Source organism: Panulirus ornatus, chromosome 2 (assembly GCF_036320965.1).
Source record: "Panulirus ornatus isolate Po-2019 chromosome 2, ASM3632096v1, whole genome shotgun sequence".
Classification (NCBI taxonomy): domain Eukaryota; kingdom Metazoa; phylum Arthropoda; class Malacostraca; order Decapoda; family Palinuridae; genus Panulirus; species Panulirus ornatus.
Genome location: NC_092225.1, coordinates 49756006 through 49828094, shown reverse-complemented (window position 1 = coordinate 49828094; position 72089 = coordinate 49756006).

Sequence of the window (72089 nt, the reverse complement as noted above, 5' to 3'; positions counted from 1 at the left end):
ACCTCAGGGAGAATAAGATGTAGTGGATGGAAGTGAATTGTGTGAGGAAAACAACGGAACAAATGGGAGTATCATTGAAGGTTAAAAGAATAAGTGAAGAGGAGATAGAGTAAATTTTTTGAAGAGCAACCGAAATGTGCAATGTTATTGAAAATGTGGGTTGTTTGGCACGTGAAGGTATGTGAAACGAGAATCATGGCAAGTGGTTTGATGATAACAAATGAGATGCTAAAAGCCTGGCGACACGCCACATACAATGTCAACTCCTAAGTCCCTGTAACTCATAGAGAATCCTGCACGTTATATCATGCAATATGATATTCGTTTTGAGGCCTTCTCCCAGTGTGCCCGATCCTCCTTACTTTGACTTTAATCACGTTGAATTCCATTATCTAATTACCACTGCTACCGCAGAGTTTGTCAAGGTTCCCTTGTAAGATAAAAGGATTCTCCTCTCTTTTGACTCCTCGCATGACTTTCTTATCACCCGCAAGCATACAAAGGTGTGTATGTAATAATCTTTAAAAAATTACATTATTAAACTATGAGGAGAGAGTTTTACACGTGTGTGTGTGTGTGTGTGTGTGTGTAGGTGTGTGTGTGTTTGTAATAACGCAGTAGGAGAGATTCTTAGGAGGACAGATGGCAGTATTATGCCTCTGCTTATGTTATCTATATCCAGTCATTCCGTTCGAGACACATCCCCTCGCCCACACGCATTACCAGGAATCACACCAGCATGATTTCCATACCAAATCCATCCGATGCTAATGCTCCACTTAATCACATTTTTTTTCTTTTGTTAAAAGCTTTTGTTTCTGTAGTATTCATGTGTGTGTGTGTGTGTGTGTGTGTGTGTGTGTGTGTGTGTGTGTGTGAATATCCGTATCTGCGTGTATGTTTATGTATGTAAATATGCTTGTCTTTTCTCTTTGTCCTTGTTTGTATCCTCTTGAATGTCTTTGTATATGTAAACACGTTATTGTGCTCTCACATTTCAGCACCCGGTATGATGTATTTGTGTGTATGCACGCGCGCGTGTGTGCGCTTTGTGTGTGTGTGTGTATGTGTGTGTGTGTGTGTGTGTGTGTGGGTACACATATGTGCACGTCAGTCATAGTATCAACAAAGCGTAAGTATACATTTTCCTATAGAAACACCATACAGTCTGCAGGACGATCATAGGTTCTTTCTCTCTCTAACTTCGGGAGAAAAACATCACGATGGAATGGAGCAGTCATACCACCCTAGGAGGTGGTGGACGTCACGAGAGCACGTGTGTGTGTGCTGCAATGGGTATATGTGAGGTGGTCTGGGCTGTATGGAGTTGTTGGGGAGGGAAGAGTGGGATGGACAGTGTATGAGGAAGGTGTTAGAGGAAAGAGGTTGAGTGCAGGTTGTTGATGATGTTGGAATGAGGTTTAGAGGGAGAGTAGGTAGTTTGTCGGAGGAAGAGGAAAGAGTAGGATGGAGATGATGGAGTGGGTCATGTAGAAAGAGAAAGAGGTAATAGAAGGCGATCATGAGTTGGGATGACTAGGAAGTGGGCAGGGGAGAACAGTGTGTGTGTATGAAGCAGTGGGATGGAGAGGTAGAGGTGTTAGCAGGGGGCAAGCAGTGGGTAGGATGACGAAGGAAAGGCTGAAAATATTTCTTACCCATACACCGAGTCGTGTCTTGTTGGTTCATCTTCGTCTCACATCACTTCCATAACGTTCAAGGATTCTTCAGGGAGATTATCTATTGCTTGCTGGGTTCGGGTCAACAGTATATCTAAACAAGTCGTCTGTATGTATTACTCCTCTTCGATTCTACATGACAGGTTCCCTTCTCCATATCTGAATACGTCTTCGTCACTACAGCGCTTGCAGTAACAGCCTCTCCTGCTAAAACCTCTACTCACTGTTTTTGATTTTCTACAGGAGTCGAACATTTCATTTGCACCATGATCAGCTCCCACTCACCAGTGATCGCTTCCATATTCTCTAACCACAAGGCCATAGATATCATTACTCATTTTATAGAGACGAGTAAAGTATGATGAAATATAGAGATCGGATGGCAATCATCATCGTGTTCAAAAGAAGAACTTCGCCGAGCTTGCACCTATGGTTGCTGGTCTTCGAGACGAGTACATTTTCTTTACCTTGAATGTATCCCGAAGATGGGAGACCACTCTAATCCCTCTTACCTCTTGTCCCATACCTTTTGCTTTTTCTGTTTCATAAGTCTATAAATCCTCTCTCATTTCTCACACACTGTATCTCATTCTTTCATATTTGACTTGACTCTAACATTCCTCATGTAAGGATGTGCGAGAATCTCATGCCACAGTCCTCGACTCTGTGAAAGCTTTTGATGGGATTTAGTTTGTCTGGTTTTTTCAGGCCCTCATCCTCTAGCTTTCCTCCCCTTTACCCTATAAAGCTTCTTCCAGTTTTCTCTGTAATTGGTCTACAGCCGTAAATGCAGATGGATCGACCTCTCCTCACTTTCCATTAAGTTACTGGTGTTCTGCAGGTACCGTTCCATCTCTTACTTTCTTCCATTCTCTGTGTCATTGATATTCACGCGTCCGGTAATCATCTTCGCTCTGTGCTGATAACCTAGTCCCACCTCTCCTTGAAATCGGAACGTTCCTTACTCGTTCTGCCTTTATTTCGACTTCATCCTTTAGTTCGGACATGGGCAGCATATCCCTGCTGGTGAAATGTTATATCTTCAAGGAACCGCGTCTGTTGTTCTCCAATATATATATATATATATATATATATATATATATATATATGGCCCACAAGCAAACGTCTGATGGTGGTAAGTCTGAAGATCGTTAGGGACACTTTATACTGACCCCATCGTCCCACACCATCTTCCAGGGAGACGAATATTGCGAAATATTCTCACATTTTTTGTGGTGATCTGGTGGCGCTGCACCGTCCTGTTCAATCTAACAAGTCTTGATCCGACTACGGATCATCGATACACCGTATTATGCTGGCCTGCAGCATCGTTGAGGAGGGAAGCTTCTGGGGCAGTAGCTTCAAAGAAAAATGGTTATATCATTCCTCTGGTAGACAGACCGCACCATACCGGCTCTTTCTCCTGTTGCATGTAAGTTTTCTTGTGCCCTATATACACGATGGTGGTGATTGACTCCCTTTTTTAAGAACTTGCTTCATCAGACTAAGCCATTGGACATTAAAAAAAGTTCATTTACGTCACACGTGTGCAGAATCCGCTCATAGAATTCATTTAAACGATCCGGATCATCTTCATTCTTGGTATAGAGCAGTCTCGGTGCTCACGGCTTCCACCAAGCACTCTGCAGACTTTACAGACGCCAGTATCGAGAGAACATTGTCTTACAGACATGTTGTGGGACGTCGTTCGAAGGCCCGTACAACGACCCGAGCACCCCTCGTTTCCAGGTGCTGTACGAGGTCTCCCAGAACGTCGCTGGTTCACGTCTTGCTGTGTTTCATCCATCAGCCTCGAAGTTACCACGCAACTTTGCAGTTGTTAAGGGGATGTGATGGTGCTGTTCCCAATTCAGTTCTCCAACGTCTTTGCACCTCTTTTGCATTTTCCATTTTCCAGTTGCTCAGTTGTTAAACGAGTTTCTGACTTTCTGTTTTACTGTGGGCAGTGCTGCCTGGTGGGGTGTAACAGTACGTCACTCAAGCCATCCGTAAATAGATGAAAATAAATGATAAATAGAATACCGTCACTCTGTGTTTGTTTACGTGTATTATAAACATTTGAAATGTAAATACATTTTTCAGGGATTATGTGTATATATATATATATATATATATATATATATATATATATATATATATATATATATTTTTTTTTTTTTTTATTTTCTTTTTATATATATATATATATATATATATATATATATATATATATATATATATATATATATATATATATATATATATTTTTTTATACTTTGTCGCTGTCTCCCGCGTTTGCGAGGTAGCGCAAGGAAACAGACGAAAGAAATGGCCCAACCCCCCCCCCCATACACATGTATATACATACGTCCACACACGCAAATATACATACCTACACAGCTCTCCATGGTTTACCCCAGACGCTTCACATGCCCTGCTTCAATCCACTGACAGCACGTCAACCCCGGTATACCACATCGCTCCAATTCACTCTATTCCTTGCCCTCCTTTCACCCTCCTGCATGTTCAGGCCCCGATCACACAAAATCTTTTTCACTCCATCTTTCCACCTCCAATTTGGTCTCCCTCTTCTCCTTGTTCCCTCCACCTCCGACACATATATCCTCTTGGTCAATCTTTCCTCACTCATCCTCTCCATGTGCCCAAACCACTTCAAAACACCCTCTTCTGCTCTCTCAACCACGCTCTTTTTATTTCCACACCTTACGTTACTCACTCGATCAAACCACCTCACACCACACATTGTCCTCAAACATCTCATTTCCAGCACATCCATCCTCCTGCGCACAACTCTATCCATAGCCCACGCCTCGCAACCATACAGCATTGTTGGAACCACTATTACTTCAAACATACCCATTTTTGCTTTCCGAGATAATGTTCTCGACTTCCACACATTCTTCAAGGCCCCCAGGATTTTCGCCCCCTCCCCCACCCTATGATCCACTTCCGCTTCCATGGTTCCATCCGCTGCCAGATCCACTCCCAGATATCTAAAACACTTCACTTCCTCCAGTTTTTCTCCATTCAAACTCACCTCCCAATTGACTTGACCCTCAACCCTACTGTATGTATATATATATATATATACAGTACAACGTATACATACATATACATACACAGACATATATACACATGTACATATTCATACTTGTTGCCTTCATCCATTCTCGTCGCCACCCCGCCACACCATAAAATAGCACACCCCTGCCCCTTCCAGCCAGGTAGCGCCAGGAAAAGACAACGAAAGGCCACATTCGTTCACACTCAGTCTCTAGCTGTCATGTGTAATGCACCGAAACCACAGCTCCGTTTCCACATCCAGGCCCCACAGACCTTTCCATGGTTTACCCCAGACGCTTCACATGCCCTGATTCAGTCAGTTGACAGCACGTCGACCTCATATACCCCATCGTTCCAATTCACTCTATTCCTTGCACGCCATTCACCCTCGTGTATGTTTAGGCCCCTATCGCTCAAAATCTTTTTCAGTACATTCTTCCACCTCCAATTTGCTTCTTCCCTCCACCTCAGACACATATATCCTTTTTTTTGTCAATCTTTCCTCATGTTTGATTCCATTTATATAATCCTATGAGAATCATGTGTTGTGCGAGATCTCTCATTTCTCTATCATACACCAGGTGAGTGGTGAGATATCGGGGAGGTTAAGATATTGTCATTTTTACTGGCGTCGTGATGCGAGTTTATAAATCTGTTTGAGGCTGTGATCAACCCATTAAGCATGGTAATTGAGAATTCTCTCTGACTCTCGCTGGAATGAGAAACGAAGAATCCGTTTCTGTAAAAAGAGGTAGAGAGAATGTTATATAAATGCCATGTATTTTCTCATTCTGAGACAAGGGTGGGAGACAGGTAACGTCGGCAGCATATGCCATGTACTGTGGTATTCTTTTAGGATCTCTGCATGAGAGACCCAGCTGTATTTGTGGAAAAATTCAAGCTTAAATGCTTGTCGCTCATATATATATATATATATATATATATATATATATATATATATATATATATATATATAGAGAGAGAGAGAGAGAGAGAGAGAGAGAGAGGGGGGAGAGAGAGAGAGAGAGAGAGAGAGACTTATCTGTTCATTTAATTACCTGCAGCTTGTGACCAAAAAATTGAGATAATTTTTTATAATAAATTGGAGGTTATGCAAAAGGATGTTCAGCAACAGTCTTTGAACAAGTTCAAAGGTGGAGGTTGAGGTACAGTTAGCGAACTATAGATGTTATAGCTTTATATACGGGCTCGTATGAGCTGCTTGCCATTGCCGTCCTGAACTGTAACTGAGGATTAAAGGATCTCAAGTAGCAGGAGCTGATGGTGGCGAGAATGGTGTAGTTAGCAGCGTCATCCAGAACTGTTAGATGAGGTTCAAGTGATGGTTAGAGAGACTCGGAATGACTAGTATGTTAAGCGCCTCTTGTTAGATGGTGTTAGAGCGACCAAGGATGTCCTTTGCTGTACCTTGTTTGATAGTGTATAAGGATGCAGACCAGACAGAGGGAGGCAAAGGTATGTTTGGGATTAAGCAAAATTTTGAGTTGGGATGCAGGGATTCCAAGAGTCTTTAAGTCGACGAGAGAAGTATCATTGCAGTAAAATTTAATGACTGTGTCCATGTGTAGCTTTCAGGCTAGTGTCGTCCACAGTGATGCCAAGGAGCTTGATGGACAGCACACGGGAGGGCTGGGACCTATGGAGACTATAGGGTATGAGCTTAGAAGCATAGACGTTATTCATAGTCTCGTTATTGTTCACTTGGTTGATGGTCGTCTGTTCTGTGTGTCTTTGTGTACGAGTGTGGGATGTACATCCTGCGCAGCCTTGGGGCATGTCGATTATTTCCCTGCTTGGCTCACATTTCCCCGTAAAACTGAGCTGGGAATGATCCCATGTACCATTATAGGACTGTCTCAGTTTGCATGCAAATACTTAGGACCGACTTTCAGGATCCGATGCTTCGTGGGTTTTATTCGAGAGGGATGTGACCCTCTCTTTCCAAAGTCAAAATAGAATTGTATTCTATTTTTCGTGTCTTGAGAGTGGCATATGTTCCACCAGTGACTCTGTGCCTAAGTCTGATGTGAGTGGTGTTGCGTTGGTGAAATGGTTGTGGGAAGGGTTGTACAAGTGGTTATGATGGGCAGCTGTTTCAGTAGGAGTGGTGGTATAGAGACTGTTTCGTAGTAAAACTAAGTTGATGTAATATATTACACCAAAGGTCGTAGTATCGCAGTTCTGATTATTTGATAAAGTAGTAAAGTCGCGATCGAAAGTCCTAAGGCACGCCTGAGTCCCTTCATCATGTGTAAACGCCTGGCCGAAGCCTTCTGTACTATGATGCCCTTCGTGTCCTCCTGTAAAGACAGATCACGGTAGCAGTGTTCAGGTGAATTGGTTTTACCATATATCCTTGGTAGTGTCTCTCGAAAGGGTAACAGTAATGTTGTGGTCTTGCAATAGAACTGGCCAAGAGATCGGCATCTGTTGTTCATTCTCAACCCTTCTGTCGTACTTGTCTGCCACAAGAGCTTCGATTTGTGTTTTGTAATACCCCCAGGGTGTGAAGGTGCCACAAGCTAAACTAAATTTTCAGAATAATGAAAGAAAATGAAAATAGAATTTACGAAATAATACTTTTTAAAGACGTAATTAGTGATTATAGTTATCATACATTCTTCGTTGTATGAAATGCTGGTAATGATTCTAATTCTTACGCTAATTGCTAATAACAACGAAGAGACTAAAGGCAAAGGTAGACGTATGTCTGGTAGTAGACTACTGTAGGTGTTTGCATACACCGTGTTCTCCTCTACCTTGAGACAGAGGCCATATGAAGTGAGAGCGTGAATGGTCTTAGAATTGTCTCGAATGTCTCCCCAGGTTATAATCTGCCGATGACGGCTTTAATGACCGTGGGAGTCGAGAGGTCTATAGCCCAAATGCTCAGCCAGCCGACCGACCAGGCTCGAGACCCTTTGTGCTTGCAAGAGTCTCCCACAATGTGTCCATCAGTAAGAAAATCCTTTATATGCGCTCTTCATACTATTCTTGCATTTACCTGTTCTACTGTGATATAAATGGCAGTCTAGAGTATTATTATTATTATTATTATTATTATTATTAGTAGTAGTAGTAGTAGTAGTAGTAGGAGTAGTAATATTATTATTATTATTATTATTATTATTATTATTATTATTATCATTATTTTACCATTATCATTATTACTATCAACTTCAGATTTGTGTGTAGGTTCGTTGCCCCAACTCCGCTGTATTATTGATACATCATAAAGTTCTGTCTTAACGTAACTGGTGTCATTATCTGTTCTGCAGTTATATGTCTTCAGGTAACTTTTCTCTTCAAAGTTTCATCTTCGCTCCAGTTCGGCGTTCACTTGTTTCCAGAGGACATGTCGTCCGTTGATAACTTGTCCCCATTTAGCTTGTCCTCTGCTGTATAATTTATCGTCGCAAAAGTTTGTACGCCCTACACCTCCTGTTTTCTGCCGGCCATTAATCAATTCGTACTCCCCATCGTGTATGGTAGTCCCAGGTTGGTGATTAATCAAGTCGCTGTAGAGAGAAGGCTGCCCCTGGCGTTACGTGGCGAGGTAGTTGGTGTGTAGGTGTAAGGTGGTGGGCCCAGTGTAGGGCGTCAGTGGGAACCCCGTGTTGGAAGACAGACAGAGAGACGGACAGGCGAGCTGGTGGAGCTGATTAATCGTTTTCATTGTAATGGGGCTGTGGGTTTGAGGGGAGGGGACAATCGGTTTCTCTCTCTCTCTCTCTCTCTCTCTCTCTCTCTCTCTCTCTCTCTCTCTCTCTCTCTCTCTCTCTCTTTTGCAGTGAAGGATAGCTAGCCTCATCATCATGGCCATACACGCCCCTGGTGTATGGCCTCCCAGAACCAGGATCCCTGGGATCGTAGTGGTACAATATCTGCTGCAGTCCTCAGGCGTTGGCTCTTTTTCTGAAAGATAGAAAAAGAAGAAAAAAAATCTTTATTTTCTGTAATTATAATAAAGCTGTTTGTTGTGGTTAAGGACGCATTTTAGCTGTGTCACTGAGAGTTGGATTCTTTACAGTGAAGAATTATTGTTTCCTCGTATATTGAAGACACTTCGTATGTTGTTCTTGGAACTTTAATATCTTATTCATAAAGACATCAGAAAAAAACATTAATGATCATTTGCTGATGGATGCACATCATGATGTGTCGGCGATGTTGCACAAAGTGTTACAGTGGCATGAATTAACTCACCCCCCTAACCCACACACACACACACACACACACACACACACACACACACACACACACACACACACACACATAACACCCCTGGGACCGTGTTCAGAAGCCTCTGCTTGTAGACAGGCTTCTAAGTGAGGGACTTTTAGAATTAGCTAATCAAACTGTTCTCTATATATCGCTGGCCATCCAGCGCTGCGGCCCACCACTGAGAACCCCCCAAATTTAAAGGCATCTGTAAATTTTCGGAGTTTTAATTAGAAAAAAAAGGGGAGGAGACTTTTAATTTATTGGGTGTATGGGTGTACTGAACCTTTTAATTTTATTGTACTTTAATTTATAGGGACTTTTAACCCGTTTTTGGGGAGTTCCAGATGTACAGCGGAATGTAATTTACAGAGAGTTCTATTTCATCGGGGCTGGTAATTGCGTTCTTTTGAATTCACATAGAATTCTAATTCACATTTTTGTTTTCATCTCCACAGACGTTTAGTATATACATTCTCAGTGTACAGAACTTATTTCTGGTATACACAGACGGGGTATCTACAAACCCGTTTGAGTTAAGGACAGTATTTGGCTGTCCAGATTTTTTTCCTATATAGAATTTAAACTCGTGAGGAATTTCGATTTCGAAAAGATTCACAGATTTTCTAATTTAGGGTTTTGATTTACACCTGCTTTCGGTCCGTGGAGACTTTTCATTTACGGAGATCTAGTTTACAGAGACACTTAATTTTCAGATCCTTAAAAGGGTTGACTGTCTAAAAATCACAGCCGTGTCTGGGGGCCGTTGATTCGTACCCCTCACAGCACTGCATTCGGAGTGGCTGCCTACTACTGTTGTCTGTCGAACCCACGGATGTGTTTAAGGATGTGAAGACGTGTAACCTGATCACCTTGTGGAAGGGTTGGTTTCTGTTGTCTCTCTAAACCACAGCTGGAAGGGAGGTTGATTGCTCTCTCTCTCTCTCTCTCTCTCTCTCTCTCTCTCTCTCTCTCTCTCTCTCTCTCTCTCTCTCTCACACTGTTTCCGGGGTTGTTGCGTTGTAACCTGACAGCAGTGGAGGGATTTGGCTGCTGCGTCGGCAGGTTAGCAAACCCTGTGGGCTCACTGAGGCGGGGACAAATGTGTAGCAAACATGGTTACATTTAGCGGAAGACGCAAACGTTGATATGAGAGAGAGTTCTAGAATTTTAAGACGCACTGAATAAAGGAGAAAAGAAAAAGAAAATTATAGACAAACTACGTAAGCATTGTGTGTTGTTCAGGTAGCTTGCTGGGTGAGGGAACAAGATGTTTCCTTTTTGTCGTTATTATGATATAAATCAATGATATTCAGTATTATGGACAAGAGACTTAGAGCAAACTGTAATTAGAATTATAAGTAAACAAGTCACATATCCAGCTCAGTATAAAGGCCGTAGTTATAGATATTTGACTCTCTCTCTCTCTCTCTCTCTCTCTCTCTCTCTCTCTCTCTCTCTCTCTCTATATATATATATATATATATATATATATATATATATATATATATATATATATATAATATGAATTGTTTTCAGACATCATTATAAACAGAGACTTATTGTGTAATACTAGGGCCACTTTGGACCTTGATAATTAATGCCTTATCCTCAGCTGAGCAGGGGAAATGTACGAAGGTAATCACAGTAGAGTTTTATTGACCATTTTTATGAGTATGAAGATTTTTTCTTGCGTGTACTTATCGTGTGAGTATTCAAGTGTGGACAACATGTTATCCCGCCATCTTGACAGCTGAGTGTAGATTGATATAGTTCCAGTTTGACAGCTGAGTATGATGGACACCGTCATCATTTTAGTTAGTTGAGTATGGACTGCCATCAAGTCACACTTGACACTCGTGTATGGGCTGTTACCGTGCCTAGTTAACAACTGTATTTGGACTGGCTTCGTGTCACTTTGACAGCTGCTGCATACACACCGCCAACACATCTCATTAAACAGCTGCTTGTACAGTCGTCATACCACCATAACGACTTGATCTCAGCTCCCATCATCCCGCTAAGATAGCAGACTGTCACCAGACACCTCTGGTATGCAGGGACATCCACGAACACGATACAGCATCAGTTCAACGGCACACACACACACACACACACACACACACACACACACACACACACACACACACACACACACGCACCTCCCCAGTGCCACCTCCTCCACCCTCCGTGACCTTAACCATTAACCTTTTTTTTTTTTTTTACGCTGAAACACGTGAGTGTTTGGAATGTCGAGATAATCCCTTTTGAGCCACGTTTGAAGCTAATGGTGTTCATGTTTATTGAATAGTGATGTTGGCTGACACAGACGTGGCGGCCTTTTCCCCCTCACGGCCAGACAGACGGACATCCATATGGCCAAATTACCATCAGCTGGTCAGAGCTTGTGACACCGCACGTCTATGCTGTGTCCTGGGCTCATCACACGGGTGGAGAGTATTCGGTGTCATTTACGCCCGACACAACACAGTACCCAGTGTTTTATGCTTGCCACACGATAGAGTATATAATGCCTTGTGCTCACACCACAACACAGTACCCAGTGTTTTATGCTTGCCACACGATAGAGTATATGATGCCTTGTGCTCACACCACAACACAGTACCCAGTGTTTTATGCTTGCCACACGATAGAGTATATGATGCCTTGTGCTCACACCACAACAGAGTATCTCGTGTCCTGTGCTTACGACACGACAAACTACGGTATAGTTTCATATGAAAAGTTTGTTTTGCCTCCCCAATTTTGCGCTCCCGTCCGTTACCTCAAAGAAATGATTTAGATTTTTGAATGTTGCTTGTGGATGGATGGTAAAGCGAAAAGGCTGAGGAGATAATTCCATAAGCTCATTAGCCTCCCTTAATGTGTTACGAGCTAAGAACACCTGTGGGATGAAGATTGAAAGTAGAGATGATTGCGTAAGTTATGGAAAATAACGTTGATTGCGTAAGTTATGGAAAATAACGTTGATTGCGTAACTTACGGAAAATAACGTTGATTGCGTAAGTTGTGGGAAAATAACGTTGATTGCGTAAGTTATGGAAAATCACTTTTAGTCACGTGTTATGGAAAATAACGTTGATTACGTAAGTTATAGAAAATAACGTTGATTATGAAATTTATAGAAAATACCATTGATTATGAAAGGTATGGAAGATAACACTGATAATGAAGATTACGGAAAATAACGTTGATTTGTAGAAAACTTGCTACAGCAGAGAATCGTTCATCATTAACGTCAGGTATCCGACTGTGTCGCAAGGCAAAATAACACCAGTTAGAATGTCACGAGGCAGGATGTCACCGAAGAATGTGTTACAAGACAGGATGTCACCAGGAGTGTCACAAAGCAGGATGTCACCGAAGGAGGCGTTACAATGTTACGTTATGGAACTGTTTGTGTTTTCTTGTGTTCTTTTGTTGTTCTTGATTTACTTGTGCTAATTTTTATTTATTTTTTTATTTTTCTCTTTTTTCCAAAATACTTATTTCTTTTCGTGGATTACAATTTTCACTTATGATGTCACATATGGTATTAATTTCCCAAAAGGCAGTACCCTTAAAATTGTTAGTAACGTGACGTATATGCTCTCTACCTATACGATATATTGTCTTTATGTATTCTCATCAGTATTGCCCCGTCGTATGTCCACAGTGGTCTCCTTGTCTTCATCATACAACCTTCGTCAACAGCAGTACACCAGCACCTGTCTACACCCTTAAGACATTAACCCTAACCCATATCTTTCTTCATTCACCTGATGTCCAATTCATATAATGTTCGTCACAGCAGGAAATCTGACACTGGTTCTTTTAATCGCTAACTGACCACAACATTTGGTAACTCCCTTAATGATGTGTCAGCACACAACGCTACGTACCAGATTGCAGCCGAAAATGATGATTCCAATGTTTAATGTGAGGTATGTCACTCAGGCTGAAGCTTGAAAATCCATGTAACACTCATATTGACACACTCGAGCCAGACCCCTGGACGTATATTCTAAAGTTTAGATTATATTCCTTATCGCTGATTATCTTGACGTTGATTTTGAAGAAAAGATTAATCCATGATTAATACAATGTCGATGCCAATTGGGTCTGCATAGTCAACTATCTCCGATGACCTCAAACCCTGGGAGTGTAATTTCTGGATCCCATCATTAATATGATCGACGTGTGGAAACTCCAGCTCGTCAAGAGCATCATCAGAAATTAATGATTGACCTTTAAATGGCTGCCTTTTCCCCCCTTGGGAGGCTACAGGTTCACTTAACCTGTCGGCACTTCATAAGTACAATTTGTGACCAGAAGTTTTTGACCGAGTGGTGATGTAAGTCATTTGAAAAAGTAATGAACCACTTGATATTGGTAAAGATTTTCAGCTCGGGGATCAGACACAATATATATATATATATATTTTTTTTTTGTCGCTGTCTCCCGCGTTTGCGAGGTAGCGCAAGGAAACAGACGAAAGAAATGGCCCAACCCACCCCCTTACACATGTATATACATACGTCCACACACGCAAATATACATACCTACACAGCTTTCCATGGTTTACCCTAGACGCTTCACATGCCTTGATTCAATCCACTGACAGCACGTCAACCCCGGTATACCACATCGCTCCAATTCACTCTATTCCTTGCCCTCCTTTCACCCTCCTGCACACAAAATCTTTTTCACTCCATCTTTCCACCTCCAATTTGGTCTCCCTCTTCTCCTCGTTCCCTCCACCTCCGACACATATATCCTCTTGGTCAATCTTTCCTCACTCATTCTCTCCATGTGACCAAACCATTTCAAAACACCCTCTTCTGCTCTCTCAACCACGCTCTTTTTATTTCCACACATCTCTCTTACCCTTACGTTACTTACTCGATCAAACCACCTCACACCACACATTGTCCTCAAACATCTCATTTCCAGCACATCCATCCTCCTGCGCATAACTCTATCCATAGTCCACGCCTCGCAACCATACAACATTGTTGGAACCACTATTCCTTCAAACATACCCATTTTTGCTTTCCGAGATAATGTTCTCGACTTCCACACATTCTTCAAGGCTCCCAGAATTTTCGCCCCCTCCCCCACCCTATGATCCACTTCCGCTTCCATGTTTCCATCCGCTGCCAGATCCACTCCCAGATATCTAAAACACTTCACTTCCTCCAGTTTTTCTCCATTCAAACTCACCTCCCAATTGACTTGACCCTCAACCCTACTGTACCTAAATACCTTGCTCTTATTCACATTTACTCTTAACTTTCTTCTTTCACACACTTTACCAAACTCAGTCACCAGCTTCTGCAGTTTCTCACATGAATCAGCCACCAGCGCTGTATCATCAGCGAACAACAACTGACTCACTTCCCAAGCTCTCTCATCCCCAACAGACTTCATCCTTGCCCCTCTTTCCAAAACTCTTGCATTCACCTCCCTAACAACCCCATCCATAAACAAATTAAACAACCATGGAGACATCACACACCCCTGCCGCAAACCTACATTCACTGAGAACCAATCACTTTCCTCTCTTCCTACACGTACACATGCCTTACATCCTCGATAAAAACTTTTCACTGCATCTAACAACTTGCCTCCCACACCATATATTCTTAATACCTTCCACAGAGCATCTCTATCAACTCTATCATATGCCTTCTCCAGATCCATAAATGCTACATACAAATCCATTTGCTTTTCTAAGTATTTCTCACATACATTCTTCAAAGCAAACACCTGATCCACACATCCTCTACCACTTCTGAAACCACACTGCTCTTCCCCAATCTGATGCTCTGTACATGCCTTCACCCTCTCAATCAATACCCTCCCATACAATTTGCCAGGAATACTCAACAAACTTATACCTCTGTAATTTGAGCACTCACTCTTATCCCCTTTGCCTTTGTACAATGGCACTATGCACGCATTCCGCCAATCCTCAGGCACCTCACCATGAGTCATACATACATTAAATAACCTTACCAACCAGTCAACAATACAGTCACCCCCTTTTTTAATAAATTCCACTGCAATACCATCCAAACCTGCTGCCTTGCCGGCTTTCATCTTCCGCAAAGCTTTTATTACCTCTTCTCTGTTTACCAAATCATTTTCCCTAACCCTCTCACTTTGCACACCACCTCGACCAAAACACCCTATATCTGCCACTCTATCATCAAACACATTCGACAAACCTTCAAAATACTCACTCCATCTCCTTCTCACATCACCACTACTTGTTATCACCTCCCCATTTGCGCCCTTCACTGAAGTTCCCATTTGCTCCCTTGTCTTACGCACTTTATTTACCTCCTTCCAGAATATGTTTTTATTCTCCCTAAAATTTAATGATACTCTCTCACCCCAACTCTCATTTGCCCTTTTTTCACCTCTTGCACCTTTCTCTTGACCTCCTGTCTCTTTCTTTTATACGTCTCCCACTCAATTTCATTTTTTCCCTGCAAAAATCGTCCAAATGCCTCTCTCTTCTCTTTCACTAATACTCTTACTTCTTCATCCCACCACTCACTACCCTTTCTAATCAACTCACCTCCCACTCTTCTCATGCCACAAGCATCTTTTGCGCAATCCATCACTGATTCCCTAAATACATCCCATTCCTCCCCCACTCCCCTTACTTCCATTGTTCTCACCTTTTTCCATTCTATATATATATATATATATATATATATATATATATATATATATATATATATATATATATATATAAAGATATAACCAGTAATGAATGAATGAACAGTTAATAGTAATGAAAAATTGAATTAGTAGGGAGACTTGAGGCCAACAGGCGATGATAAATAATCATTATACGACTTCTTTAGATAGTGGATCCTCATATAATCACAATGGTAGACTTTATAAGAACAGATAAATCATATTTCTCTGTCTTTTTTTTCCATAGGCATGACTAATATCAATGTACCCGTGATGGCTATACATTTTGCATAGGAAGAACATACGTTTGATTTTCCAAATCTTTGTTTGAACTCCCCGGACTTTAGGGTTCTGATATTAATCCAGATTGCCGGGCACGTAATACCTAATTACAGATATATCTTTTTTTCTTTTCTATTTTCCTCCGCCTTGATACATGATTTCTTTTCCCCCTCATCAACTGTTGTCGATGGTAGCATAAACTCTGGCTCTGTCTGATCCATTTTTACTGGCCTCTTCTGGTGCCTGTCTCATGTATTGAACGTAAATGCTTATTTGAACCGTATGCAAAGTGGAATTATATAATTGTGAGACCCCCTATCATCTCTTGGTGACAATAACAATGAATAGGAAACTTACTATCGTACAGCTTTTTTTTTAAATTGATCTACTTTTGTGTACGAAGGTATGTATACATATACGCATTTATGTGTATATGTATCATCCATTCATCTCCTCGACATATACAGACATATATACACACACACACACACACAAGGCATGTATACATATACGCATTTATGTGTATATGTATCATTCATTCATCTCTTCGACATATACAGACATACACACACACACACACACACACACACACACACACACACACACACACACACACACACACACACACACACGCGCAAGCACGCAAACCCACCCATACCTCACCCGCCTGGATGCCATCCCCCTCATCCACCACACAACAGGGGCTTAACCCGCTGATTGTAACTGTCATTCGAAGTATCACACTGAACATTGTGGTTGTAAAAGCTGTGGACCAGTCTTGCTGTGTGGTATGTCTCTCCATCTTTGCCTGCCTCATTTACATATACACACATATAGAAAGACAAACACTCTCTCATATATGTATACATGCGTGTACGTACGTATGTATGTATGTATGTATAATGTATGTATGTATGTAATGTATGAATGTATGTATGTATGTATGTATGTATGTATGTATGTATGTATGTATGTATATATGTATGTATGTTTGTATATATGTATGTATACATGCATGTATGTACTTACGTATGTATGTTTCTGTTCGTCTCCCTCCCTTGCGGGCTGTTAAAACGAGTACTTACAAAGGACTGAAAGAAAGCGGATTAAGAGAATGTACAAAAGTAAGGCCAGGGTAGGTGTCAGTGATCAGATAGAGAGAAGAGTATCTGTCTCCCGTCACCTGTAAAGGACTATAGTGTGAAAGATAAAGTAACACGGAACACTCAAAGGCCCGTATTCAAGGTCACATTTTGATGGTTGGCCATGAGGACCCCATCGGAAGGCTATACCTTGAGGTACCGTTTTTAAGATCCCTCCTAATCTTCACCTTCCGCTGACCCTCATCACCTTTTCCTGACCATCACTTTCCCCTGGCCATCACCCGCCCTTGACCATCTCCTTCCCCTGGCCATCACCCTCCCTTGATCATCACCTTCTCCTGACCTACTGAGGAAAGAGCTGGTAGGAGACGGTTGTTTGGTTGGAAAGAGTTCGGAGGAGAGGGGGTTCCTTGGTCTGAAAGTGTTCTGGGCTGATGAGCACGAAGGCCATTAAGGTGTCTCCCATCTGCCGAGGAGGAGCTAATGGTACTTCGTGGTGGGGACTCAGGGGTTCAGCGTGCTGTGGTTTTATGAAGAGGAATACGGGAGAGAGTTCAGAGTGTCTCGGGCTGAGGAAGGATGTCAGGCTCAGGTAGGAGACACACGACCGGCTGAGGAGGTAAAGGCACAGCTGCCCTGGCTGAGGAAGGAAAAGCACATGTGCCCTAGGCTAAGGGGGTAAAGGCACAGACTCTTCAGGCTGAGGGATGTGGCTCAGGCTAAGGTGGTAGGCTTGAGAAGGTGAATTGAATGAGACACATAGTATGGACGGGGTTATGGGTAGGGAAAGCATCGAGTGTACTTCTTTGAAGAGGGATTGGTGTTGAGGAGCTAGGTGCTGAGGCGCTGGAGTACCTAGGGTGCTGGAGTGCCTGGGGTGCTGAGGTGCCGGAGTGCCTGGTATGCTTAGGTGCAGGGGTACCTGGGATGCTGAGGTGCTGGAGCACTTAGGGTACTTCGGTGATTGGGGTACCTGGGGTACTGAGGTGCTGGAGTACCTGGGGTAGTGGGACTTTAGGAGGAGGAACTGGAGGGGCGTCTGGCTGTGTGTGAACCTAACCTGACGAGAGCTCGCTAATACCTCAGCCTGATCCCTTGGTAAACAGGAGAGAGAGAGAGAGAGAGAGAGAGAGAGAGAGAGAGAGAGAGAGAGAGAGAGAGAGAGAGAGAGAGAGGTAACGGGTGGGATAAGTGGTGAGGTATGGCGAAAGGAGAATGCCGAAGGAATAATGGAGTACAGTGAAGAGCAGTCAATAGGAGGAAGCTGAGTGATGAGAAGGTTAAGGAAACTGTAGAGAAGTGGTAGGAACGGGAAGTTGTAGAAAATGAATATGCAGGAAGGAGAGTTGTCAGGAATAGGAGTGACCAGAATGATAGGGGAGAGGTAAGAACTGGAATGATAATTGGAGCGAAAACTGTATATAAAAAAAGAACAGGGAACTGGAGGGAAGTGGGTAACAAGGGATTAGAAACTAAATATGACGGAAAAACTTTTATATGACAGTTGGCTGAAGGGGTAGTACACGAAGAAGAAGGATAACTTGAAAACATGAATGCGACGGTACGATCCTTAGGTACGATGGACACAGGGTACACCATCATACTCAAGTAAGATACCCCAAGACAAAAGCCAGGCATGAACCAGAATCAGAGAGCCACATTTGTGGCAGTTTTTACGGTTATAGACGAAGTAAGTGAGGTCGTCTGGGAGGTTAAAGAGGACTTCTACATCACCCTGGCTCTTGCTTTCACTTTACGTTGCCCCTTTTTGACAATTTATCCGCGTGAATGACACACGAGGTAGACTTAATACACCATGACTCACTGGTTTGAAAGCCATAAGGAAGATGAGGAGGAATGAAGAAAGCCCAACACTGTAGGCGTCCATGCGGTATGGAATGCCAGAGTGTAATGCTGTGTACCTTGTGTTTCCTCACTGGACCAACCTGAGGCCTATGGACTAAAATTCTTCGCTCAGTGGGAACGCCACCTCGGCCGAGGCTCGTTCCCAGAACCCTGGCGTCTGGGCCCAGTTCTGGTAATCACTCAGCGATAAAGGAAAATGAAAAGAAAATAAACGGAAGGAAATGGGAAGGGAAGATGCAATGGAAGAAGATACATGAAAGATAGAGTGGGTTATGATGATGAATGATTAGAGACAAAGCCAAAGACGAGAAATGAGAAGGATGCGGGACGAAATAAGGAGAAAGGCAGGAAAGAAGAGCGGAGGAAGAAAGAAAATAAGATACGTTAGAAAGGCTGATGTGAAGACATGAGAAAATGTTGGAAATTGAATTAGAAATTTGAGAGGTGAATAAAACAGTTTATTACTTCGTGGAAAATGGAATATGTTGTATAAGAATCATGTAGGTCGTGCAATGGACATTTAAGATGTGCATTTCTTTCTTGTTTTACTTTCTGAAGTAAGCCTGAGGCAGACTGATATTGTAAGTGAAGTGAAATGTCAAGTGATGAAATGAACTTAATTCCAGGATATGAGCAAATCTAATTTCTTAGTAATAAACTTGATGACAAGCAGATAGAAATATGCAGAAGTTTTATATGATACGTAGGAAAGAAAATTACCAGACGGTATAGAGGGAGAGTTTTATGACAAAGAATATTAAACGGAGGAGACTTGAGAATGCCAGTAATATAGCTGTGGGAAAATCCGGGGTGACATATGGTAAGCTGTAGGAGTTAGAGAAAAGATCACCGAATGAAATAGTTGATGAAATTTAAGATTCAAAGATAAAATGCCACATGTAGAGACTTGTGGGCGAAGATGAAACAGGAATTAGCAAAGGGGAAAACTTTTCTTGAAAACTCAGGAAAGCGTGGAAGAGTTTATTGCCCGCATCACTTGTGTCTCTGTGTAGGTCAGGTGTTGTGCCACATGTATATTTCGTAGTATGATGTATGTTTACACCCTTGGCATTCTACTAACCAAAGAAATTATCTGATTGTTAATTAATGCCACATCTTTCTCCCTACTCCATAAGAAGCAAATTTGTATAGAGTGGCTCCCGTCTCCCGGGAGTTTTGAGAGATTAAGTGAGGAGGAGTCAAGCGTGGTGAGGGGATGTTGTCCAGGTATATGTACGCTAGACTGAGGATAGAGGGGAAATATCCTCCACTCTGAGCTCCATTGAGAACTGGGTGTCTCGGACCGCTTCCAGAGCCATGGCACTTTGCGAATGTGATACACATGCCAGAGAAGGATAGGCACCTCCCCGACCACAGACCTGATAATACGTTGATGTTTCTTGCGTTCAGGGATTTTCCTTACGATTTATAGCCGATGTACAGCGCTGATACTTCGTTCAGTGTCCTTGCGGTACATGAGCCCGGGAAATTGGGAAGACTTCATCGTCAGAAGATGAAATTGATCCCCTGGGCATCGTTGTGTATCCTCTCAGGCCAGTGCCTTTGCTCTATCGGTTACAGCCAGAAGACTGAAACCCAGCGATGGACAGATAAGAATGTGTTTATGAACCCTTTGGTACAGTGGGAAGGATGGTGTCTGCTGGGGGCTGGAGAAGGCTCGGTTGAACTGGTATTTTGCTCTCACTGTAGTAGTAGGGTCCAGTCTTCTGGTGGTGTGTGCAATACCCTCGCCAAACAGTATGGTAAAGGCCGACGAAGTGAGCACGGTAGCCTCTAGTGAGGTGACAGGTCATGTGAAACCGATAGAGAACTACAGTCACCTACTGAGGTGAGTCCCAGTTTGGTATGAGCCGATTGGGAGGAGAGGACGTAGGGGTAAGGTAGCTTAGTGGATAGGACACGTCGCTGTTACAGTCCCTCTTAAGAAAAGGGGAAGTAAAGAGTTGGATATTAGAACCCCGGTGTAACACGACGGTAACAAAGGGGGGAGAAAAAAATATTAGTTGGAAAAAAAACACAATCACCCTCCGTGCTCGGGGATGACACTCATCCATTTGGATGTCTGTGTATTGTTCTCATTCCTCTGTTATACACAATTCTCCTTTTATCTCTGCTCTTCATTTTTTTTTCGTTCTACACTACACACTTTTTTCCTCCACACTCCTTCTCATCCACAGCATCATTTCAGCATCCTGGTCCCCTCCATCTAGATGCAATACACATTTCTCAATGTACATCATTCACTCCTTCCCTTTGGCAACCTTTTTTCTTCCACTTTCCTCCTTTACACCAATATCTCTCCCTCCACTTTTTTTTCTTTAGTTCCCGTCTCTCTCTCTCTCTCTCTCTCTCTCTCTCTCTCTCTCTCTCTCTCTCTCTCTCTCTCTCTCTCTCTCTCTCTCTCTCTCTCTCTCCTTTACACCAATATCCCTCCCTCCACCATTTCTAGTCCCCCCTCCTCTCTCTCTCTCTCTCTCTCTCTCTCTCTCTCTCTCTCTCTCTCTCTCTCTCTCTCTCTCTCTCTCTCTCTCTCTCTCTCTCTCTCTCTCTCTCTCTCTCTCTCTCTCTCTCTCTCTCTCTCTCTCTTTTCTCAGACATCGTCCCTCCGCCGCCGCCACCATCACCAGAAGCAAGACAACCCTCACACAGGATTTTATTGGGTATCGAACCATCACTTGGAGCTTTTATCATGGACGAGATTGTTTCTTCTGTGATGCTTGATTCCCAACTTTGATGGGCTCTCTCGCTGTGTGGTGGTCTCGTCATTTGATAGTCTCGTAGTGAAGTGTTCTCGTAGTGAGGTGGTCTCGTCAGTTGATAGTCTTGTAGTGTAGTGTTCTCATAGTGTGGTGGTCTCATAGTGTGGTGGTCTCATAGTGTAGTGGTCTCTTAATATGTTCGTCTCGTTGTGTAGCGGTGTTGAGGTGTGGTAGACACGTTGTGTAGTAGTTTCCTAATGTGATGGTCCTGTAGTGCACTGGTTTCGTTGTCTGGTGTTCTCCAAGTGTGGGATCTCGTAACGTGGTGTTCTTGTGTAGTGTGGTGGTTTGGGAAAATAGTGTTCTCCTAGTGTGGTGGTGATGTGATATGGTGGACCCATAGTGTGGTGGTTTCCTCACATGGTGTTCTCGTTGTGTGGTGGTCTCGTAATGGGTTTCTCTCTTTGTGCAATGGTCTCGTAACTCTCTGCTCTTGTGGTGTGGTGTTCTCAAAGCGTTTGTGGCCTCGTCTTGTAGTTTGTCAGTCCATTAGTATAATGGTCTCGCTCTGTGATAGCCTTATAGTACGAGACTAACCTTATATTACGATGGTCTCGAAGTGAGAGTATTGCATAAGGGAACCGTTCCCAGTCACAGAAGACGAGGCTGCACAAGACTTCCATGTCTGTGACCTGTGGGACGCCACAGATGAGGGATTATCAAGTGGAAATGGACCCTTTGGGAGGTGTGCAGCTTAACGAAGCGCACTGAGCAAGCCTAACAAATCTACGTCTAAAACTATGATGAAGTCGGTGAGGTTCAGAGCCACAGAAGTCATGCATTTCTTCTGGTCGCTGGAGTGAATGTCCAGGACGCAGACGAGGCAGTTGATGGCCGGGAAGATCCTCCTCTTCTTACCACACTGCTGGGGAGACCCTGGTCCTTGCGATGTATGGGTGAGCTCAGTTGAAGAAAGTCTGTCGGAGTGGGAGAAAGGCAATGGATTTTTAACTCTCTGAAAGACTGTAGTAGTCTCGTTCATTTTGGTATCTGGGGACGCTTATGAAATCCTCCAATTAGCGAGACATTTTGATCGCTAGAGAGAAGCGTTAATGATGGAGCAGAGGGGTTGGGGCCGGTTCAAAGGATAACCCCTTTTAGTGTGTGTGTGTAAATACATATTTGTGATTACCTATTTGAACGGTATACGGGGAGAGATTTCTACACTCATGGGGCCCAGTCTCTTACATGCTCTTTACTATCATACAGCTTTCAAACTTCTTTATGGTGTCGATATTGGTAATCTCATTACTCATCGGATTCCATTCATCTATTAAGTTTATACCACAAATGGTTCTTCATTATCTTCAGGGCCTCGAGCTCTTTTATTCTTGCATCTTTCGAAGGTCTGATGACTCTTTATCATCCACATGTTTTAGATACCTATGGATGTGATCAAGTCACTCCTTAATCTTCTCTCTCTAGCTTGTTGGGAAATTCTGCGGTCTCTGACCTTTCCCTGTATTTGTCAGCTGATACTTTATCTCTGATATTCTCCTACTGTGGGACTATGACGACAGGTTAGGGACGATGTCCACCCCGTAGTGTCTCTAACAGATTCATTCAGCGTTTTTCCAATATTTATATTGAAGCCATCATTCACTGTGTCCCGTCCTTGCTACTTTACACTTGGATGTTGCAGGACTCCTCTTAGATAACAGGTTTCCACTTGGACATAACAGGGTTGCTTTTAGGCAACAGGGTCCCGTATGGGACAACAGGCATCCGCTTGCTTAACGGGAACCCATTCTGGTAACAGGACCCCACATAGAGCCTCCACTAGGATAACGGGTGTCCCACTTAAAGCGTCCACTTGGCTAACAGGGGTCCATTTTGTACAGACTGCGCCTTCTCCCCTCTTGGATAGCTGAGCCCCTTTTTGGATAACACTTCTTTACTTTGATAGGGAGGATCCACTTGGATAGCTAGGCCCCCACTTGGCGCAATAGGGCTCCTGTTGTATATCCCCATCTGGATAGCAAGACCCTCACCCCCCAACACACTTAAATAAGGAGTTCCACTTGGATGATAGCCCCATCCCTGCCCTCCCTCCCCAGCTTCGTTAACACAGGGGTAGACTTTTGTTGGACTGGAGAGGCAGGAAGAGGGGGTCAGCCATGGCGTGGAGGGAAGCAGGGAGCGGGTGTGGGGTAAGACATCCACGCCGTCAGTTTGTCGGGTCAGAGGCAGAGATCACACCGCCTCCAGTGCCGGCGACTCGGATGCTCCCCGTTTGTCATCGCTGGGAGAGGGAGAGAGAGGGAGAGAGAGGGAGTGGGGGAGATGGTAGGAGAGGGAGAGAGAGGGAGTGGGGGAGATGGTAGGAGAGGGAGAGGAAAAGGGGGAAGGATGGGGATAGAGAAATGGGGTAGCTTTACAAGGCGGGGTTTAAAAAAGAAAATAGGGAACTACAACTGAAAGGAAGTGTGAGAGGTAGAGAGAAAAGGGTGGGGTTGTTGGAGTGTGAGCAAAGAAGTAAGGAGAGAGAGAGAGAGAGAGAGAGAGAGAGAGAGAGAGAGAGAGAGAGAGAGAGAGAGAGAGAGAGCGTAATGGAGAAGTCAGTGTAAGAATCATTAAAAATGCGCACAAAAGGAGCAGGAGGAGGAAGGGTGAAAAGAGAGAGAGAGAGAGAGAGAGAGAGAGAGAGAGAGAGAGAGAGAGAGAGAGAGAGAGAGAGAGAGAGGAAGACGGATGAAAAAGGAGACGGGCGAAGAGACAGACAGGAGGGCAGAGGAACCTAGGCGTTGAAACCATTCGGGAAGGACAGACAACAGAAGACTTCGCGGTCACTGACGAGGGCCTCCCGCTGGAGTAAAGTAACAGGGTCTTAATATCGTAAGCTGAAGAGACTGAAGGCTTCTTCTCACCCGCCCATCCACCCACCGCTTCCTCTGGCACATCATATACGTCAGGGAGAATGAATTACGGAGTCACCTTATACGTATATGCGAATGGAGAAAAGAAATTACCCTAGCCTAATACTGCAGCTGTGTACTCCTTGGAGTAGAGGAGGTTCGAATCTCAATCAAAACAAAAAATGTTGTTTTTTGCTTAATAGAGTTTGACATGTGAGGAGGAGGCGGAGGGGGAGAGAGGGAGATGGAAGACGGGTGAAGAGGGGAATAGCATGACAGGAGAGGGAGGCTGAGGAAAGAGATGGAGAGAGAGAGAGAGAGAGAGAGAGAGAGAGAGAGAGAGAGAGAGAGAGAGAGAGAGAGAGAGAGAGAGAGGCTTGGAAGACAGGCCAAGAGGTAGACACAAAATGAGGAAGACGGGTGGAGAGGGAGAGAAGAAAGTACGTGGATAACAAATGGAGAGGGAAAGAGGAAGACAGGGTATGGGAGACGGATGATAATGGAAAGAGGAGGACAAGAAGAAGAAGGAGAAGCAGAAGGAGAAGAAGAAGAAGAAGAAGAAGAAGAAGAAGAAGAGGGAGAAAGCTGGATTATCTAAGACTCCTTACCAGTCATATAGTAATCAGGGAACCCTTAACATCAGGGTTACAGACCCTCCCTCACAACCTGAAGATAATGAGTCCCAAGTAACCTCTTGGAGAAGGGGGGGGGGGGGGGGGGTGGAGGAGGAGGAGGAGGAGGAGGAGGAGGAGGAGGTTGTCTGAAAATAGAATATAGCAGAATTTAATAACAAGGTGATCGCTGGGCAGAAACGCAGGTTATGAAAAAAAGATAAGAAAAAAAATGGGATCCTCAAAGAGGAGAGATCTGCTCCCTCTCTCCCGGCAAGTAGAGGGCGTTGAGTGTCATCTTGAAGTAGTGGTGGAAGGGGCTGAAGGGGTGGAGATTGAGGGAGGGGAAGGTAGGGGGGATAGCAGAAAAATTGGGGTTGAGTGACACTTGGCTGAGTGATGATGGGGCAGGGAGGAAGAGGGTGAATCAGGGAGGAAAGAGGTCATATGATACGGGTATCAAAAGGGACTCCTGGGTTGTAGTGATGATGTGTGTGTTTGTGTTGCTGGACAGGCGGGGGTCTGGAGAGCCTCGTGTGTGTTGCAGGACGTGCTTTATATTTTTACGTTGCTTTGCAAAGCATGTTTTACCTCTCCTTTATGATTAAGATAACTCTACAGCTTTATGTGGTACTTTGCAATCTATGACTCAGTTCTTCGCTTCACTTTACAAACTTGATACAACTCTTTTGTCTTTGTAAAACATGACTAATCTTTTTTCCTTTCCTTTACAGCAATCTGCTTCACTATATAAAGCTTATTTCAACTCGTGAGTTACTTTGCAAAAACATGATCCACATCTGTGATTTACATACCTCTGAACCTGTGATTTACAAACCTCTGTACTAGCTAGTTCTCTACTTTTTTCCATCTCTGTCAGGTTACCAGTCAGATATTTGATTTGTTAACTCTTAAGAAAAGCATATTGCATAGCAAAAGATTTTTGTTATGTAAACAAGAATTTGCATCGCTTTTCCGTCATTGACGTCAGAGGGTAATTACTGGAAATGGTCAGTGAATACTATCGTAGGCAATTAATGAAAAATATATTAGAATCATTAGAGTTCTGAAAATGTTGTTTTGTAAAGATATGATAATTCTTTCTCTTTTAATTTACATTATATGAAAATTATTCGTGAGGGGCGTTCTGAATTCAGTTTATCAATTATCAAATGATTGAATTGCCTGCAGTGTGGTTTTAATTCTTCATATTGTGAGTAATGATCACTCTGTGTGTGTGTGTAACGTTATACAACCGAGACTGTAGCCGAGTTGGCAGTACGGGAGGGCTGACACCAGCTCAACCGGCACTGAATGTACTGTTAGGGCTGACACCAGCTCAGCAGATACTAAGTGTAGTGGGGGTAGGGATGACCTCAGCTCAGCAGGCAGTGAGTGTAGTGGGGTAGGGCTGACTTCTGCTCAGCAGGCAGTGAGCGTAGTGGGGTAGGGCTGACCTCTGCTCAGTAGGCAGTGAGTGTAGAAGGGCTTCCTGCTAGTCATTTATCAGGTTCAGCGGTAGTGATAAAATGCTCATCAAATACACATTATCTCCCCTCCTCTCTTATCCTCCTCTTTCTCTTATCTCCGTCCGGATTACTTCATTTCTCTGCTCACATTTCCATCTGTTCTCTATCTATATTAGTAGTTAGGACGGGGTCTTCTGCTTTACTAACCTGTCTCCATCTATATTAGTAGTTAGGACGGGGTCTTCTGCTTTACTAACCTGTCTCCATCTATATTAGTAGTTAGGACGGGGTCTTCTGCTTTACTAACCTGTCTCCATCTATATTAGTAGTTAGGACGGGGTCTTCTGCTTTACTAACCTGTCTCTATCTATATTAGTAGTTAGGACGGGGTCTTCTGCTTTACTAACCTGTCTCCATCTATATTAGTAGTTAGGACGGGGTCTTCTGCTTTACTAACCTGTCTCTATCTATATTAGTAGTTAGGACGGGGTCTTCTGCTTTACTAACCTGTCTCTATCTATATTAGTAGTTAGGACGGGGTCTTCTGCTTTACTAACCTGTCTCCATCTATATTAGTAGTTAGGACGGGGTCTTCTGCTTTACTAACCTGTCTCCATCTATATTAGTAGTTAGGACGGGGTCTTCTGCTTTACTAACCTGTCTCCATCTATATTAGTAGTTAGGACGGGGTCTTCTGCTTTACTAACCTGTCTCCATCTATATTAGTAGTTAGGACGGGGTCTTCTGCTTTACTAACCTGTCTCTATCTATATTAGTAGTTAGGACGGGGTCTTCTGCCTTACTAACCTGTCTCTATCTATATTAGTAGTTAGGACGGGGTCTTCTGCCTTACTAACCTGTCTCTATCTATATTAGTAGTTAGGACGGGGTCTTCTGCTTTACTAACCTGTCTCCATCTATATTAGTAGTTAGGACGGGGTCTTCTGCTTTACTAACCTGTCTCTATCTATATTAGTAGTTAGGACGGGGTCTTCTGCTTTACTAACCTGTCTCCATCTATATTAGTAGTTAGGACGGGGTCTTCTGCTTTACTAACCTGTCTCTATCTATATTAGTAGTTAGGACGGGGTCTTCTGCTTTACTAACCTGTCTCTATCTATATTAGTAGTTAGGACGGGGTCTTCTGCTTTACTAACCTGTCTCCATCTATATTAGTAGTTAGGACGGGGTCTTCTGCTTTACTAACCTGTCTCTATCTATATTAGTAGTTAGGACGGGGTCTTCTGCTTTACTAACCTGTCTCCATCTATATTAGTAGTTAGGACGGGGTCTTCTGCTTTACTAACCTGTCTCTATCTATATTAGTAGTTAGGACGGGGTCTTCTGCTTTACTAACCTGTCTCTATCTATATTAGTAGTTAGGACGGGGTCTTCTGCTTTACTAACCTGTCTCTATCTATATTAGTAGTTAGGACGGGGTCTTCTGCTTTACTAACCTGTCTCCATCTATATTAGTAGTTAGGACGGGGTCTTCTGCTTTACTAACCTGTCTCTATCTATATTAGTAGTTAGGACGGGGTCTTCTGCTTTACTAACCTGTCTCTATCTATATTAGTAGTTAGGACGGGGTCTTCTGCTTTACTAACCTGTCTCTATCTATATTAGTAGTTAGGACGGGGTCTTCTGCTTTACTAACCTGTCTCTATCTATATTAGTAGTTAGGACGGGGTCTTCTGCTTTACTAACCTGTCTCTATCTATATTAGTAGTTAGGACGGGGTCTTCTGCTTTACTAACCTGTCTCCATCTATATTAGTAGTTAGGACGGGGTCTTCTGCTTTACTAACCTGTCTCTATCTATATTAGTAGTTAGGACGGGGTCTTCTGCTTTACTAACCTGTCTCCATCTATATTAGTAGTTAGGACGGGGTCTTCTGCTTTACTAACCTGTCTCCATCTATATTAGTAGTTAGGACGGGGTCTTCTGCTTTACTAACCTGTCTCCATCTATATTAGTAGTTAGGACGGGGTCTTCTGCTTTACTAACCTGTCTCTATCTATATTAGTAGTTAGGACGGGGTCTTCTGCTTTACTAACCTGTCTCCATCTATATTAGTAGTTAGGACGGGGTCTTCTGCTTTACTAACCTGTCTCCATCTATATTAGTAGTTAGGACGGGGTCTTCTGCTTTACTAACCTGTCTCTATCTATATTAGTAGTTAGGACGGGGTCTTCTGCTTTACTAACCTGTCTCCATCTATATTAGTAGTTAGGACGGGGTCTTCTGCTTTACTAACCTGTCTCCATCTATATTAGTAGTTAGGACGGGGTCTTCTGCTTTACTAACCTGTCTCCATCTATATTAGTAGTTAGGACGGGGTCTTCTGCTTTACTAACCTGTCTCTATCTATATTAGTAGTTAGGACGGGGTCTTCTGCTTTACTAACCTGTCTCCATCTATATTAGTAGTTAGGACGGGGTCTTCTGCTTTACTAACCTGTCTCCATCTATATTAGTAGTTAGGACGGGGTCTTCTGCTTTACTAACCTGTCTCTATCTATATTAGTAGTTAGGACGGGGTCTTCTGCTTTACTAACCTGTCTCTATCTATATTAGTAGTTAGGACGGGGTCTTCTGCTTTACTAACCTGTCTCCATCTATATTAGTAGTTAGGACGGGGTCTTCTGCTTTACTAACCTGTCTCCATCTATATTAGTAGTTAGGACGGGGTCTTCTGCTTTACTAACCTGTCTCCATCTATATTAGTAGTTAGGACGGGGTCTTCTGCTTTACTAACCTGTCTCTATCTATATTAGTAGTTAGGACGGGGTCTTCTGCTTTACTAACCTGTCTCCATCTATATTAGTAGTTAGGACGGGGTCTTCTGCTTTACTAACCTGTCTCCATCTATATTAGTAGTTAGGACGGGGTCTTCTGCTTTACTAACCTGTCTCCATCTATATTAGTAGTTAGGACGGGGTCTTCTGCTTTACTAACCTGTCTCCATCTATATTAGTAGTTAGGACGGGGTCTTCTGCTTTACTAACCTGTCTCCATCTATATTAGTAGTTAGGACGGGGTCTTCTGCTTTACTAACCTGTCTCCATCTATATTAGTAGTTAGGACGGGGTCTTCTGCTTTACTAACCTGTCTCCATCTATACTAGTAGTTGGGATGGGGTCTTCTGCTTTACTAACCTGTCTCCATCTATATTAGTAGTTAGGACGGGGTCTTCTGCTTTACTAACCTGTCTCTATCTATATTAGTAGTTAGGACGGGGTCTTCTGCTTTACTATCCTTTTTTTTGTATTCATTTATACGAGTGGGTGGGGAGGATCACTATGCTTTACTATCCTGTCGACATCTATATAGATTACGAAGCCATGACATTTTTTCTTGTCCTTTAGGAAAAGAAGAAAGCGTCATAAACCATTAGTTCTTCTATTTGTCTTTCCCATGTACTACTCCCATGCATTGCTGTCTTCCGGCCAATGACCTCGTGATAAGCCCAGAGGAATTCTGTTGTCTGTCTTTCCCAAACCTTCCATATATCATTTTCCTTCAGTACATAACCTCGTATTTGATCACCAGGTCTTTTTGTCTTTCCCATGCACTCCCATGTATCATTTTCCTCCAATAGATAACCTTGTCATCAGGTTCTTTTGTTTGAAGTCTTTCCCATGTAACCTCATATATTACTGTCTTCCAGCAAATAACCTTTAGACCATCATCAATTATATTATCTGTCTTTGCCATGCCCTACTGTAAACTTTTTACAAATCATGAGTCCTTCTGTTATATCTCTATTATGCTCCCGTGCACATGACATCCTTCTCCCGACTTACAAAAAAAAAGAAAAAAAAAAGATATATATATATATATATCTTTTTTCTTTCATAATATTCGCCATTAACCACATTAGCGAGGTAGCGTTAAGAACAGAGGACTGGGCCTTTGAGGGAATATCCTCACCTGGCCCCCTTCTCTGTTCCTTCTTTTGGAAAATTAAAAAAAAAAAACGAGAGGGAAGGGTTTCCAGCCATCCGCTCCCTCCCCTTTTAGTCGCCTTCTACGGCACACAGGGAATACGTGGGAAGTATTCTTTCTCCCCTATCCCCAGGGATATATATATATATATATATATATATATATATATATATATATATATATATATATATATATATATATATATATATCAGAATGAGAAACAGTAGAAATACGAGTATGCCTTGAGGCAGCAGAGAATTTTACCCAGCCTCTTACTAATTTCCGGGGCGGGGTTGCCAAACGTTCTGATGACCTTACGGAAAGGCTGTCGAACCGAAGTTAGAGCGACGTTTTGATGGTTCGGATGTGATGGATAACCACCATTCTTCGGTGGGGCACCGTAGTGATGTGACAACTTGATTATGTGTCACTAAAGTGATTTGGCAACGTAGTGACGAGACGGCATAAAGTTGTGGCAACTTAAGAGATGACGCGTCGCTATAGTGATATGGGACTTAAGTGATGAAGCGGCAACATAGTGAAGTGGCAGCAACACAGTGATATTGCAAGGTAGTGACTTTAATGAGGTAGTAGAATAGGGTATACGAGGGACAAAATGGAGTGGATGAACTGGTAAAATGGAGCGGATGAACGGCGAAAATGGAGTTGATGGAGCGGGAAATTGGAGTGATTGAAGTGGCAGAATGAAGGACGTGAGGTCGAGGAATGAAATGGCAGAATGAAGTATATGAGGTCGAGGAATGAAGTGGCAAAGGGGGTGACGGTAATGATAGAATTCAATGGCAATAGTGGGAAGATATGAGTAAAATGACAACTATGTGTTGATGGTGGTATGATGACAACACTGTGTTGATGGTTAAGATGACAACACTGTGTTGATGGTTAAGATGACAACACTGTATTGATGGTTAAGATGACGACACTGTGTTGATGGTTAAATGACAACACTGTATTGATGGTTAAGATGACAACACTGTGTTGATGGTTAAGATGACAACACTGTGTTGATGGTTAAGATGACAACACTGTATTTATGGTTAAGATGACAACACTGTATTGATGGTTAAGATGACAACACTGTATTGATGGTTAAGATGACAACACTTTATTGATGGTTGAGATGACAACACTGTGTTGATGGGTAAGATGACAACACTGTATTGATGGTTAAGATGACAACACTGTGTTGATGGTTAAGATAACAACACTGTGTTGATGGTTAAGATGACAACACTGTGTTGATGGTTAAATGACAACAATGTATTGATGGTTAAGATGACAACATTGAGTTGATGGTTAAGATGACAACACTGTATTGATTGTTAAGATGACAACATTGTGTTGATGGTTAAGATGACAACACTGTATTGATGGTTAAGATGACAACACTGTGTTGATGGTTAAGACGACAACACTGTATTGATGGTTAAGATGACAACATTGTGTTGATGGTTAAGATGACAACACTGTGTTGATGGTTAAGATGACAACACTGTGTTGATGGTTAAGATGACAACATTGTGTTGATGGTTAAGATGACAACACTGTGTTGATGGTTAAGATGACAACACTGTGTTGATGGTTAAATGACAACACTGTATTGATGGTTAAGATGACAACATTGTGTTGATGGTTAAGATGACAACACTGTGTTGATGGTTAAGATGACAACACTGTATTGATGGTTAAGATGACAACACTGTATTGATGGTTAAGATGACAACACTGTGTTGATGGTTAAGATGACAACACTGTATTGATGGTTAAGATGACAACACTGTATTGATGGTTAAGATGACAATACTGTGTTGATGGTTAAGATGACAACACTGTATTGATGGTTAAGATGACAACACTGTGGTGATGGTTAAGATGATAACACTGTATTGATGGTTAAGATGACAACACTGTGTTGATGGTTAAGATGACATCACTGTGTTGATGGTTAAGATGACAACACTGTGTTGATGGTTAAGATGACAACACTGTATTGATAGTTAAGATGACAACACTGTATTGATGGTTAAGATGACAACACTTTGTTGATGGTTAAGATGACAACACTGTGTTGATGGTTAAGATGACAACACTGTGTTGATGGTTAAGATGACAACACTGTATTGATAGTTAAGATGACAACACTGTATTGATGGTTAAGATGACAACACTGTATTGATGGTTAAGATGACAACACTGTATTGATGGTTAAGATGACAATGCTGTGTTGATGGTTAAGATGACAACACTGTATTGATGGTTAAGATGACAACACTGTGTTGATGGTTAAGATGACAACACTGTATTGATGGTTAAGATGACAACACTGTATTGATAGTTAAGATGACAACACTGTATTGATGGTTAAGATGACAACACTGTATTGATGGTTAAGATGACAACACTGTGTTGATGGTTAAGATGACAGCACTGTGCTGATGGTTAAGATGACAACACTGTATTGATGGTTAAGATGACAACACTGTATTGATGGTTAAGATGACAACACTGTGTTGATGGGTAAGATGACAACACTGTGGTGATGGTTAAGATGACAACACTGTATTGATAGTTAAGATGATAACACTGTATTGATGGTTAAGATGACAACACTGTATTGATGGTTAAGATGACAACACTGTGTTGATGGGTAAGATGACAACACTGTGTTGATGGTTAAGATGACAACACTGTATTGATGGTTAACCTTAGATACTGATATTGCAACAGCTGCTGACTGCTACTGTTACTTTTAGCATTACTGTTACTTGTGACGTTTCTGTTACTTCTGCTGTTACTGCTACTTGTGGTGCTGCCATTACTGCTGGTGCTACTGCTCCTCCCGCTGTTACTTGTGATTATGGTGCAGCTGCTTCATATGATGCTACTGTTACTTGTGATTCTACTGCTTTCTTTTCTGTTCCTGTCGCTGTCCATCTTTTTTTGTGCCCTGCTGCCTTTTCTGCCATTGCTACTTAGGATGCAACTTCTTCTGTTGGTAAAGCCTTAGGTTACTGCTATAGCTGCTTCTACTATATTTCCTGCTACTGCTGGTACTGCTACTTACGTTGCTGGTCCTACTACTACGTCTGCTGCTACTTTGACTCCTGCTCAAGTGTGGTAACTTTGTTTGTTTGTGTGTTTTGGTTTTTTGCTCCCGTTCTGGTGTCTAGCGTTCGTCTGTTCTCGTGTGTATTGACACTGGCAATTTTTAATTTTTTTTTATCTTATTTGGGTTATTGGTTCTTTTGTTTTTGTGTGGCGGCTATCTTATGCTCGCCCCTTTTTTTTTTTTTTCGTGTGTTGGCGTTTGTCTCTTGTTTCTGTGTAGGACATTTGTTCGTCGTTTCTTTGAGATGGTATGTCATTGGTTCTTGTGTGGTAGCATTTGTCTTGTATTCCTGTGTTGCGTCATGTCTTTTCTTTCTGTGTTGCGTCATGTCTTTTCTTTCTGTGTAGCGTCATGTCTTTTCTTTCTGTGTAGCGTCATGTCTTTTCTTTCTATGTTGCGTCATGTCTTTTCTTTCTCTGTTGCGTCATGTCTTTTCTTACTGTGTTGCGTCATGTCTTTTCTTTCTGTGTTGCGTCATGTCTTTTCTTTCTCTGTTGCGTCATGTCTTTTCTTTCTGTGTTGCGTCATGTCTTTTCTTTCTGTATTGTGTTATGTCTTTTCTTTCTGTGTTGTGTCGTGTCTTTTCTTTCTGTGTTGTGTCATGTCTTTTCTTTCTGTGTTGCGTCATGTCTTTTCTTTCTGTGTTGCGTCATGTCTTTTCTTTCTGTGTAGTGGAATGTCTTATGTTGATATAAAGGCATATGTGTTTCGCTCCCGTGTTTGTGTGGTGTTGACGGTGTGGGCTGAAAGAGAGCGAGTACTCACATGGCGTCCTGAAGCTATTGTACAGAGAGAGTACCAATATGGCAGCGTGAAGTTGTCGAGCAGGTAGAAGGTGAGCACCAATATGGCGGGTTTTGGCTGTCGTTGTGAAGCACCAGTATGTATAGCCACCTGAAGCTGTTACCATGGAATAAGATGAACAACCAGGGTGGTTTATGGCCTCAAGCCGTCGCACACATTAGCCTTCTAGTGTCCCCGTTAACGCTGTCGTTTATACAGTTTATTTCTGGCATTTTTCTAAGAGAGAGAGAGAGAGAGAGAGAGAGAGAGAGAGAGAGAGAGAGAGAGAGAGAGAGAGAGAGCACATATACTGAGGTGAGCAACACTGGGTGGTCGAAAGATGTCGCACAGAAGGACAATGAGCTCCATTATGACTCCCGGAAGCTGTCGTACGGAAGAGCGAACGCCAGTGTGGTTTTCGGAGTGTCGAGTACGTTAGCTGTCGTATGGGAAGAGCGAACATTAGCGTTGGTAGGCTTAGCTACCGTAACTGAAGAATGAGGACCAATATGTCTGGCTGACCACCACGTAAAGAATAAGCACCAGTGTGGCTGTTCGGAAGCTATCGTACTTGCTTGGTGTGGCACCAGTATGGCTGGCCGGAGCTATCGTGTGGGAAGAATGAACAACAATATGGCGAACTGAAGTGCAGGTCGTGAAGGTAGCCGTGAGTGAGCGAGCACCAACATGGCCGCTACCGCCCACGAATGAAAGAAAAAAGTTGAGAGAGAGAGAGAGAGAGAGAGAGAGAGAGAGAGAGAGAGAGAGAGAGAGAGAGAGAGAGAGAGAGACTCGAATCTTGTGGGTAGTGACAAACGCCCATTATTAAGCTGGACGCGAGTTATAAATTTTGTGTTATAAGTCCGTATATTATGCCTCGGCCTGGGGGAGGAGGAGGAGGAGGAGGAGGAGGGGTTTGGCTTGCCCTGAAATACGACGGAAACAAATCTGGTATTATGAGCCGTTGTCGCCGACCAACATCCCGCAATGATGGAAGCTCCTCCCTGTCTTAACACATACGATTTAGTTATCGGATTGAAATATACATGTGTGTGTGTGTGTGTGTTGTGTGTGTGTGTGTGTGTGTGTGTGTGTGTGTGTGTGTGTGTGTGTGTATGTGTGGGACAAACTTGGGAGTCCTTTCTTTGGATATTGGGTTCTGTGAATACGTTAATTAATGTCGATACACAGTCTTTCAATATTAACGATTATTTTTTTTTTTTTTTGTCTGGATTCTGGGAAATATTTTGCTTACGGTTGATGTTCATCCTCTCTAGTATCATTTTACGGGGAAACCCTTCACCTCAGCTTGAGAGAGAGAGAGAGAGAGAGAGAGAGAGAGAGAGAGAGAGAGAGAGAGAGAGAGAGAGAGATGAACGAGACAAGATTTACCCTGGACGCAGCCGCCGTGAGCGAGGATGCTGCTGCAGAGTTAACAGTGTGTAGAGAAGCTGCGTCCCTCGAGCGCGTTACATGACTACATGGTCTGGGTTGCCGTTCATGGTGTCTGGTTGCCAGCAGTGGTACCCGGTTGCTGCTGTCCATGTTGCCTGGTTGCCAGCCATAGTGTCTGGTTGTCATCCATGGCGTGTGGCTGCCGTCCTTGTTATCTATCCATATTGTGTGGTTTCGTGCCTCCAGCTATGGTGTAAGGTCCTCCGGTCCCTCCTGCTATAACTAGAATATCCAGTCAGTGAGGCATCTTAAACAGTAGGTTCAGCCGAGGTAAGTGTAACTAGACTGAAACTTTCGTCGAACTTCCCGTTCCATTTCTGTGTTTTGCCGTTCGGCTGTTTGACTGGTCACCCGACGACCCGCAGCGGCTGGGGCGGGCCTATCCACCAGACGAGAGGCTGTCCAGGGGAATACGGCAACACATATAGACGGGTTCTTGGAGAGGCTAATACACTGGCGATGTTTGCAGACATCACCTTTGCGTGTCACAGAAGCAGGCAGGCAGTATTGCATCTGGACGCTCATGGATGAAGATATTTTTATAATCATTGATTCATGAAAAGTTCTGATGAAACTGAAATTCTCGACCTCCTTTTTTTTTTGGGTACTAATTCATTTAAGCTTCTAATGTAAAGAAAAACATCGCCAGTGTACTTTCTAAAAAAGAGTTGGCGTAAGCACAGAAAATTATATACATACCAGCCTCATAATTATCTCGCATTTTTTCCTCTCTGTCTGTCTTGAAAAGCCATATGCATGAGAGACGGTGAAGAGTGAGGAAGTGCTACAGTGTGGTCCGCCAGCCACTGCTGGTGTAATTATAAGAGATAAGCATCCTTGTGTGTCTTACAGCACCATCCTTATTAATTAAGGGCAAGTTAGGTCGGAGGATAAGATCGTACATACGCGGGCTGCTGGACATTTTTAAGAATTCACATTTATACCAAAATTAGATATTTTTCTCCTTTTTGTGAATTCCTGTACATAGGCTTTATAGCAAACTATGATGATATATGTTTAGATTTAGTTTCCACCGTAAAAAAGTTATTCATTCTAATGAAAAGGTACCCTTTTTTTGGCGCTTCTTGGCTGCATCATACTTAAAGGTTTGAGAATTTACTAACCTTTATGGGGAGGAGAATGGAACGACCCTTAAACACAAATGACTTTCGGCCGCCCCTATAAGTCCAATGCTTCATTTGTGTTTGATGATGGACTGAGGGAATGGTACAGAAACACTTGTAACAACAACAATACATCGCTTTACTGGGTAATGAACATAGGTGATGTAGCTCAGGGCAAGTTCTCTCTGGACGTGCAGGATTGTGGAAAGAAGGTGAGGTTCAGGTAAAGTGAGGTTTGGGGGCTGGTGAGTCTCATGGAGCTTCTGCAGGAGGGAGACTTGGAGCATATTATGGTCTTTTGTGCTGTAGGATGCTGCGGGGTCGGAGGTCCCATAGTTTCTGGAAATGGACCGCTGTTCCTCGTGAGGCCTACCGCAGATGGGAGTCGGAGTTGAGGCACCAAGATGACCTGCCAGGAAGACGAAGCACTGAGAGTCACACCGTTAATTCCTGCTGACGGAAGAGGCGTCCCAAAGGGCTTCTTGGGTCTTAAGTCACTTTATCAAGACTTCACCAAGACTTCGAGCGCCAGAGTGATGCCCGTAATGTTTCACGCAAATGACAGCTTGAATAGTTTACCTTATGTGATTCCCGAGTATAGAAGGAGCCACCAGATCAGCTCACAAAAGTGGTCCTTGGGATCACTGCTCGGCTTGAAGAAGCCGAGATGGCAGGAGTACGACCGCTGACTGGCTGGCGGCGAGAGAGGGCAATGTTAATTAGCGAGACCCGAAAGAGGCGGAGTTTCTGTCATTGACGTTGCAGGTGGCTAGGTTTGACCTAATTCCAGTGCTTCATGAGCCAGGTAAGGTCAGCCAAAGCTTGGGTGGTGAACAGCAAAGCTCGTAACCGGTGTTCCCTCTGGGGATTAAGGGGTCAAGTGAGGTCACACGTGGTAACTTGTCAGGCTCGGGGCTGTGAGCGTGTAAGCATCGTTGATGTATACTGTAGTCCTATAGCAATGACAGTAGATGAACTTTGACCACACCAGAAGTCGTAGCGTCGTCTTCAAGGCTCCTACTGTCGTGCTCAAGGGACGTAACTTCCTTTTCAGAGGTCGTACCATCGTGCTCAGAATTCGTACCGTCTCCACTCCTTACTATAAATGATACAGTAACCTCAGTAAAGATTCCTTAAGAATTTCCTCATTCCTATACAATATGTATTCGTCGTCGCATCATTAAATAGTTGAACTGCACACCAAAGAGTCATTTCTCTGACTACGACGAACACACCTCATATTTGAGACGGAATGGTTCACATGAGGCATTTCTATTTCTCATATCTAGAAGCCATACTGCTTTAAATCAACATAGGTATGGGTCAGGTGTCTTATATGTAGGGGTCACATGTTCTAGAAGTGATAAGGACGTTAATGTAAAACTGGAACATGTTGTGCACGTCTGTTGGGGGACGAGCAACGGTAATGTTAATGTACACAGATCCGAATGAGACGTGGAAGCCGTAGGAGTTACACAGAATTATTGTCGACACAAGAGGAGTGGGCTTGTGTGATCCGTTTACATTTCTTTGGCCCCTCTGTGTTGTTGTCTGTGGCTGTTGTGGATTGATAGATAGATAGATAGATAGAGATAGATAGATAGAGAGAGAGAGAGAGAGAGAGAGAGAGAGAGAGAGAGAGAGAGAGAGAGAGAGAGAGAGAGAGAGAGAGAGAGAGAGTTGTGGTGGGTGTTGTACAACAAGGCTTATTGACCAGACCCTCCCCGCCCCATACACACACACACAGTCTGTCTTCCCTTTAGGTCATCACACCACCAGGGGAGGAGGAGCCACCCTACTACTACAACTAGCCAGGCTAGACGACCCTGTCGTTCCTCAGGTCACCCGAGGAGACGGTGGCCAGCCCGCCGCTCTCCGTGTGGTGATATACGCCATTTTGGCTCTGGGAGGGTGGAAGGAAACGATAATGAAATTTTGAAATTAAGGAAAATGTTTCGCCAGACGGTGGGGGATGGGACGGTGTAATATCCTGGGACGACAGTGGTTGATACTGCTCCAGTGTTGACCCGGGACCTGTACCTCACCCCTCCCTCCCTTTGTTTTTCCCAGGGCGCTGTGGTCACCCGTGTTTTTATTTTCCTTTATTCATGTTACTTGATTTTTATTGTTCGGTTTTAATTGGATGTTGTTGTTGTTGTCGTTGTTGTTGTTGGTGCTTCTTGTTGTTGTTGGTGGTGGTGTTGGTGGGTAGTTCGCTTTTATGGCACACATTTCGAAGGGTTTCACTTCTGGGGTTTTGGATGGTAACACTTGGCGATTATGTCTGGCAGCCTCATCGCCGTTGGCTGCCCGGCGCACTGAGCGGCGGTGCTGGCGGTGGTAGTGAGGTCGGAGGGTTGGGAGGGAGAGGGATTTCATTCGCTACAGAGGTCGGAAATGGATTACCTGTTGTAATGTCGGCGTGTTGGTACCAGACGGCTGTAGGATCTGCTCGTATAATCGTATGTAGTAGTGTGTGTGTGTGTGTGTGTGTGTGTGCCTTTTTTTTGGGGGGGGGGAGGGGGGTGTGTGTGGATGATGATCAGCGGCGAATCTATTTAGATAACCAGGCCATTTAGACAGGGACGCGGATTTTGTAAGGGTTGTACTGCGTGAATTGGTAGTGACGTGCGTTTATGTTTTTCGTTTTTTTTTTTTTCAGTTGTTAATGAAAAGGATTTTGATGATTCGCTCGACCGAAGCATCAGCGTAAAACAGCATTTGTTACGACCACGAGTTGTATGTAGGAGGGGATTGTGGTGTAAGAGTATTTAATACTATGTTAGAAAATACGATGGAAAACATGGTGAAGTGGAGGGAGGTTTATCATGTTTTCTCATTAAGTAGATGGACAGATGCTTAGAATATTCTATTCGTAAATGGAGATTAATTAACTAATTAGGAGGACGACTACCCGTATGTTTAATAATGATGTCATGCAGAACTTGCCTTGAAGGGCCATGTCTCGTTCGATCTATGTAAATGGTGCTGAATTATGGCACTATCTGCAGTGTGTTGACGTATACCTGCTTTTCAGGGTGATTCACGCCTGTAATCGCCGACTGATTTCGTCTTTATTATTTTTTTCTTTTTAGATTGACAAACCCTATTGTTTTCTTTTTTGCAGTATCTCATAAACTTTAAGTGTCTTTACCGTTACAACGTCCTTTTTCTGCAACACTCTCGTTTCCTTGTTTGCAATAATCATGTCCTAGTTTTTTCTATTACATCTACGAGCTGTGATCAAAAGCGGTCTGTGGCTTTATATATTACAGGTGGCGCTGTGACGATGGTGTACAACGCTGATGAGTATTTAACTTAGGACAGTAAACCAAGCCTTTTACAAAGAGGTTCTGATTCGATTTAGGGATAAAGTTATAAGAAATTGCCATCAGCCGATGGTTTCTGCACCTTGATAACGCTGCTCCACACATTTGTGTCTCCATTCAAGAAGTTTTGGCTTAAAAGAAAATATGCTGTCATGCCCACGTCCTCTGTACTCGCCTGACATCGCCTCGTGTGATGTTTTTTGTTCACAAAAAATCAAAATGAAGGTAAATTTGATGGCATTCCAACCATCCATAGTAATGCAATAGCGGAACTCGATCACTTCCTAGTTGAAGACTTCCTTCCAGCGTTGCGTTGCTTCCAAAATTGGCAGAAACGATGAGACATTTGCATATCATCAGAGGGAGATTATATTGAAGGGAACTGCTTATAAAGATGTTGTATGTACGCTGTTCTTTAGGATAAAGGCTAAGTGTTGGAACGTTTTGCTCACACCTCGTTTATAGCGAATATATGCCACACAAGCTTATTTTTTGTGTTGGAATGTTACTGCAACACATCTTGCTATCTATGTGTACTTTGTGTTGCTCTATGCATTCTATGTTGAACAGAGTGCTCACTGGTCCTTTGTTGGATTGTTATTAGTATTATCTAAACTGGAAATGTTACTTCCAGCCAAAGTAAAAGTTCGGTTACAAAATTCGTGTCCATATTTTCAGACACCTCAGAAATCGCCTCTTGTACATCATCTCGGATATATATAACTGAGTACATTTTCTTCTTTTTGAAAATCATGAAAGTTCATGATCGGAGCTTAGATATGGTGTTGGTGATTTCGTGGGGAATATCAGTGGGTCTATATAAGGTTTTCTGGGGAAGATGTTCCAGGTGTGAAAAATAAGCTTTTCTAGAAAGGGATTTTTCCGAGAATTTTAAGGTAGATAAGCGTTCCAACGTTGAGCTTTGGGTGATAATGGTGGTTGCTATAGATTTCGTTCTGGGTAGAGTTAAGGTTTCTAGTTAATAATCTTGATATAAGAATTCGTTTTTCAAGTAAGGTGTCAGCTCTCGTAATCCCTCGCCTATCATTCGTATTGCCTTAACTCAGCTCTCTTAATCCGAGTCTTGGATCAAATGCTTCGACCACCTGACCTTCTGTGTCTCTCTACTGCTTCGTGTGTTTCAAGTTTTTTGCTGCAACGCTTGAAGTACGTGATGGTCCCTGGCTCACGGTGGTATCCTTGCACGACGCCACCTATGTGAAGGTAAGGGTATTCATACTTGCAATAGGAAAGAGAATGATATAGAATATGAGGGATATATCAGCAAGTCTGCCCAGCAAAGCAAGTGTAGCTGAAAATGCACTAGTGAACAGAAGTGACATAGGGATAGGCTTTATGACTGATGTTATTTAAAGAAAAAATGTAATTGAATCTACTTCGGAAAATATTTGGTGGAAGATAATTAACATGAATGAGAGCTCCGGTAAGACGAGGATAAATCTGAGGTATTATTTTAAAGCGTAGATGTAAATAAAACGGCTTAGGTTAAGGTGGGAACGTAAGTCAGAGAACGTGAAGGAATTTCAGAGACAAAGGAGGCCATTTGTCGGCCTGGGATGAGGACTTTTTTGTTCGCGTGTAGACCAGTTGCTGAGCCGCGAGGAAAAGTCTGCTGGGACCGCCATCAGGCTGGGCTCAGCACATCTAAGATATATTCCGCCGCCTCCTCCTCCTCTCTCCCCTCCCCTCCCCTGTCAACACTTCCCCCCCTCACCCTTGAACGCCCCTTCTCCCTAGGACTCCCCTCACTCTTAAACAAACGAGCCGTCATAAAACAAGGGCCCATGCCAGACGGGAGACCTAGAGAGTCTGACAACAAGGATAATAACACCCTCTTTCCTTCCCTTCCTCCTCCCCGCCCCAACACACACACCCCCCTGCTCTTGAGTTACCTCTCCAACACCTTCGTCAGGGAGACATTTCTGCTTCACCCGTCCTCGTCTACGTTCTGCTTCCATTTTTAGTTACCCCCTGGGAACGTCCTCGACCCCCCTCTCACTCCAACTTAAATAAAAAAAAGATTTCCTTTTATCCCCTCCTGCTTCTAATCTCTTTCTCTCTCTCCCTCTCCACTTCCCTGTGTCAAGCACCCCTCCTTGCTCCCCTACCATAACTACCTCCATCCATCAGTAGGCCTACCCTACTGGCCTCCTCTCCCCGACGCCCGTCTCACCGCCCCTCACTCCTCCCCTACATCTTTCCCTATAACTGTCAGCTACACCAGGCTCTCTGTCTTCCCATCTGATGTTTGGCAACCAATTATCCATGTCATACTGATTCTCCCTACCATCTTTTCCATAACCCCCCCCCCCCCCCCCACTCCCCTCCACTCTCGCCTCTCACTCCACCTTTCACAAACTCTCAACCTCTTCTGTCGTTGATTTGCGATCACCTTATAGCCTCCAGAGCCACTATTACGTCTGAAAGAGAGAGAGAAAAAAAGGGAGTCAATTTATTACCTGTATGTGCTGCTGTCATTTAAACTTCACCGATTTATAATGAGTCCTTCAACGTACACATTCTTAGATGATAATAAGTTTCCCGTTCTGAGAACCGTTTGATGCAGAAGGTAATTATAGTGTAATGAGTTTTCAGATGAGCGTTGATCGAGTTTATAATAGATCACTTTGGGTATGTTGGTTTACGAATCGTCAGTCGTTGAGTGTGTAGGTTTTGATATGTATGGAATGTTACTCTTCCCCTTCTCAATGCAACTGTGGTGATGGAAACCAAGTTGAGAATATCAGACGCCACTCTTAATCTTAGTAAATCCTGAGTCGAAAGGCTTTTACAGTATTGTGAAAGCAAGTTAAGTATGGTGATTAAATCTAGGTTTGGTTTGGTTAGGATTGGTTACTTTGGCTGGATAAGGTTAAGCATAAGGCAGTGTGTACAAGTATCATGCCCTAGTTCCATGATACTTTTAATACCAGATAGGTAAAATCTTGGGCCGTCTACGCGTTGTGGGATGGGACACTGCGAACGATAGTAATATGGACTGAAGTAAACCAGTAAACCACTAGAGCTGTGGCGCACTATAAAAGGTCCCAGATACTCGAATGCGGATTTTATTAGTTTATGGTCCACGATATTGGAGCGAGCGTCTTGCTTTACTGCTTGCTATTATATAGTCACATGATCGCAGGAACACAGTGTGTGTGTGTGTGTGTGTGTGTGTGTGTGTGTGTGTGTGTGTGTGTCTAAAGGGAGAACAGTTGCCGTCACACTTAACTGGTTCATACAAGGATCGACAGCTGTGTCTTGTACCCAGAATTCATGCTCTGTGGTCAAGTTGGACATCACTGAGCATGACTGCACGACCTCTGAAAATGATGGGAAGACGCCTGAACACGTCTGTGGCCTGTAACCCTTGAGTACGACGACGATACGACCCTTGAACACAACGGGACGATTTTGAGCACGACGGTACGACCCTCTGAGTATCTTCTTATTAATTTTGACCTTTGAGAATCGTGCCGTTGTTATCTAAGGTCTTATCGGCGTGGTCATGGATTTCAATCTATCCTCTCCTTCAAAAGTCGTGCTTTCGTGTTCAGGGGTCGTGTTGTCGTTGTCAAGGGTTATTATAATCTACCGTCGTTCCCTAAAGGGGACAACGCAAATAGATATTGCAACCGGACGTCACAACTTTGCCATCAAACTTTCACAACCTCTCCAGACACCTGTCAGGAAACAAGTGCCTTCCTTCGCCGCCTACATTCACCACAACCTTCTAAAATGTCTTTGGATCTGGACACAAGGATCATCTCTCGAAGCGTATTCACTATTCATGATTTTCTTCACTGGCTTGACAGCTCCGGAGACACGCGAAGGCCAGACTCCCAACACATCCGGTTTGCTCTGAGGGCTTCGTGCTGGCCAACCGTTTTACCTTAACAATATTAGCGGTGTTGTTAATGGTAAAGCATTTAGAGATAGAAGTGAGGATGCAGTTGGAGTGAGACACTTCCATGTTCAGTGTTCATAAAGTGTTTTACGTGTTCGTCAAATCGTCCCGTTTTAAAACCAGATAGAAAATGTTGATGAGACATGTCTTTATAATCTGATCGCTAGATGTGACTACGTAAAAAAACTACGAGGGAACACTGTGATCATAGGTATACTTACTTTCTACACGTAGGACCACGAGTGATAAAGAGAAGGGGCTTAATGGTATTAGATTCCCCTCTCTACCAACAGGGAACAGCAGGAGAGGAAAAAGGAAATGGATTCAGATAATATGTGTCGACGTCTCATGTCTCAGATTCTTGAAGCGTCCCGAGCGGACTGCATCATGGGGTGAGGATCCCCCAGAATCCCCTGCTATTGGGATCCAAGCTACGTAAACAGGAAGTTTCTTGCCTCTCTCCGCTCCCATGGCTTTCTTCCGGTCCTGCTGTATCACTGTCCGCGACTCTCCCTCACTCTCTCCCTCATTACCCTCCCAGGCTCTCCCTCTCTCTCTCTCCTTCATTACCCTCCCAGGCTCTCCCTCACTCTCTCCTTCATTTCCCTCCCAGGCTCTCTCTCTCTCTCTCTCTCTCTCTCTCTCTCTCTCTCTCTCTCTCTCTCTCTCTCTCTCTCTCTCTCTCTCTCTCTCTCTCCTTCATTACCCTCCCAGGCTCTCCCTCACTCTCTCCTTCATTACCCTCCCAGGCTCTCCCTCTCTCTCTCTCTCTCTCTCTCCTTCATTACCCTCCCAGCCTATCCCTCGCTCTCCTCTCCTTCATCTGGACCTCAGCCTCTCTCCCACTGCGATCAATCTCGGTACAACCGAGGCTTAGGAAAATAAAAGACACTGCAAACCACAGAACAATTAAAATGAAAGTTAAATATATTAAGATAGATGCAGTGGCGTGAGTTCACACCACTGGAGGTTCTGGTGCAGTGCCGTGAGTTCACACTACTGGAGGTTCTGGTGCAGTGCCGTGAGTTCACACCACTGGAGGTTCTGGTGCAGTGCCATGAGCTCAAACCAGTGGAGGTTCTGGTGCAGTGCCGTGAGTTCACGCCATTGGAGGTTCTGGTGTAGTGCCGTGAGCTCACACCACTGGAGGTTCTGGTGCAGTGCCGTGAGCTCACACCACTCGAGGTTCTGGCGTGTGATGAACCACAGCTTCCTGAAGGAGTGTTTTAGGTGTCGTGTGCTAACACCGACTGAGGGCCCACTGTGTCATGAACTTCCTCACTGGAGTGTTGGCTGTGTCAGGACCTCACCGCCTCAGGAAGATTGGAGGGATAGCTGTGTCAAGGCCCCAGCATTGGAGGGTTTGCTGTGTCGAAGCCTCGCCACTGAAGAACTGGAGGAATTCATGTTAAAGCCTCGGCACTAATGAACCAAAAGGTTTGCTGTATCACCACTGGAGAACTGGAGGGTTTTCTGTGTTGAGGTCTCACCACTGGAGAACTGGAGGCTTTGCTGTGTTGAGGTCTCACCACTGGAGAACTGGAGGATTTGCTGTATCAAGGTCTCACCACTGGAGAACTGGAGGCTTTGCTGTGTCAAGGTCTCACCACTGGAGAACTGGAGGGTTTGCTGTGTCAAGGTCTCACCACTGGAGAACTGGAGGGTTTGCTGTGTCAAGGGCTTACCACTGGAGAACTGGAGGGTTTTCTGTGTTGAGGTCTCACCACTGGAGAACTGGAGGGTTTTCTGTGTTGAGGTCTCACCACTGGAGAACTGGAGAGTTTGCTGTGTCAAGGTCTCACCACTGGAGAACTGGAGGGTTTGCTGTGTCAAGGTCTCACCTCTGGAGAACTGAAGGGTTTGCTGTGTCAAGATCTCACCACTTGAGAACTGGAGGGTTTGCTGTGTTAAGGTCTCACCACTGGAGAACTGGAGGGTTTGCTGTGTCAAGGTCTCACCACTGGAGAACTGGAGGGTTTTCTGTGTTAAGGGCTCACCACTGGAGAACTGAAGGGCCTATGTGTCAGGGTCTCACCACTGGAGAACTGGGGGGTTTGCTGTGTCAAGGGCTCACCACTGAAGAACTGGAGGATTGGCTGTGTCAAAACCTCGTCACTGAAGGGTTAATTCTGTTCAAATTTTACCACTGGATAGTTGATTAATGTGAGGAGAAATTATCCTCTCGATTGGTATGCTGTACTGCTGTGCATGGCTATTTTATTACCGTTATTGATGGTTTAATATTGATCATCGCAGTTTATGAATATGATTAATCTCACTGTAATATATCTAAACTCTGTGAAACTGCTGAAAATGTTTAATATCAGCCCTGAAGTTTCAAGATTACCGAAGCACGAAAGATTAATCATTGTATGAACCCGTTAATAATGACGGAGAACAACGGAGAAGCGAGAGAGATTACTTATAACCATCCCACAGCTGATGATGGGAACCGTCATTTCACTGTAAGTGAAATGGGGGGAAAAAAATGATATTTGTACGTGACGTTCAATTGTGACGGCGTCACTTTTGGATTGACGCCGTCTGGCTGGTGTCAATTTAGATATGTGCTGACGTTAGAGTCCAGACCAGGGTTACGGAGCGGGTAGGTAAAAGTTTGATTTAGTTTGAAGCTTTCTCTTTTTATTTTCTTATAATCGAACAGTGGGATATATATATATATATCCCATATATATATATTTATATATATATATATATATATATTTATATATATATATATATATATATATATATATATATATATATATATATATATATATATATATATATATATATATATCCCAGAAAAAGAAAGGAAATGTTCCCACCTCATTTGTGTATTTATGCAGTGTGCACCTGATTGCAGTAACTGAGGAATATGAGAGGATTATGGGGGGTGGGTGGGTCGAGGGTGGGTGGGTCGAGGGTGGGTGGGTGGGTCGGGGTTGGAATGCGTCTGTCATGACCCCGAGTCACAGGCACTCACGAGAGCCACTGTTGATGTGACAACAACCCAGGCCATTATTTTTAGCTGCGTTTGATGATACGTTCTCGTGGTTTCCTCCGATTTTAAAGCTGTTACAGCTGCGGTTGATGGACCAACAGACAGACATTAGTGGCTGTTTAATGCTAGTTTAAAGAAGGTTTTAAAAGCTGTCCATACAACTCAGAGCGCTCTAACAGAAGTCGAGGTTGCCGTTTTCTTTGGACTTGAAGCTGTTGCAGCTGCAAAGATTCACTCACAGAGCCTAGCTGCTGTTTTCTGTAGCCCCTATACCTGGTATAGTTGCCGTTCATACACTAACAGGGCCAACCTGCCGTTTTCTGTAGGAGTAAAGCTGCCACTGACATAATAATAGTTAGAGAGTCCTCTATCCTGTACCTGGTTGGTTGTTTGGTTGGATGGTTAGGCTTCAGGCCTGTCGTCTGTCAGGGTCGTTAAAGCCGTCGTAAGCTCGAGGCTTCATGCACCAACGGGAAAGATCTTTCAACACCTTTCTTTCTTCAGGTGTTAAGGATAAGTCGCGTTTAACACTCTTGTTGTATACGTAGCTCATGTTATGCCTGTGGCTACCGTCGTTTTGGGTCCAGAGTCAAGGGGTATGAGGCGCAGTTCCTGACCCTTTGAGAGTTCCTTGTAAGATTAAGTTGTGCATGATTTTGGTCTCGCACTTTGTTTCAGTTTGTAGTCACTGCATGGGCCGCTTTGTGAGATTCCTGTTAACTGTCTCCTATCTCTCTGTCTCTCTCTCTCTCTCTCTGTCTCTCTCTCTCTCTCTCTCTCTCTCTCTCTCTCTCTCTCTCTCTCTCTCTCTCTCTCTCTCTCTCTCTCTCTCTCTCTCTCTCTCTCTCTCTCTCTCTCTCTCTCTCTCTCTCTCCCGTCTCTTCCTCTTTATCTTAATCCATCTCCCATCCTCCTCCGTTTCTCTTAAATATATTTTTTTTTTCCCCTTCCTTCCTTCCTTCCTTCCTTCCTCATCTGGCATTCCTCCATCTGACCCGACCCTACCTAAACCTCCGCCCCACCCATGACCTGTCGTCCCTCCCTTTGCCTGTTCCTGGTAGAACAGGAGCCGGCGGCCGTGACAGTGGCTGCTGACCAGGCAGATGTGATCACACAAGGAGGACTTCAGAATACCAGATGAGAGCGACTCTACGCCTCTGGCCGCCATAGGAGCCAATTTTTAAAGAAAGAATTGCCGTGGGCTGTGCAAAATGAAGACTAGCCTCCACTCAGTTTCCCACAGTACGCAATAGTTTCAAGACATCGGTGGGTTCGAATCTTCCTGAGCTGCAAAGGGGAGAGCTTTGAGTCCAGGATCCATGTAAGAGGCATTGACGCATTTATGGTGTATGTACAAAGTCTGGATTTGTTTTTATGATTGGAGTTTGTGTGAGCATGAGTGCTTGAACCTGAGTGATTCGTGTACGGCTACAATCATCTTCGAGGGTGTTATACACGACAAGGCAGTATGGCATCGACACGAGCTCGTAAACTGTTTTCTATAAGGCAGTTTGAACTGTTCTCTTGAGATAAAGATTCGTATCACATCTCGCTGTGTTCGATGGCTGTTGAGGTCAGCACAGACAGAGCCTATGGTACGCACTCGTGTTTGATGAAATTTTATTTTTACAATTCGTGTGTTATAAGATGATTTTTACACTGTTATTGCCCCGTCTCTAAACCTTATATGCATGTACCATGTCTTTACTCCTGTGCGTGTACACACACACACACACACACACACACACACACACACACACACACACACACACACACACACACACACACACACACACACGCCAGCCTAAGCCAGGTGCCCATTTATTGCCCAGCCACAAGAGAAGGATAAACACCTGGGTTTGGTGTAGGCTGACTCTCCCGCCTCGTAAGATTCGAACGCAAGCGGGCCCGACCCATGTAAGGTGTGTGTTCTTGCTGAATTTCGGCAGATTTAAGGATCATAAGGAAATGTTGACCACAGGTGGAGTAAGAAAGTGGTTATCACTGTCAGTGATTTTCGTATCATATGAAGCTTTTGGGGGAACTTTCTCCTCACCTCACAGAAGCGCTATATTCCCCGCCAGTTCTGGTTTTTAAACAAACGAAACAGACAGGCAAGCACAGGAGTGAGTTTGGAAGCACACTCTTTCATTACACTGTACGAGTGCAGAAATGTGTACATGAAGTTGTGTACATAAATGATGCATATGAGATTTTTAGGAAAAATAGGCGTTTATATTTTCTTAAAATGTGGGTTTTGAAATTGTTGGACATGAACAGAGCCTAATGCTCTTTTTATTTCTTTACGTTTTTATTATTATGACCAAAAGGTAAAGATAATGATGATGATGATGTGTGTGTGTGTGTGTGTGTGTGTGTGTGTGTGTGTGTGTGAGAGAGAGAGAGAGAGAGAGAGAGAGAGAGAGAGAGAGAGAGAGATTCCTTACCAACGCTCACGGTATGACTTTACCAAAAGGCAGTGCCAGCGCGTAACGCTCACCACAGGAAAATGTAAGGAAACCAATAACGAGTCGTGTGAGTCACATGTCCTCAAACTTTACGTTTGAAAAGAAGATATTGAATGTTTGTGGGATGAAAGCCAGCATCCCTCAAGTGAGTGAGGCAGAAAATAGACAGCAACCTCGTCCAAAGAAGAGAAACTTGACGGCCACTTAAGTGCTGCCACACCTCTCAGCCGTCGCTAACACTCCCGGTACCGAAGTGTGTAGGGTCGGTAAAACCTCCCTGATCGGGGAGAGAGAGAGAGAGAGAGAGAGAGAGAGAGAGAGAGAGAGAGAGAGAGAGAGAGAGAGAGCACGAGATGAACGGAGAAACATTGCTACAGACTGGAAGTATGGATATGGAGGTGACATACAGATAGACGCGTACAAGGATATACAGTTAGTTTTGTATAACCCTCTGGATCTCATTTCCAAGGCTCCCGCAGTTTCAAGAATGCACTCCATGCAGGCGCAGGGGAAAGATGGCTCCCTAAGAGCGAGAAGGTCCAGGGCGAGCTGGTACTCCTTTCCGTCCATGGATGATTTATATGGCCCGGACGAAGGAGACTCCTAGCTCACGGTGTAGTTTATTGCCGATAGTCCGATAAAGCCAGCATAGATATACAAAGATAGTACCGATATATAGATAACTTAAGATATACGAGTATACGAAATATTAATGTATGAGACTGTTTCAACCACTATTCCAGGAATGTAGACAGCGCCTCTCTCTCTCCTTCCCTCCATCTCTCCCTCCATCCCTCCCTCCCTCCCTCCATCTCTCCCTCCCTCCCTCCCTCCTCCACTCCCTCCCTCCCTCCTCCACTCCCTCCCTCCCTCCTCCACTCCCTCCCTCCCTCCTCCACACCCTCGCTATTTCCCCCCCACAGTTTTTTTTGTGTTCCAGGGAAGAAGGAACACCGCAGTCGACTTTATTGTCCCATCGGCGTCTCCGCGTTTTCATCAGGGTGGGACCCGGGTGATAAATCCTGTTCATATATATATATATATATATCAGAAACTTTGCAATTTAGATCCGCAAGGAGATATTACAGAGGGTGTTCGTGAGGGGTTCTAAGAAGGTGATCTGAAAAGGGAAGAGGAGGCCTCTCTACCCTCCCTCAAAACACTGACGGTGTTGCTGTGTGTCTGTCCTTCATCCTTGAGTCGGTACACAAGCAGTTGTACTTTATGGATGGAGCTTTTTGTGATTAGGTCGCCCGTCAGGGCTGGTTGATTGAGCCATGAGCCAGGCTTGTGTTATACTAAATACCAGAGAAGAGTTAGGGTAAACGCTGCTTAGATGAAGGTTGGCTTTCGTGTTGCTTGATTTTATCTTTTTTTTTTTTTTTTTAAGGTAAGTTTAGGTAACCGTTTTACGAGAGTTAGATTTAGTTTGTCAAATGTAGATCATACATCGCTTGCAGGAAAAGCATTGTTAATGCTTTTTTTTCCAAGTTATGAGCGACGAAAAGAATTTCTGTAAAGATGTAATGTATAAGTAATATACTGACGGTATATAGAAACAGGACACTTAAATGATACGCCCTGATTCTCCGTTTTCTATTCCGCATCTTAATCTCTCTCATCATCTGACAGAACACCCTGATATTTCTCATCACATTCAATATATTTTATTCGTAGGGAGGGTGACAATAGGGAGGGGTCACAGATTTAATGGCAGACCATAAACTAAACAATCTAGTCTGATGTAGAGGTAAATCAAGAGACTCTTCTGTTCTAGTGATAGACCAGAGACTACTCTGTTACAGTGATAGACCAGAGACTGCTCTAGTTCAGTAGTACACCGGTACTACTCTGTTGTAGTGGTAGACCAGAGGTTACTATAGTTTATTACAAAATGATTACCTTGCACAACAATCTCTGTGAAAGTGAATAAGAAAGAGCAATCATAATTTCCCTTAGTATCATATGCCACGCATCATATTTCATTTATTCATTAATCTTCTTATTGTGCTCAATGTGGCATGTGTACATGTGTTTAAGGATATTGCGCATTTCACTTCATCAGCTTAAGTTGCGGAGTATTGCAGCCTTGCTTCCTGCTACACCTCCACACCTCTCATTCGACACCACACTTCCAGTTCTACACCACATGTATCTCAACAACTCTCACCACACCATACCACACCACACCTCACTACTCCACACCACACCATACCACACCACAGATACACACATTTGAGTGGGGTCTGTGGTCTTTTTTTTACTTGTGTGCGTAGTGGTATATTGGCTTGTGTCGATAGTGGTAATCGCACATGTCTACACCTGTCTGCACACACACACACACACACACACACACACACACACACACACACACACAGGAGTAAAGACATGGTACACAAGGTAAAAAAATATTCATCTTACCACTTTTTGCATGAAACAATATGACAGTACGGACGAAGGATTTAAAGAAATACCCATTTGATCTGGCCTCACATTGTAAGCCCTGGTTTCATGCTATTGTAATATATCGATTGCTCGTGGCATTTCCTGCCATTTGCAATAATGAATGGTAGATTAATTTGATATTACTATGGAAATAAGTATGAAGTTGGCCTACCATAATCGTTATGAAATTTGTCTCACATTAACACTAACAAACCTTATCGATACAGTATGGGTTATCAGTACTGAGCGCTTCATAATTCATCAGACTCATCCGGCAAGATATCTTTATAAAGACTGTATATATATACAAGGTTAAGAGTCTGGGTTACACGAATGTAAAACTCTTTTCCCTTGACACACATACACACACTCACACAAACACACACACACACACACACACACGCACACGCAGATAGTAATCACAGATAGCTATAGTAATCCCTGGAACAGGTTCACGATACGGTTTGGAATCTGTTGGATTCTCCTTCATAAAGACTTGAATCCACCAAAGTCTGTCAGTACATGATGTTAAGTGTAGCTCATATATCGTTAGAAGAGAAGGTTTCTTGCTGAGTGAAATACCTTCCCTTTTTTTTTTCCTTATTTCTCATAAGAATTCGTGTTGTCTGTCATTATCTTTGGCCGTCTGAAGTTTGTCGCTGGCTCCTTTGAAACAGGAAGACAATCGATGTTTGACATGTTAGTGAACTTGATATCAATGCTATTTAACTTTACGGTAAAAGACACCAAATACTTCGACAAATACTGATATGAAAGACATTAAATACTTCCATGAATACTGATATTACAGACGCCAAATAAAAACTGATGTTAAAGATCGCAAATACTTCGTAAAACATTGATATTGCAGACTAGATATTTTGATAAACACTTATCATTACAGACGCTAAACAATTTGATAAACATTGATATTTACGTCACTGAAATTCATATGACTTCAGTATTTCCATGTAAGTCTTTTGATACCCAACTTATTACAACGAAGTTTTGATATTCAGTACAGAAATTAATGCTAGTGCTCTTTACGTTAATCAAAATTAATGATACTGAATTTGATACTGATAACTGTGATAATGAACTGAACAAACTTTAACGTTAATTGTAATGTTAGTGAAATTGATGATAAAAGTTTTAATATAAATGTTTCTGATATTTTTTTTTTTCAAACTTTGAGAAATTGTTGATATGTGGGCTTCACATACCGGACCTAATGTATGAATTGAAAGTATAGATATGTCTGATGTTAAACTTTATGAAAAAGTTGGTTCAAGAAAGTTGTTGATATGAGTATCTCTGAAGTAAGACTGTGAGAGAAGATTATAAAAATATTTTTTGTCCTCATAATTTAAGATAAAAATCAGTGTGAATGTCTCAAAGATAAGACTGTATGAAAAGCTTGATGCTTTGAATATTTCTGATGTTAAACTTCATTACAGTTGACGATATGAGCATGTCTTTCAGAAAACTTTACTGAAATGAATGAATATTTCGGTTAGGAAATTAAATGATAAAGTTAGTGACCTATTAATTTCCTTTATAAGATAAATACAAACAGTGATAGCTTGAAGACTTCTTTTAATAAACTTAATAGTAAAGTTGATAACTGTTTTATTAAGAAAGTAGAGTATTATTATAAAAGAATTCTTTTAAGAAAGTTGATATAGATAATAACGTAAATATTTCTTTTAAAGAATATAAACACGTTATTCGCATGAATATTTCTCTTAGTAAACTTTGTAATCATAAACTTCATAACATGAGCATTTCCTTTATAAAAGCATAAAAACATTGATAGCATGAATATGTCTTTCAGGAAGAAAATATAAACACGTTGATAACATGAACATTTCTTTTAAAAAAAACTGAATAGTGAAATTAAGAACATGAATATATAGTTTAGAATACATGAAAACATTGATTTAATGAATATCTCTTTTACGTAACGTAATAGTGAGACTGATAATGTGAATATTTCCTTGTAAGAATATAAACGCGATGATAACATGAATATTTCTTATGGGAAACTTGATGATGAAGATTATTTGATTGCTTTTCAGTTATGAATCGTTATAAAAAGGAAAAAAAGAATTAACATGAATATCTCTGACAAAACTAAAGGCCCATTATATCGTATATTTCTCAACCCTTTTTAGTTATAACTACAATGGTTTTCAAGTTGTATAACTTGACATGATCGTTATCACTATCTAACCATCCCACCATTCATCTTTGGGAACACACACACACACACACACACACACACACACACACACACACACACACACATTATATATATATATATATATATATATATATATATATATATATATATATATATATATATATATATATGTAAATATATATATATATATATATATATATATATATATATATATATATATATATATATATATATATATATATATAGTGAAAGCGAAACTCGTTCAGTAAATCATTTAGCTCGGAGAGGAAGGGAAAAAGTTGGACGTCTGGGGTATAATGTATTATCTGGCGTGTTATTGATCCTGCGGGAAATTAATGGTGACATGAACACTGCAGGTGGCTTGGGGGTTGAATGAGAGGGATTTAGATATTTTTTGCGAGGGGTGAAGGGGAGAGTCTGGGGTGAGGGGAGAGTCTAGGGCGAGGGGAGAATGTGGGGTGAGGGGAGAGTCTGGGGCGAGGGGAGGAGTTTGAGGTGAGATTAGGGGAGATTTGGGCTTTGGGGGTGTGAGGTGAGAGAGTCTTGGGGTGAGGAGAGAGCCTGGATTGAAGGGAGAATTGGGGTGAGGAAATTACGAAATGAGGGGAGGAGAGGGTGGTAGTGAAGTGGGGAGAGTAAGAGAAGGAGTTAGCATGTGTGTGGAGAGAGAGAGAGAGAGAGAGAGAGAGAGAGAGAGAGAGAGAGAGAGAGAGAGAGAGAGAGAGAGGAAGTTAGGAACGAAAAGATAGAAATAGAAACGGAAGGCTTCAGAAGTGCAGAAGGACCAGGAAGGAGGTAAGGAGGAAGATTACGTTAGAGTAGACGACAGGAAAGAAGAAGAAAAAAAAAAGTTAACGAAAGAGAAACTGAAGAAAACGGGAATAAAAGTAGGGGGAGGGAGATAACGGGAAGGAAAGCAGAAGATAGGTGAAAGCCATGGGAGAGAAGAAGAGTATAAATGGACGAAAGATAAAAGAAAAAAAGAATTAAGAAAGGGAAGAAGGGAATATAGAAGGGCTTGATGACAGATAAGATGTTATCGGAGGGAGGTGTTGGATGACGGCCATCACAAAAGGGGAGACTCCTCTAAGTGGCGTCATAACCAGCAGCTCCCGACGCCGCTCATGTGGGTGGGGAGGGGGGCACACGGGCGGGCGAGACGCTGATGTGGAGGGAGAGAGAGAGAGAGAGGAGAAGGAAGAATGAGTTGAGGAGATAGATGAAGAAGGAAGAGGAAGGAGGAGGTGAAAGTAAGAAAAGAACAAGTTGTATGAGAATGATGGAAGAGAGAGAGAGAGAGAGAGAGAGAGAGAGAGAGAGAGAGAGAGAGAGAGAGAGAGAGAGGAGAAGGAAGAATGAGTTGAGGAGATAGATGAAGAAGGAAGAGGAAGGAGGAGGTGAAAGTAAGAAAAGAACAAGTTGTATGAGAATGATGGAAGAGAGAGAGAGAGAGAGAGAGAGAGAGAGAGAGAGAGAGAGAGAGAGAGAGAGAGAGAGATGAAATAATGAGCAACGAATGTCAGATTAGGACTGTAGTGTTAACGGGATAGATGGAATTGAGGTAGGGAAAGAGATAGAGTTGAAAGGAGTGAATGAAGGTGATGGTAAGAAAAGGGAGAGTCAGTCGTATACAGCGTGGTACATTCGAGAGTCGCAAAATCAACAGGAAGATATAGCATTGAACAGGAACCAAATGAAGGGACCAGAGAAGGAAGTGCTGTCGAGGTTCAGGAATAAGATTCACGCAAGTAGAAATGTCGAGGTATAGACGAAGGCACACAAGCAGATCATTACCTGAATTTATAAAAGAAAGAGGGAGACTGAGCGATAACTTGTAGACAGACGTTTGCACCAAGGTGAAGAGTGTTACATGAGGGACAGAAGCGAATTTTCAGGTACAGAAGGGAGATTCGGCTGTATCACATACAGGAATAGACAGAAACTTACGTCTACATGCACTCAAGGACAGAAGCCTCAGTTGGAATGCGTGCAGGCATAGACAGGCGCCTCCGTTGTAGTTTGTGCATGTACAACAAGGAAGATATGTAATGACCAATGTTATTATGCGGAGATACAGATATTATAGAAACCTCATTTAGAAAGATAGGAATTCTGAATATAGAAATATCCAATAAATGTATCTCTATAGCGCAGTGTGTTGAAGACATAGATGAGGAGATGAGAAGAGATGTTGTATGCGAATGGTGGTTGTAATAGGAGCGGAAAGTGGAAGGAAGGGAGTAGTGGAGTATAGACATGAGAAGAATGAGACAATAGAGGATATATATGAGGTTATAAGAGGTGGAAAAGGTGGAGAATGGACGAGTGCTCAAAGAGAAGAGGGAAGAAGAGGGACCACGATGAGGCAAAGAGGGTAAGAAATGGGGAAAAATCGGAGATATTGGGAGAGTACAGAAAGTAGAAGAGGTGAAGACTGCGAACCGCTATGACCATCACCAGTAAGTGAGGCCCTCACCATCACCGCCATCATCAGCGGTTAACACCCTCAGGCCTCACCATCACCACCATCACCATCACCACCATCACCATCACCACCATCACCATCACCACCATCACCATCACCACCATCACCACCATCACCATCACCGCCATCATCAGCAGTTATCACCCCGGGTTCCGCCACCCCATCACCCCCTACCATGCGTGGTGTGAGGTCTTGCATAACGAAGGGGAAATGGCAGCACATTTTGCGGTAAGGACCGGCCTGATTCTGATATTATCTTGCCCAATATATTATCGGCGTCTTTATTGTGGGGACGGCGCCATGATGGTGGCGGCTCCTGTTACTCCTGCTGTGGTAGGAGGACTGGCGGCTGATTGTGGTGCTGTGGAGGTGACTGTTGGGAAGGGACTGGTGGCCGACATTGCCATTTGGGTAGTGGGTCTGGAGGAGGACGTGTGTGGTGTCAGAGGGGCTGGGAAGAGGCTGGTGCTCCTACACTGTGGTGACCAGCTGCTGGAGGACTGGTCACTGTTAGTGCCACTTTGGTGGATGGTTCACCTGGAGGACTGGTCACTGTTACTGCTACTTTGGTGGAGGGTTCACCTCGAAGACTGGTCACTGTTACTGCTACTTTGGTGGATGGTTCACCTGGAGGACTGGTCACTGTTACTGCTACTTTGGTGGATGGTTCACCATGAGGACTGGTAACTGTTACTGCTAATTTGCTCTTTTTCAAAGAATAGGGAAGCTACCCCGCCAGCGAACACGGAGCAGAAAATCCTTGAGTATGTTATGAGAGAGATTACACACGATAAGGTCCATCAGTACCATCTTGTTTACGGTGAATTAACCCTCCCGTTATATAGCAAGTTAACCTTCCTTGAGTCCATCGTATTAACCCACTTCCACCCACTGGAATACAAATAGGTGATTCTTTAGTATATTGCTTTACCCACTGGAGAAGCTGAGCGTGGCGAGCACAAATGCTGGGGAGGAGCTTAGTCGTAAAGTCGTTGCCTCAGAGGAAGTGGAAATGTAATCATTCACGTCTCGGGGATCTCGACGTATTAACCCGCTGAGTGCCTAGGTGTAGCGGTTGGCGCCTCGGAGCGTGACGCATTCACGGGTAGCGGCATTGGGTCCTCAGCCAACCCAGCTGTTCTTCCTCCCTCAGGGGTTGGTCGATAAAATGGGAACCTGACTCAGGCTGGGCTAGGTTAAGTTAGGTTAGGTTAGGTTTTGTATATATATATATATATATATATATATATATATATATATATATATATATATATATATATATATATGCTCTGTACATGCTTTCACCCTCTCAATCAATATCCTCCCATATAATTTACCAGGAATACTCAACAGACTTATACCTCTGTAATTTGAGCACTCACACTTATCCCCTTTGCCTTTGTACAATGGCACTATGCACGCATTCCGCCAATCCTCAGGCACCTCACCATGAGTCATACATACATTAAATAACCTTACCAACCAGTCAACAATAGAGTCACCCCCTTTTTTAATAAATTCCACTGCAGTACCATCCAAACCTGCTGCCTTGCCGGCTTTCATCTTCCGCAAAGCTTTTACTACCTCTTCTCTGTTTACCAAATCATTTTCCCTAACCCTTTCACTTTGCACACCACCACAGAGCATCAGATTGGGGAAGAGCAGTGTGGTTTCAGAAGTGGTAGAGGATGTGTGGATCAGGTGTTTGCTTTGAAGAATGTATGTGAGAAATACTTAGAAAAGCAAATGGATTTGTATGTAGCATTTATGGATCTGGAGAAGGCATATGATAGAGTTGATAGAGATGCTCTGTGGAAGGTATTAAGAATATATGATGTGGGAGGCAAGTTGTTAGAAGCAGTGAAAAGTTTTTATCGAGGATGTAAGGCATGTGTACGTGTAGGAAGAGAGGAAAGTGTGTGGTTCTCAGTGAATGTAGGTTTGCGGCAGGGGTGTGTGATGTCTCCATGGTTGTTTAATTTGTTTATGGATGGGGTTGTTAGGGAGGTGAATGCTAGAGTTTTGGAAAGAGGGGCAAGTATGAAGTCTGTTGGGGATGAGAGAGCTTGGGAAGTGAGTCAGTTGTTGTTCGCTGATGATACAGCGCTGGTGGCTGATTCATGTGAGAAACTGCAGGAGCTGGTGACTGAGTTTGGTAAAGTGTGTGAAAGAAGAAAGTTAAGAGTAAATGTGAATAAGAGCAAGGTTATTAGGTACATTAGGGTTGAGGGTCAAGTCAATTGGGAGGTGAGTTTGAATGGAGAAAAACTGGAGGAAGTGAAGTGTTTTAGGTATCTGGGAGTGGATCTGGCAGCGGATGGAACCATGGAAGCGGAAGTGGATCATAGGGTGGGGGAGGGGGCGAAAATTCTGGGAGCCTTGAAGAATGTGTGGAAGTCGAGAACATTATCTCGGAAAGCAAAAATGGGTATGTTTGAAGGAATAGTGGTTCCAACAATGTTGTATGGTTGCGAGGCGTGGGCTATGGATAGAGTTGTGCGCAGGAGGATGGATGTGCTGGAAATGAGATGTTTGAGGACAATGTGTGGTGTGAGGTGGTTTGATCGAGTAAGTAACGTAAGGGTAAGAGAGATGTGTGGAAATAAAAAGAGCGTGGTTGAGAGAGTGGAAGAGGGTGTTTTGAAATGGTTTGGGCACATGGAGAGAACGAGTGAGGAAAGATTGACCAAGAGGATATATGTGTCGGAGGTGGAGGGAACGAGGAGAAGAGGGAGACCAAATTGGAGGTGGAAAGATGGAGTGAAAAAGATTTTGTGTGATTGGGGCCTGAACATGCAGGAGGGTGAAAGGAGGGCAAGGAATAGAGTGAATTGGAGCGATGTGGTATACCGGGGTTGACGTGCTGTCAGTGGATTGAATCAAGGCATGTGAAGCGTCTGGGGTAAACCATGGAAAGCTGTGTAGGTATGTATATTTGCGTGTGTGGACGTATGTATATACATGTGTATGGGGGAGGGTTGGGCCATTTCTTTCGTCTGTTTCCTTGCGCTACCTCGCAAACGCGGGAGACAGCGACAAAATATATATATATATATATATATATATATATATATATATATATATATATATTTTTTTTTTTTTTTTTTTTTTTTTTTTTTTTTATACTTTGTCGCTGTCTCCCGCGTCTGCGAGGTAGCGCAAGGAAACAGACGAAAGAAATGGCCCAACCCCCCCCCCCATACACATGTTAAAATAGTTAAAATACAAGAAGGGGAGGGTTTCCAGCTCCCCCTCGCTCTTGTCTCCTTTAGTCGCCTTTTACGACACGTGAGGAATGCGTGGGAAGTATTCTTTCTCCCCTATCCCCTATCCCCCTGTTTCCTTGCGCTACCTCGCTACCACGGGAGACAGCGACAAAGTATAATGATAATAATAATGATAATAATAATAATAATAATAATTATATATATATTTTTTTTTTTTTTTTTTTTTTTTTTATACTTTGTCGCTGTCTCCCGCGTTTGCGAGGTAGCGCAAGGAAACAGACGAAAGAAATGGCCCCCCCCCCCCATACACATGTACATACACACGTCCACACACGCAAATATACATACCTACACAGCTTTCCATGGTTTACCCCAGACGCTTCACATGCCTTGATTCAATCCACTGACAGCACGTCAACCCCTGTATACCACATCGCTCCAATTCACTCTATTCCTTGCCCTCCTTTCACCCTCCTGCATGTTCAGGCCCCGATCACACAAAATCTTTTTCACTCCATCTTTCCACCTCCAATTTGGTCTCCCTCTTCTCCTCGTTCCCTCCACCTCCGACACATATATCCTCTTGGTCAATCTTTCCTCACTCATTCTCTCCATGTGCCCAAACCATTTCAAAACACCCTCTTCTGCTCTCTCAACCACGCTCTTTTTATTTCCACACATCTCTCTTACCCTTACGTTACTTACTCGATCAAACCACCTCACACCACACATTTTCCTCAAACATCTCATTTCCAGCACATCCATCCTCCTGCGCACATCTCTATCCATAGCCCACGCCTCGCAACCATACAACATTGTTGGAACCACTATTCCTTCAAACATACCCATTTTTGCTTTCCGAGATAATGTTCTCGACTTCCACACATTTTTCAAGGCTCCCAAAATTTTCGCCCCCTCCCCCACCCTATGATCCACTTCCGCTTCCATGGTTCCATCCGCTGACAGATCCACTCCCAGATATCTAAAACACTTCACTTCCTCCAGTTTTTCTCCATTCAAACTCACCTCCCATATATATATATATATATATATATATATATATATATATATATATATATATATATATATATATATATATACTCTAGAATTTCTGCCCCACACTGATATATGAATAAAGTTCAAACCAGTTCTTTCAGTAAGATGTCATCTGATATCCAGTCATTACATGTGAATGTGCTGTAAATGATTATCATCATCAGTTTCACTATAAAGGTCAACTTCCCTTACAGAAATCATTATATTGTAGTCCATATTCTTTTGACCGGAGCTTCATCTCTGCCAGCTCCCGAAGGCTGGGATGAATGTTGAATGCGACTCCGTTGGATCGTCAGTCGCTGACCTCCTGTTCTTTGATCTTCAATTAAAGTATCATTGAGACACTTTTTACATGTGTCACTAACATAGGTAAAGCTTTGAAATTGGATAATGACAATTGGAGATGATGAGCATTTTCGTTATAAACATATGAAAGTTATTTCTTTAAATATATATTTTTTTTCCCTCGTGTTGCAAGTTACAAATAATTTTGGGGATGATTTAATTTCTCGTTTTATGACGGCAATTTTGTCTCCATTAATCATGGTACTTTTCGCTCCCTCCAAGTCATGTGTCATTAATCTCCTCATTTTTTTTTTTTTTTTGATACAGTACAAAAAGAATTATTTTCATTAATTTGAGCCTTGTATATAAGTCATATGAGAGCGATATCTATAAAGTCTGTTAATTGGTCATACATTTTTTTTTTTAATCAGGAGCATCGTTAATATGCTTCAGGAAGGGTGATGGTGCAGTAAAGATAACGTTGACTTAATATTCATTTTTACTAAACACTTTTGAGAGGAGCGAGTGCATTAATAGTATCGTTGACTTTAATCACAAAAAAAAATTGATGAACATGATAAACATAGATATTCCCTCAATTGTATGTAATACAGTTGTATATTTCTAATGCGTGTTGTTATTCTGACGATCATTATATGTATATATATATATATATATATATATATATATATATATATATATATATATATATATGATTAATCTTCATTAATATGACATGGAAAGCAGTACGTTGATAATCCTTCCTGTGATGTTTTTACAGCGAAAATGACAGCGAAATTTTGAATAAATTCAACAGTGATGCTACAGCGTGAATGTATATATTTAAAAACGACTGCTGTGTTCGTTAGTTCATGGCATAACCCACTGTTCAAACTACTGGTCAGGTTGTTATGTAAATGGTATTAGTCCAGGATGAATTGCTGGAATACTTCTGGTATCATTGCAGGGTATGATGGTACCTGATTGGTCGGTATTGTAAAGTGATCAAGGTAATCTGCAAAGGCCATTTGGTTGAAGTATCATGTTCGCTGTCCGGCAACATAGCTGTGATAGGTGGTATGTATATATACCATTAGAGGGATGTACTGTTGTATTTAATGGTATCGGAATAGCATAAAATGATCAGTGCGCCCTTATGGATGCGCACCTGCGCCCCTGGCTCACACCAGTCTCAGCACTTCACACCTGTATCTATAGCTCACGACTGCCTTTGTGGCTCACACCATCCACTGTAACTCGCACGTCTTCCCATGTGGCTCCCAGTGTAGTTCCCAACCTCCTCCCACTGCTTGTGAGGCGTCCGTACGTCCCACTACCCTACACACACACACACACACACACACACACACACACACACACACACACACACACACACACACACACACACAGATCACTTGCCTCAGCTGCCTGTGATCATGTCGTATAGCCGTTTTCAAAGACCTCAGAGAGGCCGAAGATAGAAAAGGAAAACATTCACTCACACTCGTCAGATTGGAAGTATCTAAGACGCGGGGGGTCCTACCAGCGCCTTGGATGTCCTCCCCCACCCAAGGAAGAGAGGGAGGGTGGGGAGGTCGTCCTTTCATTGAAATCCGTGGTTTTGTGGTGTCAACTCAACCTTTTTAATTTATATGGAAATGCTGGGCAAAGACATGAAAATCTGCTTGTGGAGTCAGTTTTATGCAAAGTCCGTCTTTCATCTGGTGTTTTGGTGTTGTACTTGGCCAGCGCTCAAAGGGGCAAGTGCTCGAAATGAGAAGAAAGATGTGACACGACCAGAGACGGAGTCTTTGAAAAGCGACGCCCATCTGAATTTGAAACAGTGGCCGCCACTTCATAGCTCGAGGCAGGACTCAATCTAAAGTCATATTCAAGGTGCACAAAAGATGGAGCTTAATATGTATAAAGCGTAGGCTGTCTGGCATTATAGATTCTACTGGAAGAGTCTTATAGATGTGACGGATAAGGGGAGGTGGTAGGTGGAGGGAGGGAGTGATGAATGGGTGGGTAGGCAGAGGACGAAGATGAAGGGTAGGTGAAGAGAAGACAATGAAAGATAGGCAGAGGGAGAGACTGAAGGAATAGGTGTCCCATGGAAAAATGTGAGACATAGAAAGGAGAGATTTAAGGGAGATCAGAGGGATGGAATGAAGGAAAGTTATATTGAAGGAAAGGTTGAAGGGTTGATAGAAGATATTCTCACTGAAGGAAGTACTGAAAGTAGTTAAAAGAGAGTTATGGAGATTTGAAGTGGGGGAGAGGCTGAGAAGTAGATAAAAGAGAATGTGGAGAGGATTGTAACAGAGGAAGAAGTTGAAGGGTGTATAGGAGGAGGGAGTAACGGGATTTTTACTGAGGTATAGATTGGAGGGAATGATGGGAGATGCTCACTGAAGGGGGGAAGTGAAGGGGAGATAGAATGAGAGAGTGAAATCAGTTGATGAAAAGAGAGAGTAAAGGAGAATCTCACTGAGGGAGAGGCTGAATGAGATGCTGAGGGAGAGTGAGTATATAAGTGAGTGAAAGTCGAGAGGGCCAGTGTAGGGAAGGGATTACGACAGTGACAGGTCAGGAGGAGCGATGGAGGGAGAGTTTCAGGAATCATTAATAACATCCTTGTTGATGTAGTTGGCTGTGAGGCTGTAAGAGGCGACCAGAATCTTTTTTTCTTTCTTTCTGCAGGATGCATTGTTACTGGGACACAACTTACTGCTTCTAGGAAGATAGATGATAAGTCTACAGTCACGTAGGCAAAAAAAAAGTTATATATATATATATATATATATATATATATATATATATATATATATATATATATATATATATATATATATATATATATATCTAGCAGACACGGCCAAGGGTGTGGCTCAACCCCTTGAGCCTCATGATATGACTCTTGATCGCACAAGGGCACGAACCTTGGTCATGATTGTCTGGACTTTGACCACACCCTGAAGAATTAGATCAGACCCAATCGCAGCCAAGGATCCTACTGTCGTGTTCGAGTCGTACCGTCGTGTTCAGGAGTCGTACTGTCGTGTTCAAGACTCGCAACGTCGTGTTCAAGAGTCGTACTGTCGTGTTCAAAAGTCATAACGTCCTGTTCAAGAGTCGTACCGTCGTGTTCAAGAGTCTTACCGTCGTGTTCAAGAGTCGTACCGTCGTGTTCAAGGGGACAGATCAAGAGGTGGAGTATCTCAGAGACCTGGGGACATACATGCAGAGGTACACAGGAAATTCTGTGAAGCTGTAGGTACAAAAAACGTACACCATTAGACTTTGAGCTGTTAAGGAAATTTATAGCATAGTTAAGGAAAGGTTTAGAACATTTTAGAGCAAAAAAGATCTGTGTTTGTAACGTACAACGGAGATTAGTAAGGAATTCATAAAAAAACGGAGGTTGGCAGTTTAACAATGAAGGACTTAGCTGAAAAGTGTGTGGTCCCAAAGACAAGCAGAACACGAGGGTGATAGACGGAAATCACTGATGATTTATTTTTTGAGCTTAGAAGATCATGCACCAGATAAAAAAGGGGGAAAGAGGAAAAGGAATGCTCAGAAAATATCACTGGTGGCTATAGAATTGCCAGACGTAATATCCATGATAAATGAACGGAGAAGTGTTGATGGTTAGAATGAAGACGTAAGGAGACGACTATTTATAGTTATGTTTCACTTGCACTCATCGTCTAGCTGTGAGGTACGAAGCCAAGCTATTTGAGGATAAGACGGACTTCAGTAGGGTATTTATCACATGTGATGAACCAAAAGAAGAGAGGGAGAAAAGCAAAAGAATACAGTTAGAAGACAAAACACGGGAGACACCAAATGAGGCAAGAAACTGTTAATGAAGTAGTACCATATGGCGTCCTAGCTTCGTCTCTTCGATGTATATCAACTGACTGTTATATTTCTCTCTTGTGTCTCCCCTGATGATGTGATTATTACACGAAAGTGCACTTGGGAACTTTTCGTGTTTCATTTTCCCCGTGGACTCATAGGAATATATATATATGTAGGTTTGCGGCAGGGGTGTGTGATGTCTCCATGGTTGTTTAATTTGTTTATGGATGGGGTTGTTAGGGAGGTGAATGCAAGAGTTTTGGAAAGAGGGACAAGTATGAAGTCTGTTGGGGATGAGAGAGCTTGGGAAGTGAGTCAGTTGTTGTTCGCTGATGATACAGCGCTGGTGGCTGATTCATGTGAGAAACTGCAGAAGCTGGTGACTGTGTTTGGTAAAGTGTGTGAAAGAAGAAAGTTAAGAGTAAATGTGAATAAGAGCAAGGTTATTAGGTACAGTAGGGTTGAGGGTCAAGTCAATTGGGAGGTGAGTTTGAATGGAGAAAAACTGGAGGAAGTGAAGTGTTTTAGATATCTGGGAGTGGATCTGGCAGCGGATGGAACCATGGAAGCGGAAGTGGATCATAGGGTGGGGGAGGGGGCGAAAATTCTGGGAGCCTTGAAGAATGTGTGGAAGTCGAGAACGTTATCTCGGAAAGCAAAAATGGGTATGCTTGAAGGAATAGTGGTTCCAACAATGTTGTATGGTTGCGAGGCGTGGGCTATAGATAGAGTGGTGCGCAGGAGGATGGATGTGCTGGAAATGAGATGTTTGAGGACAATGTGTGGTGTGAGGTGGTTTGATCGAGTAAGTAACGTAAGGGTAAGAGAGATGTGTGGAAATAAAAAGAGCGTGGTTGAGAGAGCAGAAGAGGGTGTTTTGAAATGGTTTGGGCACATGGAGAGAATGAGTGAGGAAAGATTGACCAAGAGGATATATGTGTCGGAGGTGGAGGGAACGAGGAGAAGAGGGAGACCAAATTGGAGGTGGAAAGATGGAGTGAAAAAGATTTTGTGTGATCGGGGCCTGAACATGCAGGAGGGTGAAAGGAGGGCAAGGAATAGAGTGAATTGGAGCGATGTGGTATACCGGGGTTGACGTGCTGTCAGTGGATTGAATCAGGGCATGTGAAGCGTCTGGGGTAAACCATGGAAAGCTGTGTAGGTATGTATACTTGCGTGTTAGGACGTATGTATATACATGTGTATGGGGGTGGGTTGGGCCATTTCTTTCGTCTGTTTCCTTGCGCTACCTCGCAAACGCGGGAGACAGCGACAAAGCAAAAAAAAAAAAAGAAGAGAATATATATATATATATACATATATATATATATATATATATATATATATATATATATATATATATATATATATATATATATATATTTTTTTTTTTTTTCTCTCTTTTTTTTTTTTTTTTTTTTTGCTTTGTCGCTGTCTCCCGCGTTTGCGAGGTAGCGCAAGGAAACAGACGAAAGAAATGGCCCAACCCACCCCCATACACATGCCTTGATTCAATCCATTGACAGCACGTCAACCCCGGTATACCACATCGCTCCAATTCACTCTATTCACTCTATGCATAGTGCCATTGTACAAAGGCAAAGGGGATAAGAGTGAGTGCTCAAATTACAGAGGTATAAGTTTGTTAAGTATTCCTGGCAAATTATATGGGAGGGTATTGATTGAGAGGGTGAAGGCATGTACAGAGCATCAGATTGGGGAAGAGCAGTGTGGTTTCAGAAGTGGTAGAGGATGTGTGGATCAGGTGTTTGCTTTGAAGAATGTATGTGAGAAATACTTAGAAAAGCAAATGGATTTGTATGTAGCATTTATGGATCTGGAGAAGGCATATGATAGAGTTGATAGAGATGCTCTGTGGAAGGTATTAAGAATATATGGTGTGGGAGGCAAGTTGTTAGAAGCAGTGAAAAGTTTTTATCGAGGATGTAAGGCATGTGTACGTGTAGGAAGAGAGGAAAGTGATTGGTTCTCAGTGAATATATATACATATATATATATATATATATATATATATATATATATATATATATATATATATATATATATATATTCTTTCTTTTCTTTCATACTATTCGCCATTTCCCGTGTTAGCAAGGTAGCGTTAAGAACAGAGGAGTGGACCTTTGAGGGAATATCCTCACCTGGCCCCCTTCTTTGTTCCCTCTTTTGGAAAATTAAAAAAAAAACTGAGAGGGGAGGATTTCCAGCCCCCCGCTCCCTTCCCTTTTAGTCGCCTTCTACGACACGCAGGGAATACGTGGGAAGTATTCTTTCTCCCCTATCCCCAGGGACAAATATATATATATATATATATATATATATATATATATATATATATATATATGTCCCTTGGGATAGGGGAGAAAGAATGATTCCCACGTATTCCCTGCGTGTCGTAGAAGACGACTAAAAGGGGAAGGATCGGGGGGCTGGAAATCCTCTCTTCCCGGTTTTTACTTTCCCAAAAAGAGGAAAAAGGAACAGAGAGCTGGGCCAAGTGAGGATTTTCCCTCTAAGGCACAGTCCTGTGTTCTTAAGGCTACCTCGCAAATGCGGGAAATGGCGAATATGAATGAAAAAAATGGATATATAATGATATACCACGAGATATGCTGGCTACATTTCGTTGTGCAAATAATTTATTTGCCAAATGCCGCTGTACTCCATGATATCATGGTAGGTATATACCAGTGCACTGCATGACATATCAGCCCATCATGTTCTCCCTCAGCGGTGTATATATCCACTATATTACACGACTGGTTGGAGGTGAAATATGCCCAGCCATATTTTACTGCGGTACATAGACCATGATGCACAATGAGGTGCGGAAACGGAACAATATATCCTCCTCACCAACTGACTCTCTTCCTGTAAACACGGTGAATGATGGAGGTGTTTGAGAACCAACCCTCCCTCACCCACCGGCTAGACTTCTCTCCCTCGTTAAGTGATGGAGATGTTGAAGAAGCTTCCTCACCAGTTTACTAACTGGCTCATCTTCTCCTCTCCCTCGTTCAGTGGTGGATGTGGTGGAGAACCCTCCCCTCCTATCGGCTGTCCTTCTCAAGGTGAGTGATGCAGTTGTTGGAGAGCCTCCCTCACCAGCTCCTCAACTGGCTCTCTTCCTCTCCTTCGGCGTACCGTCTGCCCTCCTCTCTTTCCGTCTGTGTTGGCGGTGTTGGGAGAACCTTCCTCACCTACTGGCTCTCCTCCTCGCCCTCGATGACTGATGGAGATTCTACCGAGGTCATCAATTGGTTCTCCACCTCTCCGCCGCTGAGCGATGACGGTGTTGGAGGACCTCACCCAGCAGCTCGCCAAGTGGCATTCCTCCTCCTTTCCCTCTCGCTGGACGATGGAGGTGTTAAAGAAACTGTTGACAAGTGTTCTGAAGGGGATGATTAATTAAGGCGAGGCTAATGAGTGAATTTCTATAGGGCTCAGTGGAGAGAGAGAGAGAGAGAGAGAGAGAGAGAGAGAGAGAGAGAGAGAGAGAGAGAGAGAGAGGTGGGGTTGGGGTGACATTAAAGAGGTGGCTGTTGGGTGAGGTGGGGTTGGGATAAGAGGTGAGAGATGACATGTTCCAATAGGGGTCTTAGTAAGGGGTAGAGGGGAGGAAATACAGGTGTCTTGAGAAAGTGTGAGGGTCTACACCTTTGGGAACTTTTCAGCAGAAGGGTGTTTTATTTGTCCCTGTGTAGTTTAGTGCTTATGAATTCTTTTATAAATGTGTGTTTGTGGGTCTCTGTATACAGACATACACCCGTATGTATACATGTATGTGTGAATATGATCTTCATTAGAAAGCTGTATGCTTTAAGTCTGTGTCGGTGGTTAAAAGTAGCTTGTGTCTGTGTCAGTAAAGATGTGGGTATGAGAGGCGATGATTTGGGAGTCCTGATAGCTAGACCCTCCCACATTCCCTGTACCAGAGAGTAACACACACACACACACACACACACACGCACACACAGGGTGAATCGTTCCTCCCTCATTAGTTTCTGTCGCTACTTGCCCATAGAGCAATTGGCTGTGGGATAAGTTGAAAGATTCTTTGGTTTCACACTGGATTTTAAGGAAGGGTCATACACACACACACACACACACACACACACACACACACACACACACACACACACACACACATATATATATATTTTTTTTTTTTTTTTTTTTTTTTTGCTTTGTCGCTGTCTCCCGCGTTTGCGAGGTAGCGCAAGGAAACAGACGAAAGAAATGGCCCAACCCACCCCCATACACATGTATATACATACGTCCACACACGCAAAATATACATACCTACACAGCTTTCCATGGTTTACCCCAGACGCTTCACATGCCCCGATTCAATCCACTGACAGCACGTCAACCCCGGTATACCACATCGCTCCAATTCACTCTATTCCTTGCCCTCCTTTCACCCTCCTGCATGTTCAGGCCCCGATCACACAAAATCTTTTTCACTCCATCTTTCCACCTCCAATTTGGTCTCCCACTTCTCCTCGTTCCCTCCACCTCCGACACATATATCCTCTTGGTCAATCTTTCCTCACTCATTCTCTCCATGTGCCCAAACCATTTCAAAACACCCTCTTCTGCTCTCTCAACCACGCTCTTTTTATTTCCACACATCTCTCTTACCCTTACGTTACTTACTCGATCAAACCACCTCACACCACACATTGTCCTCAAACATCTCATTTCCAGCACATCCATCCTCCTGCGCACAACTCTATCCATAGCCCACGCCTCGCAACCATACAACATTGTTGGAACCACTATTCCTTCAAACACACCCATTTTTGCTTTCCGCGATAATGTTCTCGACTTCCACACATTCTTCAAGGTTCCCAGAATTTTCGCCCACTCCCCCACCCTATGATCCACTTCCGCTTCCATGGTTCCATCCGCTGCCAGATCCACTCCCAGATATCTAAAACACTTTACTTCCTCCAGTTTTTCTCCATTCAGACTTACCTCCCAATTGACTTGACCCTCAACCCTACTGTACCTGATAACCTTGCTCTTATTCACATTTACTCTTAACTTTCTTCTTTCACACGCTTTACCAAACTCAGTCACCAGCTTCTGCAGTTTATCACATGAATCAGCCACCAGCGCTGTATCATCAGCGAACAACAACTGACTCACTTCCCAAGCTCTCTCATCCCCAACAGACTTCATACTTGCCCCTCTTTCCAAAACTCTTGCATTCACCTCCCTAACAACCCCATCCATAAACAAATTAAACAACCATGGAGACATCACACACCCCTGCCGCAAACCTACATTCACTGAGAACCAATCACTTTCCTCTCTTCCTACACGTACACATGCCTTACATCCTCGATAAAAACTTTTCACTGCTTCTAACAACTTACCTCCCACACCATATATTCTTAATACCTTCCACAGAGCATCTCTATCAACTCTATCATATATATATATATATATATATATATATATATATATATATATATATATATATATATATATATATACACACACACACACACAGAAAAGACAGAGATAAAGATATGTAGACAAATGAACATTCCTGACGTTTATAAGCTTTTACATATATCATTTCCCGTCCTGTCTTAAAGATATTTACGGGTTCGCTGAACGCATTACTGGAACGTGCGCGTGTGTGTACTGTGTTCACGTATCCTCATAAACTCATCTAAATGACTCCAACATTACCCAAATTTGGTCTCTATATTCACACGAGTCGACATAATTACCGGTTATTTCTAGCGTGGTGAATTCGATACCAATATGTAAAATGAATGAAAATGATTTGATATGCGTAATTAAATGCTGGTCATACTTTTTATTTACGAGGAACGGGATATTATAAAACGCGAATGTAATTAAATGTGACATTGAGACCTAAATTAAATTAGAACAAAATTTGATTCTCGTTATGTAAAGCTGAATTAGAAAACCTAATGGATGACTGAGAATCATTCTCACATGCTTGAAGATCACTCGAGGTTATACGTTCAAGGTTATACGTTCGAGGTTATACGTTCGAGGTTATACGTTCAAGGTTATACGTTCAAGGTTATACGTTCGAGGTTATACGTTCAAGGTTATACGTTCGAGGTTATACGTTCGAGGTTATACGTTCAAGGTTATACGTTCGAGGTTATACGTTCGAGGTTATACGTTCAAGGTTATACGTTCAAGGTTATACGTTCGAGGTTATACGTTCAAGGTTATACGTTCGAGGTTATACGTTCGAGGTTATACGTTCGAGGTTATACGTTCGAGGTTATACGTTCGAGGTTATACGTTCGAGGTTATACGTTCGAGGTTATACGTTCGAGGTTATACGTTCAAGGTTATACGTTCGAGGTTATGCGTTCGAGGTTATACGTTCAAGGTTATACGTTCGAGGTTATACGTTCGAGGTTATACGCCCTCCCGTTCCCTCTGGCAACTCCCTCAAGGGGGTTTTGGCCACGGCAGGAGAGTCTCCACAACTGGTGAACTTCAGTGCCGCTTCTTAGCCTTTAGAGCCTCAACCTTAACAGAGGGCTGCTCTAGCGCAGTGCTTCCAGTATCTCCTACCTAATATTCCTACCAACTACGCCTACCTACTGTGTCTTATCTGCTAATGT